Source organism: Benincasa hispida, chromosome 9 (assembly GCF_027475165.1).
Source record: "Benincasa hispida cultivar pf3 chromosome 9, pf3_genome.v1.1, whole genome shotgun sequence".
Classification (NCBI taxonomy): Eukaryota; Viridiplantae; Streptophyta; class Magnoliopsida; order Cucurbitales; family Cucurbitaceae; genus Benincasa; species Benincasa hispida.
The window spans coordinates 78070646-78142734 of record NC_143486.1 but is presented as its reverse complement, the minus strand read 5'-3'; the positions used below and the strand labels follow the sequence as shown (position 1 = coordinate 78142734).

At 33.8% G+C, this 72089-nt stretch overlaps 3 protein-coding genes and 1 long non-coding RNA gene across 8 annotated transcripts; 1 reads left to right on the top strand and 3 right to left on the bottom strand.

The window, feature by feature from the left end:
* Positions 1–16835: 16835 nt before the first annotated feature.
* LOC120084875 (glucan endo-1,3-beta-glucosidase-like) lies at positions 16836–19018 on the bottom strand. The gene is made up of 3 exons (XM_090318164.1): positions 18880–19018; positions 18404–18798; positions 16836–17478 (listed from the first exon to the last, which is right to left on the bottom strand). The coding sequence occupies exons 1-3, from the start codon at positions 18947–18949 to the stop codon at positions 16909–16911; spliced, it is 1035 nt and encodes a 344-aa protein (XP_090174290.1). The 5' UTR covers positions 18950–19018; the 3' UTR covers positions 16836–16908.
* Positions 19019–34781: 15763 nt separating this feature from the next.
* LOC120084873 (Lung seven transmembrane receptor family protein) lies at positions 34782–39107 on the bottom strand. Of its 2 annotated transcripts, none has more exons than XM_039040685.2 (5): positions 38578–39107; positions 36427–37363; positions 36186–36281; positions 35388–35524; positions 34782–35297 (listed from the first exon to the last, which is right to left on the bottom strand). In XM_039040685.2, exons 1-5 carry the CDS (start codon positions 38820–38822, stop codon positions 35120–35122), a joined length of 1593 nt encoding a protein of 530 aa, XP_038896613.2. In that variant the 5' UTR covers positions 38823–39107; the 3' UTR covers positions 34782–35119. The 2 variants fall into 2 exon arrangements, with proteins under 2 accessions (XP_038896613.2, XP_090174456.1); XM_090318330.1 differs by having other exon boundaries at positions 36427–37400; positions 38578–38866.
* Positions 39108–41140: 2033 nt separating this feature from the next.
* LOC120086535 (beta-1,3-galactosyltransferase 7-like) lies at positions 41141–45776 on the bottom strand. Of its 4 annotated transcripts, none has more exons than XM_039043233.2 (11): positions 45265–45776; positions 45052–45151; positions 44903–44958; positions 44597–44811; positions 44453–44516; positions 43226–43298; positions 43020–43140; positions 42829–42916; positions 42533–42658; positions 41889–41998; positions 41141–41728 (listed from the first exon to the last, which is right to left on the bottom strand). In XM_039043233.2, the coding sequence occupies exons 1-11, from the start codon at positions 45354–45356 to the stop codon at positions 41580–41582; spliced, it is 1194 nt and encodes a 397-aa protein (XP_038899161.1). In that variant the 5' UTR covers positions 45357–45776; the 3' UTR covers positions 41141–41579. The 4 variants fall into 4 exon arrangements, with proteins under 4 accessions (XP_038899161.1, XP_038899162.1, XP_090174010.1 ...); XM_039043234.2 differs by having other exon boundaries at positions 45052–45148; positions 45265–45763; XM_090317884.1 differs by having other exon boundaries at positions 44903–44954; positions 45052–45148; positions 45265–45709.
* A 3181-nt stretch (positions 45777–48957) lies between these two features.
* On the top strand, positions 48958–61795 carry LOC120085512 (uncharacterized). Its single transcript, XR_005483977.2, has 5 exons — positions 48958–49150; positions 49244–49410; positions 55328–55467; positions 61021–61121; positions 61471–61795. It is a non-coding gene; the product is annotated as an uncharacterized LOC120085512 (long non-coding RNA).
* Positions 61796–72089: the final 10294 nt, after the last annotated feature.

Below are 72089 nucleotides of genomic sequence, written 5' to 3'. Positions count from 1 at the left end.
TTTGTTATTATATATTCATTTTAGTGTATATTCAATTTTTTAATTATAATTTATTGTATATTCAATTTTTTTATTATAATTTATTGTATATTCAATTTTTTTTATTATAATTTATTGTATATTCAATTTTTTTATTATAATTTATTGTATATTCAATTTTTTTTTATAATAATCTATTGTATATTCAATTTTTTTTATTGTAATCAATAAAGTTTTACATTATTTCGTGAGCTCACAAATGATGCAGACGAGGAAACCGTCATAAGATATGCGCGAGCATATATACTACAAATGATGGGTGGAAGTCTATTTTCAGATAAATCAAGTCATATACTACAAAATTATTGTGCATACTTTGCCTAATTTTTGTACGAATGGTCAAAACATATGGCGGACGATGAGTCCTCTCATATGTTTTCACATTGGTGAGTGGAATCTTCCTGATGAGACAATTCGGTTTTCAGTAGGGTATCCCATCGCTTTGTAATACTGAACCCGTACTGCATGATATTGACCTCAGGACTGGAGATTGGTCCGAAAAAGTTGCACATTTGGTAGTGCGATGACACTATCGTGCAAGGTTTGTTGCAGTGGGGGTTTCTCTTGAACAGTTTGACACAGATGTCACTCCAGAATATATTCATTGGTATAATAATATCACAAGGCTCTACGTCACTCGTCCGGGAGCAGCTGTGGTTCATCTGGTAAATGAATGAATATTATCTAATTTTTTTTTAATTTAAATTTATTTAAAATATTGTCTAATTGTTTTATAATTCACAGAGATCGAACAACAGTAGACTCCGTGAGGTTGCGAATGATCCGAACCAGGTTCTTGCTATATGTAGTGACAACCAAAGCTATATGGAGGAAATTCATTATAGGTACGATATACCTATTGTTCCTCCACCAGCTCCTAGACATAGAGGACCTGTTCGGGAAGAGGATGAGTTTGATGAGGTTGCACATAATGTGGAAGAGTTGCCCCTTGTGACGCAGACGCCGAGTCAAACTGATTATGTTAGTCCGATGATGATGATGCCAGCATTTGGTTCAGGACATTATGACTCAGAGGCTGGTCCTTCATCTTTATACGTGCATGGACATGGTCAGCGTCGTGGAGAGCATGATGAATATTTATGTTATGAAGCGCCTGCAGAGGTACCAGAGCAACATCAAGAAGAACTCGAGCAACCTCAAGTTCGAAGTCGACGACCAGCACGAAATCGACGACGTCCGCCTTGTGGGACACATTGATTTTTGTAATTATTTTTATATAAATGAGATATTTAATTTACATTTTTTATTTTTATGAGTTATTATTATTTTTAATTTATTCTTTTTAGAGTTTAAATAAAATAATAAATACTTTTAGATTTTTTTTTATAAAATGAAAAATTAAAAAAAAAAGAAGAAGGTGGAATGTGTAATAATTAAAAAGGAAAAAAAGGAGAAATTTGTTCGGTATTCTCGCTCTCTATCAAAATCTCGCTCTCGCTCTCGATCTCGCTCATGCTCACACTCTCGCTCTCTCAAACTCTCGTTGTCTCTCATAATCTCGCTCTCGAATTTGATTAGCTCGTTAGCTCATTAACAGTAAAAAGAAGGAGATTCATTAGCTCGTTATTTAGTCAGACTTGTTGAGATGACAGAATCCATTTGAAAACGACAATATTTTCTTTAAAAAAAAAAAAGGAAGGTCGAGGGTTCAAAATTCGACCTATCTAGGTCGAATTTTCAACCCTCGACTTATTTAAAACAATATTTTTACAAATAGTTTGAAAACAACAATATTTTCCTAAATAGTTTCTAAAAGTACAATATCCTTTTAATTTTTCCATTTCAAGATATATATGAAAATAAAATAAATTTGTAAAATTATTGATTGCACTTCAAATGTTTCGATAAACAAGTTTGTAAACATCATAATATTTAGAGAGATGACAAACAATACTTAAAAAGAGAAAAATAGATGAAATACCTTATTTGAAAATATTGTTGTTGCCGTCAAATCTCTTGAAAAAAAACCCTAGTGATTAAAGGGAGATACATCAAATAATACACATAAAAAAATAAATTTATTGAGTGTTCCAAAATGTATATGAAAATAAAAAAAATTATAAAATTGTTGAATTTATTCGTAATATCCCAAGAAATAAATTTAGACACATCATACTTAAGAAAGGAGAAAAAAATAGATGAAATATTTATTTAGTAATAAGTTTTTCACTGTAAAAAAATCTCTTAAAAACCTAGTGATCAAAGAGAGACACATATAAGATATATAGAAACTACCATCATTATATGCTTTACTAAAAAATATATATATATAGTTAGCACCTTCTTCCTTTTTTTATGATACATTTTTCATAGTCAAATATGTAGATCTTGACAAAAATATGTTTGTTGGAGAAAAAGATACCATGCATTGTCCTTAAATAAGGACAATCATCAAATGATAGTTACTTTCTACCTTTTGAGGTACTTTGAAAAGATGGGTGGAGGATAAAATGAGGGGCAAAATGGTAAAAAAGATTCTCTTTCATTACCCTTTTTAAACCTAACTAGTTTAAGAAATTGTGCAATGTAAGTGAAATCTCATAGTTTTTATTCAAAATTTAAAAATCTATGAAACTTTTAACAAGTAATAAGAATTATATAGTTTTTTCTTCATGTTTTTATATTATCGTCTTTTCATTATACTAATTTTTATTAGGATAATTGCAATTGGTAACATTTTTAAGAATAATAACTAAGTGTATAACATCATTAAAAAAAATTACAAATATAGATAAGTCTATCAGCGATAGATTTCTATTGTTGATAGACTCCTACTAGTGATATGGTCTATAAACTCCTACTAATAATATAGTCTATCATTGATAGACTATTTAATTTGGTCATATTTGCAATTCTTTTTACATTATGTTTCAAGAAATTGAAAATATAATTTATTCGTAAAAGTTGATTTACAATTTTATTATGAATGATTGTATAAGTACTGCACAATCATATATCAGGAAAATGTTAAATATTTTTTTTAATTAATTATTTTCCATGTATTTCTATACTTTTTTTAAAAAAATATATTTTCTTTATTAAATTGTGAGAGTTTTTAACTTCCACAATTAATTGTATTTTAAAGTAGAGTAACCTAGAATTCAATTTTTAGATTAAATTGAAATGATTTCTTAGTATCCAAGTGTTTTTTAGACTTCTGACATTCTTTTAATTTGTAATTTTATAAATGTATCTAACCTTTTGGTTTAAACAGAGAAGGGAAGAAGTATTTGGATTAGTCACACTTACCTAATCTTCACGATCTCCTCTTTTCAAATGATCACGAACGAAAAACTAAAATGACCACCACCACAAGAAAGATTTCTGTATTCTCCTTAAGGATTGAGAATTACAGGAGGTGTGGGTTATGTTGGTTTTGTGAGAGGGAGAGAAGAATTTTAGAAGAGAGGAATTTTTCTTTCTGGAAGAAAATCGTTGGGAAAATTCTCTCAAACCTTCTGTGAAAAAGATTCTATGAAGTAGACCAAAGAGTAATCGTAAAAACTTCCCATTCTACATGATTGATCATGAGAAAAAATAGGGGGAAGGAGTTATAACTCTCTCCCAAATTAATTTAATAATAAAAAGTATATATATATTATATATTAAACTATATGTTATATTGAATATAATACATAACCTATAGTTTTTATATTGTATCAAATACAATATAATCTATAGTTACTAAATTATATGAATCTAATTCATACAATTAATATTTGAATCATATCCAAATATTTAATTCCTTTCAAAATAAACTTTATACTATAATACATCAAATACATTATATTACTTATATCACATAAAATTAATTCAAATTAATCCAAAATTAATTCTCAATAATCCTTGTTGAGCTACAGAGGGGACCCTGTGGACCTGTAGATTGAAGCTCCAATTGTACTTAGATAATTAATTAAACTCCTTTAATTAAATTATCCAACATTCATTAACTGTCGGTCACTAAAGGCCGATGTTGCACTTTTCACACTACAAATATATTTTTATGTCCATTGGATATAACCAGTCAACAGTATAATGATCCTTCACAAATTGCTCGTAAGTACAGTTGGTCCAAAATTATCGTTTTGCCCCTGTAGTTACATCTAACTTCTTAAATACTACCGATCCTTCTAATGAACAATAAGTCATAGTCCAACTATGACCAAACCTCTCTCATGCCAAGAGAGGGTGTGGTACCACATTGTACAAGCTTCGGAATTAGCCCTTAAGGGAGCAATTTATTTACTTACCCCAACATTAAGGAAATAGTGAATTTCGTCTTGTGTAATTGTGTTGCCAACTCCCTGGTCAGACGAATCCCCAAAATGGTAGGTTTATTGAGTCGAAGATCTGGTCACTCTCACCCATACAAATCAAAGAAGCGCTTTCATAGGCAAGAGTTCACAACTCATTCAGGATTCAGGTCATGTCACCTATGGTCATCCTGATGAAATGTAAGTCTCTATTATTAACGATGTTATATAATGAGACTATTCATTTCGTGGTCTGATCTTATACAAACCCCTTTATATAGAACACTCATGCTCACATCTCTTTATATGAATGATCAAGATCAGATCATTTGTAACAACTTACCATAACTATAACATCTACAAAGCGGGTCGTATTCGTAGTGTCAATAGGGTAAGGTATCCAACCTTATCCATCTACTACAGACCATTTAGGTTATCACTTAAACATGATCCACTTGTATGTCTCTATATACATATTTAAGCTACAAAAGATAACCTCAGATGTTAGTTTATTTGTTTTGTAGGTTAATGCTACTAAATGTTGAATAAAATTCCTCATATTTTATTAAATAAATAAATATTTTGTACATTACAATTACAAACTACAAAACCCATGAGATTTAAGGCATCAACTCCAACAATGGCAGCCTTGGAGAGGTTAAGATAAGGATAAGTGTGCCAAGTGGCAATTAATTAGGCAAACCCTTCATGAAAACCCAAGTATAAATAGGCTTTATGAAAAAAAAGAAGGTTTTGCCAAATTTTAGCTGACGCTTAAGGAAGGGAGATAGTGCTTGGGAGTGCTTGAAGTTCTGTGAAATTTCTAAGCAAGATTAAGGAGATTTATGCAGTTTCCAGCTGAGGCAAAAGGAATTCGATGTGCAAATCCTAAGGTAAGCATGCTAAAAAGCTTTTGAACTATTTATGGAAAGAACATTAATTAAATGATGGTTGGAATAAGTTATGATGTTCAAAAGAATTCAAGTCTGAATTGACGCTATGGATGAACAAGCAGGCAACTAACTAGCCAAGGTATGCAATAGAGCACATAGGCACAAAGTGAGGCGTGTGAAACGGTTGATGCATAGGCACAAGGGTATGCAACGAACGCATAGTCGTGAAGTTCGCGTGCAAGGCTAATTTTCGCATAGGCATTAAAGTGTGACCTCGCGACCATTGTATACCCGAGTGAAAGGGGAGCTAATCACAAGCCAAAGGAAAGGTAAATTGACTAAGTAAAAGTGATGCGTTAGTTCAACTAAGAGGCATTAGAGTCATGTATGCAACAATGATGAATTAAGTATTATGTAAAGCTCAAAAGGGAGCAAATGATTTTAACCAAGGGACCTCTTCTTGTCACGAACACAAGTAGGAGAGGCTTATAGACCTCTTGGATAAGTGGCTTATAATAATGAGTAACAAGTTTTAATAAAAGTTTTCAAAGACAAGTTTTCATGAATGATTTAACGCATAGGCAGTTTATCTAAAGTTTCATGATATGATATTGTTATCGCATGCTTTTAAAGAAAAGCTGATCGTATGATCCATGTTTTAAATGATAATGTTACTTATGAATTTAGCATGCGTTTTCCAATGAGCCTATGCCATGTTTTACAGAATAGTGATGTTTTAACAAGAGATTTTATAAACATGCTCTATGTTTTACAAGGCACCACGGTATGTTATGAACTATGATTTATGATGTTTTAAATGAGAATCATGTTTATATGCTTTAAATTATTTGTGCCTTGTATGCGTTCTCCTCCTATGTTGGTACTGAAGGTATGATAAAGTACCCAGATTTCAGTTATACTATGTTGGTGCCAAAGGTATGGTAAGGCACCCAAATGGCAGTTATGTTATGATCCTTGACACCAAAGGTATGATAAGGTGGGCAGGATCCAATTTAACTATGCGTGCACGTACAACCATGTTTTTAATGTTGGTTAGATCGAGTAAAAGGGCCTTCTCTCAATATTGGTTATAAGATGATTGAGCAAAAGGGCTCTCACCCCAACCTAGACTTATGTTTCAGGGTTGAGCAAAAGGGCTCTCCCCATGTCCAGGTAGAAGAGTAGTGGTATTTTTACAATATGATTATGATGAATTTTCAGTTAATACGATTCATGTTTTTAGTTTATTTTGAAAACCCTGATTATGAGCATGCGATGTTTATAATGAAAGTTTGTTTATATTATTTATGAATGAAAGCATGTATTTCTTGTTATTGGGATATAGTGTATGCTCTAGTTTATTGTGATTTTGTATTTTTTTTATATGTTGTAAATTATTCTCCTTAAGCTTTAGGACAAGTGGGAGATTGTTGAGATTGGTGTCGTAAATCTCTTTGTAATCTCGTAGTTTGTAAACTTTGTATAAACATATTGTTGTTAATAAAATAAGTGTTATTTTACAAGCATATACTCAATCCAATAAACTAAAATCTGAGGTTATTTCATGTAATTTAAACAAGCATGTAGAGACATACAAGTGGATCTTGTTTAAATAATAACCTAAACGGTCTGTAGTAGATGGATAAGGCTGGGTACCTTATCCTTGTGACACTACGGATACAGCCCGCTTTGTAGGTGTTATAAGTGTTGTAAAGTGTTACAAATGATATGATCTTGATCATTTATGTGGAGACATGTGAGCGGGGTATCCTATACAAAGAGTTTGTATAAGACCGGACCATGAAATAATTAGTCTCTTTATATAACGCCGTTAATAATAAAGACTTACATTTCACTAGGATGACCATAGGTGATATGACCTGAATCCTGAGTGAGTTGTGAACTCCTACTCTTGAAGGCAGACATTTGATTTGTATGGGTGAGAGTGGTCAGATTGCTAACTCAACAAGCCTACCATTTTGGGGATTCGTCTAACTGGGAGCTGGGAACACAGGTACACAAGACGGAATTCACTCATTCCCTAATGCAGGGGCAAGTAGATAAATTGCTCCTTTAAGAATTGATTCCGAGTCTTGAACATAGTGGTCACACCCTCTCCTAGCCCGAGAGGGACTTGGTCATAGTGGGACTATGACTTACTGTTCATTAGAGGAATCGGTGATACTTAAAGAGTTAAATCTAACTACAGGGGAAAAACAGTAATTTTGGCCTAACTGTACTTACGAGAAATTTGTGAAGGATCATTGCACTGTTGATTGGTTATATCCAATGGACATAGAAATTTATCTGTAGTGCGAAGAATGCAGTTTTCGGTCTTTAGTGGAGTGATCGGTAGTTAAAAGATGTAGGGTAATTTAATTAAAGAGTTTAATTAATTATTTGAGTACCGTTAGAGCTTTAATCTACAAGTACATAAGGTCCCCTCTGTAGCTCAACAAGGATTTAATTGTGAATTAATTTTGGATTAACTTAAAGTGTTCAAGTTAATTGAGGGAATTAATTATATATGATATAATTAAATAAAATAATTATATATGTGATATAATGTATTTGATACATTATGTGAGAGGAATTTGAATATGATTCAAATACTAATTATATGAATGAAATTCATATAATTAATATAAATATAATTTATATTGAGAGAAATTAAATATTTGGATATGATCCAAACATCAGTTATATGAATGAGATTCATATAAGTGAATTTAATGTAAATGTGATTTATATTAAATGTCATATATTGTTGAGATAAAATAAAATCTATAGGTTATGTTGTATTTGATGTAATATAATTGTAGGCTATATGTTATATTATATATAACATATAGTATATATATATATATATATATATATTATTAATTTAATTGAAACTAATAAAAGGGAAGGAGTTACAACTCTCTCTCCCCATTCTCTCAATTAATATACAAGTGGTTGGTGTTGGTTCTTCCTCCCCAATTCTCTGATAGAAAGTTCTCTCTGAAAGAATCACACAAAAAAGAAAAGTTCTCTGTAGAAAAATTCTTTCTCCTTCTCTCCATCTTCTTCCCTCTTCCAAGGATTCAAGCAAAACCCACAACTCTTGCTTGAATCCTTTGTCCCAAGAGAATACAGAGGGTTCTCAATGAAGGAACTCTTTTGACAGAGAACCTATGAATAGAAGCGGATCACCCAAATCTCATTTTGATTGAATACATACATTTACAGTAAAACAGGCAGATTACGCATAAAACACAACATGCTTTTTTAATAATAAACAAAAGTTTGGAGATTATATCTTTGAAGAACTATTCTTCAAGCAAATTCCTCGAACTAAATCGTTCACAAATGTGTCGAACAAGTCATGAACACTCCAAACGAATAAGCAACAACCAAACTCGAACCAAATGAAGACACTACCACTTAGTGACCTTGGTATTCTCGGTGTGAGAACCCAGAAGTGGTGGACTCTGGCTATTTTGGTTAGAAGGAGTTTGTAGGATGGAGGAGGAAGATGATCAAGGAAGAATTAACACTATCGCATAGAGTTTTGTTCTATTGTGTAGGCGATCAAGTCTATCGCATAGACTTTCTTACTCGATCATATAGTTTTTCAATGAAATCGTGTAGAAGACTTTCAATCGTGAATGCTTATCTCTCAGAATAATAAAAATCATATTTTTATTTATCCCATTTTTGCCATAAAACCAATTAACTTCCCACTAAAGGTGGTTAGAGAGAAAAAAGGGAATTAATTATCAAATAATTAATAATATAAATAAATATGATAACCAACTTATCATATTATATTTATAACCTATAGTTTTAATATTGCATCATATACAATATATAAACCATAGTTCTTTTTCTCTATTTTATGGCATTTAATATAAATCATATTTATATTAAATTTAACAACTATGAATTTTATTAATAGAAATTATATTTGAATCATATTCAAATATTTGTTCCTCCAATTAAACTATAATGTATCAAATACATTATGCCAATTATATCATATATAATTTAATTAATTTAATTATATCATATATAATTAAATTCCCTCCTATTACTTTAAATATTTCAAATTATCCCAAAAATTGATTATCAACTTAAATTCTTTGAGCTACCAAGGGGACCTTATGGACTTATAGCTTGAAGCTCCAACCGTACGTGAATAAATAGTTAAACTCTTTAATTACTTTATCCACCATCCGTTAACTGTCGGGCACTTCACTAAAGATCGACAACTGCACTATTCGCACTACAGATATATTTCTGTGTCCATTGGATATAACCAATCAACAGTTGGATGACTCTTCACAAATTGCTTGTAAGTTTAGTTGTGCTAAATTACCGTTTTGCCCTATGGTTACATCTAACTCCTAAGTACCACTGATCTCTCTAATGAACAATAGATCATAGTCCCACTATGACTAAACTCTCTCAAGTCAAGAGAGTGTGTGGCGCCACATTGTTCAAGACCCAGAATCAACCCTCAAGGGAGCAATTTATCTACTTACCCTTACTTCGGGGAAGGAGTGAATTCCATCTTGTGTAGTTGAGTTCCCAACTCCCCAATCAGACGAATCTCCAAAATGGTAGGCTTGTTGAGTTGGCGATCTGGCCACTCTCATCCATGCAAATTAAAGGATCATCCTTAAAGACAGGAATACACAACTCACTAAAGATTAATGTCATGTTACCTATGGTCATTCCAGTGAAATGAAAGTCTCTATTATGAACAACTTTATATAATGAGACTAAAAATTTCGTGGTTCGGTCTTATACAAACTCCTTTGTATAGAATATCCCTGCTCACATGTCTAATACACGAATGATTAGGATCAGATCATTTGTAGCACTTTATAACATTTATAACACCTATAAAGCGGGTCATACTCGTAGTGTCACCAGGATAAGGTACCCAGCCTTATCCATATACTATAAACCATTTAGGTTATCACTTAAACACAATCCACCTGTATGTCTCCACATACATGTTTGAGTTACAACGAGAACCATGGATGTTAGTTTATTGGTTTGTGGTTAATGCAATTAAAATATCACATATTTCATAAAAAGAAGTGAATAAAATATCATATATTATTAATCACATAAATGTTTGTTCATACAAGGTTTACAAACTATAGGATCCTACGAGATTTAGGATATCAACCCAACCACTCAAGTGGTGGTGTCCTTTTGAAGAAGGAGTTACGCATGGAGAAGGTGACCCGTTCATGGCTTGTACGAGGGAGTTCTTGAAGAAAGGGTTCTTCAAAGGTAAGGGTTTCTCAAACCCTAAGTATTTTATTTAAAGCATGCTATAATTTAAGAAAATGCTTATCTTGTTCTTATTTAGTGTAAAACTCAATGAAAAAAAAAATGGAATTTTGGTTGATCTTTGCTTCCGCTCAAAGGATTTTTTTTTTTTTTTTTTAAAAAAAAATTTCCTTCATTTCTAAATAGTCACTCAGTGAGCATTTTTAAGCTCATGTTTCAAATTCTTTCCTCTCTAGATAGCGGTCGACATCCCAAAGCCGAGTGGATCTATCAGTCAGTCACTGAACAGGACTTTTCCAATAAAAATAAATAAAAATCCATTTATTGTTGTATTTAAAGAAAATAAATATAAACAATTTGATGTCCGTAAGACAAACGATAGAATGATTAAGAAAATAAGCGATGTACATGAAATTGAAAGACAAATTTGAGAATTGTTAACTACATTTGGGTTTGAAAGACATTGTGGGTTGGGCACATATCTTTCTTGTAGGTTTTTTTTTTTCTCTTCATTATTTTCCTCTAAACGATTTTAAAACACAGAGAGAATCATGAATCATGATACAACTCAAAATCCTTTTTCAAACTCAAGCCTAAACAAAACACCTCAATTAAAAAGGCATAAAGCTAAAGCGACATCAATTATAAAGGTGGATAGTGTAAGAGCAATAGTGCAAAAAAAAAAAAGACGGGAATTTCAAAGGACTTGACGTGAATAGCTAGAGACCCAGGCGGTAGTATTTATTTAATCATAGGGTGCCACTTGTCATACAATGATAGGAAAAGAAAATAACAGAATAGAGAGAAGAAAAGGCAAAACGAATTAGCAAAAAAAGGGGGAAAAAAAGTAATGAAAAATGAAGCAGAAAAATGAAAACAATAATCATCAATAATCAACTTATCATCCACCCGCAAGTGAATGAGAAGCTACTGCGACTATGAGCTTGGTTTTGAGGCTGAGAAATCGAGGACTAGACAATGCTTTGGTCAGGATACCAGTAAGTTGATCCTCGGACGAGACGAATTTCATAGAGATCTGCTTACAAGCCACCTTTTCTCTAATAAAGTATAAATCAATTTCAAGATGCTTAGTGCGATTGTGAAGAACAGGATTTGCAACCATGTAAGTAGCACTTAAGTTATCACATAGCAGCAAGGGAGTTGACAGAATATCGACACCAATTTTAAAAAGTACAGATTGGATCCATAATAGTTCTGCAGTAGCATTCGATAGGCCTTGATACTCAGATTCAACACTTAATCTGGAGAGAACCTTTTGCTTAAAAGAGCACCACGAAATCAAGCTTGAGCCTAGAAACACACAGAACCCACTTGTACTCCATCGATCATCAGGAAAACTGGCCTAATCAGCATGGTATAGCAGGTTAAAGCCAAAATAGGGGATTTATACAGCATAAGACCATGTTGAGCAATGCCCTTAAGATAGCGTAGGAGCCATTTTGCTGCTTGAAGATGGGAAAACGTGGGAGCATGCATAAACTGACAAAGCTTTTTAACACATAAGCTGATATCTGGGCGAGTAAGAGTGCAATATTGAAGAGTACCCACTAAGCTTCTATATATAGATGCATTTTCCAAGAGGACACCATCAGTGAGAGATAAGTGACTACCAAATGCCACAGAAGAATGAATAGGCTTACAGTCGGATGTATCGGCACGATCTAAGAGGTCACGAATGTATTTAGTCTGAGACAAATGCATCATAGTAGAAGAGCGAACAACTTGAATACCAAGGAAAAAGGACAAATCACCAAGGTCTTTAAGAGCAAATTGATTGTGTAGACATGTAATGAAGTGTTGTATAAGAGTAGAGTTATTTACTGTGACAACAATATCATCAATGTAAATAAGGAAAATGATAAAAAAGCTACCATTCCGAAACAAAAACATAGAAGTATCAGATTTGGCACTGTAGAAACCCCATAGATTTGGCACTGTAGAAACCCCATTGCATAATACAGGAGCTGAGCTTGGAGAACCATGCACGAGGACTCTGTGTAAGGCCATAGAGTGCCTTATGAAGGAGAAGCACATGGTTGGGGTATTGTTGGTGTATGAAACCAAGTGGTTGTTTGATGTATACTTCTTCAGAGAGTTCTCCATTGAGGAATGCTAAGCATCAAGTTGTTGAATAACCCAATTGTTAGACAAAGCAATAGTCAGCACAATGCGAATTGTAGTAGGTTTGACAACTAAACTGAAGGTTTCAAAATAATCAATACCATAATCTTGGCTGAATCCTTGGGAAACTAGTCGGGCCTTAAACCGATCAACTTCACTTGATTGTTTGTGTTTAAGCCGAAGGACCCATTTTCTTCCAATGATTTTCCGATCAGAGGGTAAGGGCACTAAAGACTATGTTTGATTTCGAATAAGAGCCTCATACTCATCAAGCATTGCACGATGTCATTTAGGATGTAATAGAGCTTTCTTATAGGAACGAGGTTCAGCCATGTCCAAATTAGTGGCAACAGATAACCAAGCCTTTGGTTTGAAGATACCCATCTTGGAACGTGTAATCATTAGGTGAGCATTGGATGTGGGGGGAGGAAGGAAGGGTTGTTTAGGTGAGTGAGGAGAGCTAGAGGAAGTGGAAGATAAGGAAGAAGAGATAGAGGATGGTGAAGAAGGTTGATGTTGAGGAGAGATGGGAGAACTTGAAGATTGAGTGGTGAAAGCAGAATTTTCAGTTTCAAGGACAAGAGGTGGTTGTGGACTGATGGGAGAATGGTGAGGAGAGGCTAGATTAAGAGTTGCTGGAGTAATGAGGATAAGGGATGTTGTGGATGGAGGATGGTGGTGAACGTTGTTGTGATAAGTAATGATACGACATGGGCCTAGGAAGGAACTAGAGGAAGGAGAGGTGATAGTGATTAGGAAAGAAACAATAGAAGGATGGGGTGGATATGGAGGTTAAAGTGAAGGAACAAAAGTGGCAAAGGGAAAGGAAATTTCATTGAATATGACATGCCTAGATATATGAATGCGGTCGGATGAGACGTGAAGGCAAAGATATCCTTTGTAAACTGAAGTATAGCCCAAGAAAACAAATTCATGAGATTTAAATTGAAGCTTATTGTCATTGAAGAGACGAAGGAAGGGAAAGCTAGCATAGCCAAACACTTTGAGAAGGTTATAATCAGGAAGTTTACCATGAAGAACTTCATAAGAGGACTTGTTTTCAATAGTAGGTGTAGGTGTGCGATTGATGAGATAAACAACAGTGTGGAATGCAAAAAACCAAAATTTATGAGAGACGGAGGAGTGAGCAAGAAGTGAGAGACCAACCTCGACAACATGTCTATTTTTTCTTTTGACAGTGCCATTTTTTTGTGGAGTGTAGGGACAGGACATTCGATGAAGAATACCATACTTGATTAGTAAAGGTGAAAGAGCCCGAAACTCTCCTCTTCCATCAGTTTGAATGGACTTGATAGTGGTAGAAAATTGGTTTAAGATCATGGCATGAAATTGAGTAAAGTAAGTTACAACCTTAGATTTAGTTTTTAGTGCGTAGATCCATGTGAAACGAGAGAATGCATCAATGAATAGAAGGAAATATTTATCTCCATTCACTGAACTCACAGGGGAAGGACCTCAGACATCAGGATAAACAAGTTCAAAGGGGGAGGTTGCATGAGAGACAGAAGTACAAAAAGGTAAACGATGGCTTTTGGACATTTGACAAGACTTGAAAAACTGTGGAACATCATTATTTTTAAACTTCAATTTGCATTTAGATAAGACAGACTTAACGATGTGAATTGATGGATGTCCCAAATGACGATGCCATTGAGAGATGTCTGTGAAGGTTGAAACAAAAGCAGTATGACAGATGAGAGAGTTTGATGGAGTAGTGACAACGAAAGGAAGAGACAATTTGTAGAGACCACGATCAAGTTTGCCCTGAAGAAGAGGATTCTAAGTTCGAAGGTCCTTCACAACAAAGGAATCATGAAAAAATTCAACATAAGCATGATTTTTATAACATAATCGACCAATGCTAATTAGGTTATGAGAGATGGAGGGAATGTAAAGAACAGAGTGAAGGTGGACAGAGGTATTGGAAAGGGGAGACAAGAATTCATAAGAACCAATATGAGATATAAGTAGAGACTTACTATTGCCAATCACAACTTGTTTACCACTATAATATGGGGAGGGCTGCTGAATATTGGATAGGCCAGGGGTCATATGATATGTAGCTTTGGAATCCATGTACCAACCTTCTTCTGGATGATTAGTTTTTGGAATAGGAGAGAGGGTAACATAGGACAGAAGCTGATTAGGAACAAGGTAGGTTTGAGCAAAATGGGCCTGAGGAGAATTTAAGGTTCGGTATTTTGGATTATCAATATTATAGCAGGACAGGGAAGTGTGGCCAAGTTTGTTGCAAATCTGACATTGAGGATGATTTGAAGGTATGTAGGATTAGTTTGGAGGCCATTTTTGGTTCCGAGCAGGCGGGCGAGTGGAACTATGACCCATAGGACTAGATGAAAATAAAAGGGGGTTGGGAAGAATACCTAGGGAAAAGCCTATTGAAGGTGTAGGAGATCGAATAGAAGGCCTATTATGTTGTTGCCATTGTGGATACCGATTATGAGAATTGATGGAGAGATGGGCAACATTGGCTTGAATAAGTTGGAGGTGATCTGTTGCTGTTTGTTTTTCCAATCGGGAGTCATAAGCAATGAGTAGGCTGCGAACATCAGCAATGGATCGACGATCAGTTCTATTCTGAATAGAAGTTACAAACGGATTGTATTCATTTCTAATCCCTTCAATAATGTAGCCAAGATGATCACGGTATGACAAGGGTTTACCAATAGTAGCAAATTTATCAGCAACATCTTTGATTTGGGCCAAGTATTGTGATACTGTCAGTCCATCCTTCTTGATTTTTTGAAGTTGAGAACGAAGACCCATAATACGTGCAGTAGAAGAGGATTCATAAACAGTGCGGAGAGCCTCCCAAATGCCAAAAGCAGATTCATAGCCGACTATCTCACCCATTTTGTCTTCATTGAAAGAGGAGTAGAACCAGCTCATTATAGTCCAATTGCACTTTTGCCAGAAAGAAAAATATGGATTCAAGTGCGTTCTTTGAGGGTCTAAGTACTTAAAAGGCTAGGGAAAAGTACCATCAATAAAGCTCTTTAGACCATAGCCCATGATCAAATTAAGGAGTTAGTTTTTCCATAGTAAATAGTTTGAATCTATAAGCTTAACAGTGAGAAACTGAGACATATGAGGAAAGTTGGCAACCGATGATTGAGGAGAAGATATGGCAGAGAGAGGATTTGGTGGTTGACCATGGGGAAGATTGGGGGGAAACTGTGGTACTTTGGGTGGATAGGGAAAATTTGTGGGAGAATCGACATACATCGGAGGATAAGAATGTGGTGATGGACCATAGTTGAAGGGAAAAGAGGAAGGTATTTGTTTAGGAAAAATTGGATTTTGAATAGATGAAGAGGAATCTGTTGGGTTATGGGTAGGGTAAAAGATGGTGATGGCATAGAGAGAGTGACTAGAGATAGAGTAGAAGATGTAGTCCCTGGGAGGGACGTCACCGGCTGGACGGATTCTTCCTCTGATGTTCTTGAACTTGACGCCATAAAGAAAAAAATAGGACCTAAAGCTCTGATACCATGTAAGAGCAATAGTGTAGAAAAACAAAGAGACAGGAATTTCAAAGGACAATAGTTAGAGACCCAAGCTGTAGTATTTATTTAATCATAGGGTGCCACTTGTCATACAATGATAGGAAAAGAAAATAACAGAATAGAAAGAGGAAAAGCCAAAAGGAATCAGCGAAAAAGGGAAAAAAGTAATGGAAAATGAAGCAGAAAAACGAAAACAATAATCATCAATAATCAACTTATCAATAGAAAACAAATAAACAAAAGAAAAAGAAACTACCACTAAAATGATTAATTAATTCAAGAGAATGTTGTCCGAACCACAACTACCACCTCGACTACACTAACGAAGATAAATAAATTGCAGTTTTCTCCAATTAGAAAGAGTGGAAAATGTGATAAAAGAAAAAAGGTGATCAATCAATCATGAATCTTTGAATATAATAATAATAGGAGAGTTAGAAAAGCTAACTATTTATTGGAAATTTGAGTAGAGGTAATGGAGGTGGATGATGAAGTGTAACTACGCCAAGAAAATAAAGCACCATATGAGAGAGAGAATATTCAAAGTAAAACGTATTATGAAATTTTAACCAATAAAAGAGAAGGTGAAAAATTAAAGGAGCTTGGGAGTGGGAGAGAAGATTAAAGAGAGTAGTCATGGCAAAAAATAGAGGTTATGTTGTGATAGACCAAAATCATTATTTTCTTAACAAAAGAAAAGACAAACTGAAGATTTTGGTATGGAGTTCAACAATTCCAAAAAGGATAAACTGGGTTCATATTGGGATAAAAAAAGCCAAAATTCTGCTCAACTCCAGGCGCCTTAAGATCCTCATTGAACATTTCGAACAAAATGGCATCATAAAAGACATTGGGTCTTTTGGGGGTTCCAACTCCACTGGTCACATGTTTCACAAAGTTTTTGTTATAAGTCAATGCATTGTCAACGCTCGTGAACGGCTCATTTCCATCGGTGGGCCACCCAGTCTCCGAGATCGCGATTCCCACGCCCCCGGCATCAATCTTCTCCAACGCCGCATAGAATGAATCCACCATGGCGTCGAATAGATTGAAGTAATGTAAATCTCCGTCCACCACGACGGGGGTGCTGGATGTGAAGAGTGCATAATTGAGAGAGATTTGCTCAGGATTTGATGCGTATGCGAAATATGGGTACACATTCACCAATATCGGTGCACCCGAAGATCCCAACACGTTTGCGATGTCTTTCATTACTCCAGCAGCGGTGGCTGTGAAGGCTCCGGCTGAAGGTGGGTACGACACTTCCAACGCTGTCATGGCTACTACTGTCGTCACCTGTTTGTGTTTCGTTTATTCATAATCAACTATTGATGACTTTATTTTTGTAGGGTCCCATTTAATCTACGCTTCAAATTGATTTTGAAATCACTCAAATTAGCTTTGTCATCTAAATTTATTGATTTTGAATGATGAAAAACATGTTACGAAGTGATTTTAAAAACGTCAAAAATGATTTTAACATTTTCAACATACTCCAAAATATGTCTTAATAAAGATTTGAACTTCAAAACTAAGCATATAAACACACAGGTATTGACAATAAATCCAAATATAGAAAACCAATTGAAAATTTTAAAGTCGTAAAGATTAAAGACTATGAATTTGTTTTGTTTAATTTTTCAAATATTTAATTTTAAAAATAAGCCATTTTGGAAAATTTTGAAACATTTGGCAAACATTGAAAAGAGCTTTTGAAACAATTTTAAATATGTTTTATAAAAATAATTTAAATAAAAATGACTTCCTTAAAAAAAAACATTTCTTTAACTAGTCAATCCAAAAAGTCTCTCTAGATATATAAGACTCATATATATTTAATAAAAATGATTGTTTTCAAATAAAGGAAAATAAATCAATTTATTTACGAATATAGCAAAATGTCACATCAGTGATAGACTATGATAGAAATCTATCAGTGTCTGATAGATATCTATTGCAGTCTATCGTTCATTGAAAGATATCTATCATAATTTATCACTGAAAGACTATGACATTCTAATATACTTGAAAATATTTTCAGATATTTTGCCATTTAAAACAATTTTCTACGTAAAAAAAAAACTCATAAATCAAATTAAATTTGTCTACCACTAAAAACTAAAAGTTTTTATGAAAACATTAAATTCAAACAATATACCAACCAAATCAAAAGACTAATGGAAACCAAATTTACTGATTTAACCCAATAAGTTGTCATCACCTTAATGTCACTTTGGATGCCGGCATTGACAAGCGCTTGCATTATATTTGTAATGGCATTAGCAACAAATGGTGCAGCTGCATCGGCAGGGACAACCTCATTGCCAACGGTGATATAAGCAATGTTGACATCCTTATAATAAGGAACCACATTAGCATTAACCCAAGCATTAGCCGCTACTTGGTCCGTAGCAAACCCCTCTATGTCTTCATTTCTCGTCCCTAGCCACAACACTAAATTTGCCTGACCTTTCAAAGCATCAAGAACCCCATGGTTCGGCTCAAATATCCGTATGATATTTATCCCACATCGTCCGTATAAGTTTATCACATCACTTGGTATCGGAAGATTGTCGCCGTTTAACCCGTAGTTCACTCCCACCGTGCCGGAGCCACCTACAATACAAACTCAACACATCAAAATAAAGAAGGAAGAAAAGAAAAACAAATAAACAAAGTTTCAACATGTAAAAGTACTTATATGAAGGATTTGATGGGAAAAAAGGTAGAGAAACAAAAGAAAGGATGTTGGGAAGAAGAAGTTCATGGTGTGTTTTTTTTGTTGTGATTAATAATGGGAGAATTAAGGAAATTTATAGGGAGAAAGTAATATGAGAATTTGGGGAATTCAAATTTAAGGTAATAAAAAGGAGAGATACGAGGTGTACATTCTATATAATTTTAATTAGTGGGTCTTAGTTTGGAATTACGGTTAAAGTGTAATTAATAAGCATGCACGCATGTCGGCATGTGTTGACTAATGACTCTGGACTATGCTAATGTATTATATATGGAAATTAATTTGTCATTTTTTTGGATAAGTTAAAGTAGGCAGGCCTCTAATTAGATTCCTTTTATTTTTTTAATATTTTAATTGGGTATTCTTCTTCGTTATCAACGAATATTAGATGAGTTTTATGGGATGGGTTTGTCTTTTTTATTTTCTGTTTTATACGGAAAACAATTATGAAATGTTGTAAATGTAATGCCCATATCTATAATATATGTTGCAAAATGGAGATGGTGAGGAAAAAAACAATTCATCATGCCAAGGTAGACAATCTAACTATCAACATTTGATATGCTAATTAATTGGTGTTTTAATTCACTTAGCTATATTCAAATGAGAAATACTTGGTATCCTATCTTTGTCATCCTGCTTAATTGTCTCGTCATAATTTATCACGTGATAAAATCTTCTTGTTTCATTTTTGAAATTTTATTATTATAATTTGTGTGATGAGAGTGGGATATATAAAGATGAGTGTATCTTAGGATACACCCAAATATTATCTTTCTGAATTAGCTGAATTATTTAAGTTTTAAAATGAAATTTCTCTAAGCAAATAAGTTAAGTGTTAAAATAAGTCCTTCCATTTTAGAGTTTATTCGATTTTAGTTCTTCTATTTTTAAATGTCCAATTTTTGTTCTTCTACTTTTAATATATCTTAAGTTTGGTTCTTCAAAGTCTTTTCTTATGGTTTTTTTTTTAATCCAACATATAATATATGATGTCTATATATATATTGATCTGTTATTGAAAATTTAATTTTGAAAAATAAAACCTTTTAAGAATCACACGTTGCTAAGTTTAACAAGTGGAACCTCCTTTATAAACTTCCATTTCGAGTTATGAGTTTGGGCCCTAAGGGGTATCCATGTTTTAGAGAGGGTGAGGAGACAGGCAAATGTGGGTATGGTGGACATCCCATGCGCGTCGTCTGTCCAGTCGGGCGAGGCGTGCATGTGTGGAAAAAAATTCTTCAGTATTAACTAGGTTGTTTTATCTTGGGGATGGCGAAGGAGATTCGATTGAACAACAGATCAAAGATGCAGATGATTGGGAAGAAAAAGATCTTTTATGCAAAATATATATATATATATATATATTAAAATTATTTGACTAATACGATATCGAGGAGGTTGGTTCAAAAAAGTATGTCGTTGCCATTACTTGAAGTTTCGAATGAAGAATGACAAGTCTGTGGAGGCCCAATCCCATGAATTTCAAAAGATAGACTATGAAATTATAAACAAAGGTATACCCCTAAATGAGCAATTTCAAGTTGTCATTATTGAGAAGCTACCTCCATTATGGAGGACTTTAAGAATACCTTAAGACATAAGACCAAAGATTTCTCCTTGGAGAGTTTGATCTCCTGCCTAAGGATTGAGGAGGAACCTCAGAAGTAAGACTAGAGGGAGAAGGTAAACATTGTATTGAGAAAGCCTGCCTCAACTGCCGTGAAACCTAACCAAAAACAAAAGAAAACCAAGAGGAAAGGTCAGAACCGTGGATCCAGCAACCAAAACAATCAGAAGAAGCAAAAACTACCCTCAGGAGAAACGATACAATTTCTTTGCTATAACTACAACAAACCTGAACATATGGCCAGGAACTATAGGAACAAGCATTGTCCTATTGAGCAGGCGAACTTGACAGAAGAGTTGTTAGTATCCATGATCACATAAGTAAATGTGGTCGGTGGCTCTGAATGGTAGTGGATAGACACTAGAACTATGCGCCATGTCTGTCATGACCTTAGTTTCTTTAAATCTTATAGTGGAACTAAGGATAAAAACATATTGTTAGGGGATCAATACTCAACAAAAGTTGCTGGAATCGACGAGGTGGAGCTGATGTTTACCTCTAGGAAGACTCTCACTTTGAAGGAAGTCCTACACACTTCGGAGATAAGAAAGCATCTGGTCTCGGGCTATCTCCTCAGCAAGGCTGACTTCACTCAAACAATTGAGGCAGATTTATATATCCTCACTAAGAATAATGTATTCGTAGGGAAAAGTTATACAACTGATAACATGTTCAAATTAAATCTAGACTTAAATAAAACGAAATCTTCTATTTATATGTTGTGTTCATTTAATGTCTGGAATGCTAGACTTTGTCATGTTAATAAAAGATTAATTAGTAATATGATTAGGTTGGAAGTGATTCCCAAAGTTATCTATGAATGAATTTGATAAATGTGAATATTGTAGTCAAGTTAAAACAACTAAGACTTTGCATAAATCTATAATTAAGGAATATGAACTTCTAGATTTAATTCATTATGACTTATGTGAATTCGATGGTGTCTTGACTAGGAATAGTAAAAGATACGTTATCACGTTTATAGATAACTGTTCTGCTTTCACGTTCATATATTTGCTGAAAAACAAAAGTGATGTTTTTTATGCCTTTAAACATTTTATGATCGAAGTAGAAAGCCAATTTAACCAAAAGGTTAAGAGACTTCGTAGTGATATGGGAACTGAGTATAACTCAGACAGTTTTAATGAATTCTATAACTCACATGGAATAATACATGAAAAGGGTGCACCCTATTCTCCTGAAATGAACGGAAAAGCCGAAAGGAAAAATAGAACTCTATCTGAACTAGTAATTGTTATTTTGCTTAATTCAGGAGTCGCGTCTTATTGGTGAGGTGAAATTATCCTTACCATGTGTTATGTCCTAAATAGAATTACAAAATCTAAAAACACAACTTCATCTTATGAAGTCCTTAAGAATAAGAAACCTAACTTAGTCATACTTTAGAATTTGGGGGTGTCTAGCCTTTGTAAGAATACCAGACCCTAAAAGAAGAAAGCTTGCTAGTAGAGCCTATGAGTATGTCTTTATAGATTATGCTCAAATAGATCTATAGATTCTATGACCTAATAAACCAAGTGATCATTGAGTTAAATGATGTTGTCTTCTTTGAGGGTAGATTTCCTTAATCAAGGAATAGTAGAGGCTCGAGTTCTAGTAGTCTACCACCTATTAGAAGCCTAACTCCTAAGGAAGAAGTTGACCCAGAGCCTAGGAAAAGCAAAAGAACTAGAGCTGTTAGGGACTTTGGGAATGACTTCCAGACCTATAACGTAGAAGAAGATCCTAAAGACCTAGAAGAAGCCATGTCCTCTGTAGATGTCAACTTATGGCAAGATGCTATAAATGATGAAATGGACCCTCTTGAGTCAAATAGGACTTAGCATTTGGTAGACCTACCCCTTGGTTGCAAAGCAATAGGTTGTAAATGAATCCTGAGGAAAAAACTCAAACCTGATAGAACAATTGATAAGTTCAAAGCCATACTTGTAGCTAAGGGATTTAGACAAAGAAAAAATATAGATTTATTTGACACCTTCTCCCCTATGACTAGGATCACCTCAATTCTGTGTCGTTTTCTTTAGCTGCCCTAAACAAACTTGTTGTTCATCAGATGGATGTAAATATTGCATTCCTGAACTGTGAACTTGAAGAAGAGATCTACATAGAATATCCTAAAGGCTTCGTAGTCCATGGGCAAGAGAACAAGGTTTATAAGTTAGATAAATCTATTTATAGCCTGAAACAAGCTCTTAAGCAATGACATGAGAAATTCAATAATCTCATCACATTTAAAGGATTCATAGTTAATGAGAGTCACAAATACATCTATTATAAGTTCAAAAACAATCTATGCCCTATCATATGTTTGTATGTAGATGATTTGTTAATTTTTAGATCAAACTTGCACATTATAAATGATGTGAAATCCTTGTTGAGTGAAAACTTTGATATGAGAGGCATAGGAGAAGTAGATGAAATCTTAGGTATAAAAGTAACTAGGTCTGAAAAGGGAATTTCTTGAGATCAATCTCATTATATAGAAAATATTATGAAAAAATATAATTACTTTGAATGTAAACCAACATGTACTCCTTATGATCCTAGTGTCAAGTTATTCAAGAACACTAGTGACGGTGTTAATCAATCTAAGTATGCGAGCATCACAAGCAGTCTCAGATACGCTGCAGACTGCACTAGGCTTAATATAGCTTATGTTGTAGGATTACTATATAGGTTTACAAACAGACCTAGTATAGAGCATTAGAATGTTGTAGAAAGAGTTATGAGGTACTTGAAGAAATCCCAAAAACTAGGATTACATTATCAGAAGTTTCTCGCTATCTTAGAAGGGTTCAATGATGCTTATTGGAACTCCTTTTCAGATGATTCAGAGACTATTTGTAGCTATATTTTTAATATAGTAGATGGAGCTATTTCTTGGAAGTCCAAGAAACAAACTATTTTAGCCCAATTTATGATGAAGTCAGAAATGACAGCACTTGCAACAGTTAGTGAAGAAGCAGGTTGGCTTAGAAGTTTGCTATCAGAGATTCCCCTATGGAAAAAATCGGTACCAGTGATAATGATCCACTGCGATGGTATTGCAACCATCGCAAAAATTCAGAATTGTTATTACAATGGAAAGAGACGAAAAATACGTCCTAAACAGAGTACCATTAGAGAGTTCTTCACTACTGATGCAGTTAGAACATACAAACTGATGAAAATTTGGTAGATCCTTTGACGAAAGGACTAACCAGAGAGAGGGAACTTAGTTTTGATGATATTATGAAGCATAAAAAAATGTTGAACTTAGTTCTTAAATAAGATCTATACTTGATGTCAAGTGGAGTACCTAGCTACAGAAGTACTCTTGATAGACTCACCCAAGGGGTACCTATGTTTTAGAGAGGGTCGGGAGATAGGCAAATGTGGGTATGGTGGACATCCCATACACGTGTCGCCGCCATCGTCCTGTCGGTCAACGTGACGAACCGTGCGTGTGTGGAATTGTTTTTTATCTTAAAAAATAATATATTTATTTATTTATTTATCTATTTATTATTATTTCTTTTTTTTTATTATTATCATTTAAAAATAAAGAAGGACAAAAACTTCTTTAGTCTTCTCGAGTTCACTTTTTACGCATGGCCCTTGCGCACATTCCACGGTTCTGCACGTTCTCCTTTTCATTTTTTGTCATCGTTGGCCTTCAAGGCCTATAAATTGCGCTGAGTTTCATCAATTTTAACATAACATCACAGTGTGTTCCCTCTCTTCTCTTCTCTATTCACAAGAAAAAGAAAAAAAAAAAAAAAAAAGTTCCCCCCTTTCTTTTACATTTTCAAGCTTTATCATTTTAGAAGGATGTCAGAATTCCGATCAGTTTCGATGCAGTTCCATTCAAGACAGTATTATCTGGGCTATTCTATCCTAAAGACGGCATGACCATTGTTGAACTGCTTACACAAGGTACAGAACCGCGAAAGGTCTTAAAGAGAACGAGTTCCGCGACTTAACCTGTAACAGTTTTCTATTTTGCAAGTTAAATTCCAACGTCTAACGTCGTTCCATCGCAATATATACCTCATATTAATATATATACCATGCATTTATGAAATATTAATATACAATAAAACAACAATATGTACCTCATGTTATTAAATATCCTCCACATTTATAAAATATTAGTTTAATACTATGCGAGTTGCATATGTTTCATAATGTCAAAAATAGAACGTAAATATAAAAGTTTGATGCAGGGTTGTACACATACGAAAAATAAAGATTTTGGTATGGAAGAGTTTAGCAATTCCAAAAGGGATAAACCAGGTTCATATTGGGACGAAAGAAGCCAAAATTTTGCTCAACTTCAAGCGCCTTAAGATCCTCATGAAACATTTCAAACAAAACGGCATTGTATGCGAGATTGGGCCTTTTGGGGGTTCCGACTCCGATGGTCACATGTTTCACAAAGTTTTTGTTGTAAGTCAATGCATTGTCAACGCTTGTGAATGGCTCGTTTCCTTTGGTGGACCACCCAGTCTCCGAGATCTCAATTCTCAGTCCCCTGGCGTCAATCTTCTCCGGCATAGAATGAATCCACCATGGCGTCGAACAGATTGAAGTACTGTAATTCTCTGTCCATGGTGACTGGGGTGGTGGATGTGAATAGCGCATAATTGAGAGATTTGTTGTGGGTTTGATGCGTATGCGAAATATAGGTACACGTTCACTAACATTGGTGCACCCGAAGATCCCAACACATTTGCAGTGTCTTTCGTTACTCCAGCGGCAGTGGCTGTGAATGCTCTGGCTGAAAGTGGGGACGAGACTTCCAATGTTGTCATACCTACCACCGTCGTTACCTATATGTGTCTAATTTACTCAAAACCATCAAATTTTTAAAAATCAAATCATTGTCTAAAATGGATTAGCATATTGGGAAATCATTTAATTTTTTAAAATTAAGTCTATTTACTCTTAATTTTTTACCATTATTTTTAATCTTTCTTAAATAAAAGAAATTAAATTCTTACTAAATTTCAAAAACAAAAACAATTTTTTTTTTTTTTTTTAAATTGGTTCCATTTAGGAAAACATTTGGAAAAAGTAAATAATAAAGTAAAAAAATTAAGTATTTGTAAGTTTAATTTTCAAAAGTTAAAAAAAAAATAAAATGATTGTCAAACAGGACATGAGCTCTCAATTTTGTATATGGTAGGTATTAAATGCAAAATTAAAAATTAATAGGCCTATTAGACACAAAATTAAACTTTAAGATCTATAACATAGGTCTTAAAGTTTAGAATCTTATTAAACACAAAAATAAAAATTGACTTATCATTTAATTTAAAAGATCATATAAAATGTTGACGTAATCAACCACATATTTATATAATGCATGTGGATGAGCAAGGAAATTTCTAGTACTATAGTAATATGAAAATACATTCATTGCTTGTCACAATAGTAACGACGTGAGATCCACGGAATAAATTAATAAATGAAATATTTTTTTTTCCGTTGATGTAGCAGGGCTTATATTGGTAGGGAATTATTAAAGTTTAACATTATTCCTTTTTTTAAACCCTACACCCTGAAATATGCTTATCACTTAAAATTATTATTATTATTCTTATTATGAAAACTATCAACTTCCATCCAACACATTATCAGGAAAAAAAATATATATGAAAACATTAAGAATGGTAAACATCAAATCCAAACAATAGGCAATCAAATGAAAAGATTATAAAACCAAATTCATAATTTAAATTAATTAATCATCATCACCTTAATGTCGTCATATTTGATGGTAGAATTGACCAGCGCTTGCATTATATTTTTAATGGCGCATTGGCGACAAATGGTGAAGCTGTAGTTTATAATATTTTAATCGGGTTAATTTGAAAATTAATTGTAATTTCAAGCACCTTGTTTTTCCTATTTTTTCAAAACACAATAATCTTCCAATTAACCCCTCTAATTAAGTTCTTTAATTTTTGCCTATTTTATTTCATGTTTTAGATGGAACAACATTATGAAATGCCATTTTGTAAATGCATTTCACCTTACCATATATGTATGATATGTTACAGAAATAAAGAAGGTGAAACGGAAAGAAGAAAGAAGGGAAAAAAAAGAATCATCCAAGTAGGTTAACAAACTATAAATTACATTTGATATGGTAATTTGTGTTTTTATTTATTAAGCAATATTGAAATGAAAATTACTTGGTGCATCTCACACTTATCTATGTGAATTTCATTAAATTGTGTGGTCAGTCATAATTTACTAAGTAAGAAATTTTTTTGGTTTCTTTTTTTAAATATTTTAATTTTTGTTTTTATGTATATAATGATAACGAGATATATAGAATATGGATGGATCTCGAATATGGATGCATCTTGGGATACAACCAAGTATTGCTCCATTCCAATTGGTTGAATTATTTAGGGGTATTTGGAGTAAAGAGTTGGTTATTTAATCATAGATTTTTATAGTTTGTGTATGGAATGTAAATTATTAAGTATGTATTTGAGGTGTAAACTATTTTAGTTTGATAAGAAAATAGTAAACATTGTAGTAAAGAATAAAAAAAAATGATGAATATAAAATAGTAAAACTATAGCAAATAGTAAATACAATAAAAAATTAAAGTTTTGAAATAGTGTTTAATGTAACTAATTGAAAAATACAAAATAGCATTAAGAGGTGATTATTATAGTCTTAGTATAGTATTTGCCCCAAAAACACCATTAAGTTTTAAAATGAAATTTCTTGCAGTAAATAAGTTAGTATTAAAATAATTAGGGTAAACTATCATTTTGATTTCTATATACTTTAAAGTTTGCTCAATTTTAGTTCATATACTTTTAAATGTCTAATTTTAGTCTCTATAATACTTTTAATAAATATTAAATTTATTCTCTCAATTTTTTTTTTTTTGACAAAATCCTTCATTGGTAAAATAATAATAATAGTTTTTATGTAAGAAAGTAAAACATGTTTCCAAATTTTATAGTGAAAAAGGCCAATATATTATATATAAAAAAAAAACCGACAAATCAACCATAAACTAATAGTATGGAACAAATATTAAGATTTATTGAAAGTACGTGACCAAATGGTTCATTTCAACCGTGATCTATATATATATATATATATATATATATATATATGAAAAAAAATATAATATATTAGAAAGAGAGATGTTTAAAGCGAAACCAAACTACTGTGATTTGTGTCCTTGCTCTAGTTTCTACCATTACAAGCATGAAATTACACTAATTATAAATCATAAATTATATATTTATTGTCAAAATGAGCTTAGTTCTATGGTATTGATATGTATTTCGTTCCTAAAGATTGAAAATTCAATTCCTTATCCTTGTAATTGTTGTACTTATTAAAAAAATGATTTTCAATTTTTGAAATAAATATTTTTAGTCCCAAAGTTTTGAAAATATGTTCAAACAGTCAATGAGGTTAGTTTTGTCATTTGTTACGGTAACACCCAAACTTTTTCTTTTAATTAATTTTTAATGCTGACATGAAAAGTTTAGGTATTAAATAATAAAATTAATCCAAGATGGCGTTATTGAATTGGCCAATTTCGAGCATTTATCGAGCATGCAAAATGCAACTTACCCATAAAAGTTAATAAATAAATAATGTGTAAAAAGTAAAAAGGTCGAAAGCTTTTTTTTTTTTTTTTTTTTTAATAGAGGGCATGTTTAGAATGACCAAAGAAAAATATATATAAATATATACAATATTGAGTTACACTAAGAGAACAAAAGGTACAAATACAATAAATTAGGACATTAGATACCCATAAATTCTCCCACTTGTCTTGGTGACAAATATCTCGTAAACCTAGTCCTACTAAGTGACCCTCGAACACTTTAACCGAGAGGACCTCCGTAAATGGATCAACTAGATTGTCTTGTGAGGCTATATGCGTGACGATCACGTCTCCTCTATGTACAATCTTCCTGATGAGATGGTACTTTCGCTCGATGTGCTTTCTTCGTTTATGGCTTCGAGGTTCCTTTGAATTTGCAACTGCTCCACTGTTGTCATAATAGAGGATGATAGGCATGTGCATATTAGGAATTACTTCCAGGTCATCCAGGAACTTTCTGAGCCATACTGCTTCTTTTGCTGCTTCACCTGCAACTACATACTCAACTTCCATTGTGGAGTCAGCAATACAATTTTGCTTGATGCTTCTCCACACAACTGCTCCTCCATTCAGAGGGAATACTGACCCTGAAGTTGATTTCCTTGAATCAATATCGGTTTGGAAGTCATAATCAGTATATTCAGTAAGAATCAGATCCTCAACTCCATACACGAGCATATAATTTCTCGTTCTCCGAAAATACTTGAGAATGTTCTTAAAGGCAGTCCAGTGATCATATCGAGGATTAGATTGAAACCTGTTGACTATTCCAACTGCATAGCATATGTCGGGACGTGTACACAACATAACATATATAAGACTCCCTACAATATGGCATACATAAGACTCCCTACAATATGACATACATAAGACTCCCTACTGCTGATGCATATGGAATTCGTTTCATATCTTCAACCTCTTGAGATGTCTTAGATTTTTGTTTTTTTGACAGATGAATTCCATGTCTGAAAGGCAACATTCATTTTTTGAAATTTTGCATTTATTTTTCAAAATCAAATATTTAAAAAGTTAAATCAGACATCGTAAATGACTCAATACTTGATTTAATACTAGAATTGAATTTTGTGCCTTAAATCCAACACAATTGTTGGTTGATTTCCTTTAACAAGACCGACAAAAAAGTTGCCCATTTAGAGCCTATATTTTTAAAAATGACTTAGAATTTGATGAAGCTGATTTTTTTAATATCCATGACATTTTAAAAAATATAGGCTCCAAATGGACATGTAGTCAAGGATATTAAATAACCAGCTTCATCAAATTCTTCTAACAAGAACGACAAAAAAAAACAAAACAAACCAATATATATATATATATATATATATTATCACATGTTTATTCATGGAGAAACTATTTTTAATCAAATGTAAATTTTTTTAAAAAAATTTGAATACAATGCACATAATCATATAGTATGTACTAAATGAACATAATTTAACTAAAAATGAAATATCAAACCTTTTTAAAAACATTAAATCATACTAATTTCAATAAACTTTATCTTTTGTATAGGTATGAAATCATATAGGATCTTTTTAAATATTTAAAAATATTTATACTTATAGTAAAAAGTTCCATTTTGAACTTTTTGCGATCAAATATAAATATTTTTAGATTTTTTTTATTTATATAAATTTCCTGTATATATACTAATTATAAATACCAAAATAAATCTATTGTTTTAGTTTTTCTTAACCAAAAAAAGACGTAGTATAAATTCAAAGAACATATTAATTTTATCAAATAACTTCAACTGAGTTTCAACTCAAAAAAAAAATAAAATAAAAACCTCAACTGAGTTTATTTAGGGTTATTTTCAAATATATAAAAAAAAATCAAAATATTAATAGATATCAAAATTTCATTGTTTATCTACAATAGACCGTGATAGACTACATGTTTATTTGTGTCATGATAGATAAAGATAGTAGTCTATCATGGCCTATCACAGATAAATGATGATATTTTACTATTACTTATAAATATTTTCAGCAATTTATTACTTAAAATAATTTTTTTTTATTTCTTTATAAAATTAAATAAATTATAAAAATACTAATAAAACGTGTGTTACACATGGTAAATACATATTATTTTTTTTCTTCTATATTCTTACCAAACTTATGAATTGTTAAATAATAATTTAGTTAAAAATCTGAAGTTATTTTCTTTTATTTTGAATATATTTGAAAACATTATTGGCTCATTTGGTAATCATTTTATTTTTTATTTTTTATTTTTTATTTTTAAAAATTAAGTATATTTATTACCTATTTTACCCATTTCTTTCAATGTTTGCATATTTCATGAGTATAAATTGTTGAATTCTTAGTCAAATTCAAAAAACAAAAACTACTTTTTTTAGTTTTTAAAATTTGACTTGATTTTTTAAATCATTGATAAAAAGTAGATAATAAAGGAAGAAAGTTAAATGTAAAAATAATGTCTATAAACTTAATTTAAAAAAATCAAAAACAAAAAAGCCTAAATCTATGTTTTAATTTTTATTTATGTATAGTAATAGGTTACACCCGCATACTTTTAAAAAATATAATAATAATAAAATAAAATAAAAGGTTGCCCATTTAGAGCCTATATTTTTAAAAGGTCATGGATATTAAAAAACCAGCTTCGTCAAATTCTAAGTCATTCGAACTCTAAGCCATATTTTAAATTACTATTCTAGTTGTGTTTTTGTACTAAACTTCTAAAATTAGAAAATGAAAAAAAAATGGTTATATTTTCGATAACCGTTGACTTTTACCCCTAACGCTCTACAACTTTCAATATATCTATTAATAAAAAGGATTTACTAATGTCTATTTTAATAACAAAGAAAAAAGGAAATATAAATATATATATTTTTTAATTTTACTAAATTAAATTTAGAATTCCTAAACCCTTGCCGTTTTCGTTGATTGATTATTATTATTATTATTTAAAAAACAAACCATAGTATTTTTTTATATTAGTAGATATGTGAGAAAATGAAGAATGCTAAAGTAGAAAGTCAACCGTCATGGAAAATATAACCATGTTTCCAATTTTAGAATTTTAATTACAAGGATGTCTTATTTCTAAATAGGATTGTTTTCAAAGTATTTAGAGATTTGTGGTTTTTTTTTAAGATTTCGAGGTGAGAAAAAATTTAAAATATTATATCGAGGGTCCTAAAAATAATTAAAGCACGTGTCGAGGGTTCAATCCTCAACAATCCTAAGTTTTCTACATGTCGAGTTTTTAATACTCGACAAAGAGGTCAGACGCTCATATTAATCTATGGGTTGAGTTTTCAAAACTCAACCTACAACCTTTTAAACCCCCCTTCAGCTTTTCAAATCACAATTTCTCTCTGCTTTTTACCTTCTTCATTGCTTTCTGTCGGTTGCTCTTTGCCTTTTTCGAACTGCCCATCTTCTTCTCCTTTGAAAACTTCTAAAAAAAATTGCTCTCTACCGATTTCTTTTCTCTTTTGAAAACTTATAAAAAAATTACTCCCTTTCTGCTTTTAAAACTTCTTCTTCCCCACATTTGTCCATCAAATTGTGAGGTTACATTTACTATACAAAATTTCATTTTTTTTAATAATTGTAAATTTTGTTCCTATTCTCATACTATTTTATTCTTTTTACAGTTTTTTGTTGTTGTTTGAGAAACAACGAATAGAAAAGAGGTAACGTTCACTCAACAAAATTCCTAGCATTTCTTAAAAAAAAAATAAAAATAAGTTATAGATGCATATTCTCATAATATTTTATTTTTTGTAGTTTTTGTTGCCAGATAATAAATAGTAAAGAAAAGAGGGATCATTGTCACTTTGAGGGAAAAAAGTAAAACTGTCGTTGAATTTGTGAGTTTACTTTTTATTTATTACTATTTTTTTATTATTATTATTTTTTTTTTTTACAAATATCTAGTAAATCTATCATGTTAATTTTTTAGTTGTTGTTGAATTCAATAATATTTACATATTGATGTTAGTAGTTTTTTCTCTATATATTTTACTAATCTTATTTATATTATGTTAGACCTACCATATTAATGTTTTTTTTTTTTTTGTTAGTATTAGCATTATTCTTTTAGTATAAGTGCACCTTAAAAAGTTTAGTAGTTGTTATTGTTATTTAATATAAAATATTTTTTTTGTTATTTAATATATATTTTTATAATATTCGATTGTTTTAGTGTTTAAGTTTGTTGTTTAAAGTTTTGTTTATATTTTTGTTTTTTTTTGTGTTTAAGTATAGTTTATTGTTTTGTTTAAAATGTTGACGTTTATCCTAATTTTACCTAATGACAAAACTTTCACAATGTGCATAAAGTAATTTACTTTTTCCTTCATTTTACAAGAGTAGGCTTATATTTATACGTTTTTATATGTTGGTTACATTATACATTTATATATTCCACAAATTTATGGTATATTTATTAAATATGAGTAGTTATTATTGTTTCATTCCATGTTTATGTTTGATAAATGTGAGATATTTAATAATATGAAGTATATATTTTTGTTTCATTCCATGTTTATATGTCATAAATGCAGCATAAACTTAATTATATGAGATATATAATTTATATGAAAAAAAAACTTGGTATATATAGAAAAGGCTGTGAGAAAAAACTGTTCAAAATTAAAATTTCGAAACATATAATACAATCATACACGATTGAATATTCAATATTTTACTCTTAGTTAATCAATAATGCAGACAATATAACAAAAGGTTAAATTATAAAATAAAAAAAAAATGCCACTAAACTTTACATTTTGTCAAAAATTTTAAAAATATCCTTAAACTTTTTTTTAAAAAAAAAAAGTTCAAAAAAATACTCTTATGTTAGTTTTGGATGAAAACCGTTAAAGTTTTGTTTCAAAAATACTCCTGAACTTTCAAAACGTTTCAAAAATATCATTAACTTAATAAAAGTTCAAAAATACATCAACCGTTAGTATTTGAACAAAAATCGTTAATTCTTCGTGACAAAAGTGACTTTAAAAATTAAAAAAATATATTAAAAAATGCTCCTACCGATCAATTTGTTTGAAATTTTTTTAAATTCGAAAAGAACCATTTTAAAATAAATTACATAGATATCCTAACTTTTTTCATATAGCTACTTCCGTATTTCTCTTAATTTTTCAATTCTTAACTTATACCAATTTTCTCAACAACAAAAATTTTAAGTTAAAACATAAAATACCACAAAATTTCACAAAGTTCCAAAATCAAAATCTACTTTTGAAACATACCAAAACGATAAATAGTCAAATAAAAAAAAGTATTAACCTAAATCATGTTGGCTCTTAGGAATTTAGTATTTATTTTAGTTCTTAGATAGATTATCGAGCAAAAGAAGCCGTCGAGACGTTTCAGATGCAATTCGGGCTTAAATGGAGCAATTAGCAAGCAATAGGAAACAAAATGGTGAAATCGAGCAAGGAGAGGCACGACGTTGTGCAAGTGCTACGACACTTATGCCCTACGCCATTAATAGAGATAGTATGCTAGGCAAGTATTGCATTCATGCCTTGTAGCGCTATATCACTCTCCATTTGACACACGTGCATGAAGAGACAATCCTTCCAATTTGCTCTCCAAGGCACTTCGTGACAGGACCTTCAGTATTGCAGCGTTTTGGTATGTTTTGGTTGTTGAAAAGATTGTATAAGCTAAGGATTGGAAAATTAAGAGAAATATGAGAATACCTATATGAAAAAAGTGAAGATATCTATATAATTTATTTTAAAATTGATTTTTTCGAACTTTAAGAAAACTTCAAACAAATCGATCAATAGTAATTTTTTTTTTTTTGAAATTTTATTTCTTTAATTCTAAAATCATTTTTGTCATGAAGAATTAACGATTTTTATTCAATACTAACGATAAAAATATTTTTGAACTTTTATTAAGTTAAAGATATTTTTAAAACATTTTAAAAGTTTAGGAGTATTTTTCAAACAAAACTTTAACAGTTTTCATCCAAAACTGACAACAAAGGTACTGTTTGAACTTTTTTTTAAAAGTTTAAAAGTATTTTTGAAACATTTGAAACTTCAGAGATATTTTTGACAGAAAGTGAAAAGTTCAAAGGCATTTTTTATAATTTAACCTATACAAAATCATATGTACAAAAATCAACAACTTGGAGGAATAATATACGTAAATGACACAAGATTAAAAAAAGCATATATATATAGAAATTACACAACAAATAGATGATTAAAATAATATACATTTAATGAATATCTAAACATGAAAAAATCAAATTCAAGTATATCATTAAAATATAAAAAAACTATTCAAGTATAAATTTGAAATTTAAAGGAAAAAAGGCTGGATTTTGAGTCGCTAAAGTTGAAAATTTCTTCAATTTTGATATTTGTGAACCATATAGTTAAAATGTTGCTATTTCTTATAATTTTTGGGAGAAAATTTCTTTTTTTAATTAAATCGAGACTTCATGGCATGAGTTATAATGATGGTTATATATATATATATTTAGAAAGAAACTTGGTAAAAAATGGTACATAAACAAGCTTACCAAAATTGAGGAGTAGCAAACATCCTAGATTTCTTTTTAGTGAGGGCAAAAAAAAAAAAAACCAGTTCAATATTCTCAAGATTTCAAAGAACATATATGCAGACATAACTTTACAAAATAAATGAGGGTAATGGGCGTAAAAAAGAATACAGAAAAATCTTGTGATTTTGCCTTCCATTACATTTCATTAGAATATACAAACCTCCATTGTGATGCCATGTTGCAGGGCCCTCACTTTCAAGATGACACTTTGATTTAGTATTTGGGTGATCTCGTAGAGGGCTCCCAATGAACTGGACTTTCTGCAGATTGAAAACAAAAAGGCTGAGTGAAAGCTGATTGATCATTCTCTTTTATCCTCTTCCCTGTCATCGTCTTCATCGAACTCCATAGTGTTTCCGCTATCCTTCTCGTTCCGCTCTTGCTTCACAAAACTAAGTTCACTCTCCGGCTTTGCTCGGTTTAGGGATTGAGCCTCTTCGTCGTCAGATTGAGCTCCAATTTCATCGGAGTAAGCATACCTTGGTTCATGATTGTTAAGTTAGGATAAATCTGATTGTAAAGCGGGGTAAAAAAAGAAAAAGGCAAGATATTGGGAAATATAGAAATACCGTTGAGAACTCTGTGATGGTGCCCAGAGATAGCAGATAACGCACAGTAAAGCAAATGCAAGAATGTTCCAAAAAGCAGTTATGATCCAAGCACTCTGCCACCTTTCATTGAAAGGATCTGTCGCCTTGAAGTAGACCTATAATATACAAAAGCTTATCATGAAAACCCGCTTCACAAGACAGCACTGGGAAACTGAAAGAACATCTATAGATAAAATAATAACAGCAATAATCTGAAAAAGAAGATTGGAGATATAAAACAACTGAAGGAATTGAAAGTAAAGCATATGAAGCAGAGTAAGTCCATTGCCTAGTTAAATTTAGATGCCATCTTTAGTGTTTAGAGATACACACAGACAGAAAGATAAAAATATGAAGAGAAACGCTTCCAATCTACTTCAGAATGAAGAGTCAGATGACAATAATTCTCAGCTTCGTATAAATGTTCAATTCCCACATAAAGAACTACAACGCGTGCTAGACCTTGCACACCCACAATAACAAGGAGATACGGCTGGCAAGTCCCTAATGGCTAAAGGCTAAAGCAATCAATACAGTTAGAGCAGATTTCACAACTAATTTGAACTCTACCAGTGCCCCTGGAGAAAACTTTCCATAATTTTACACTAATTACGGCACACAGCATGTACCAGTGAGAAGATGCGTGCACCAACTTCGATATCCTGTTTTTTATATTTTAGTTTCCATATGGTAAAGCATTAAGTTGCACTAGGAGTGCTGACTGCTGAGCTCTATAGGCCTACATGGATAGAGGAATGTATAGAGATTGAAAAATACCTCATACACAATCCAAGCAACAGAAGCAATAACGGTGGCTACCAATGCATTTGAGAACTTCCTATATATTTCCAACTTAACAGAGCTCCTTTTCATCTGGAGGAAAACAAGTTTATCGTACAAAATGAGTATCAGATATAGAGGCAAAGGCAAACAGGAAAAAAAACGAAGAAGATGAAGAAGAAGAAGAAGAAAGGGCATGCTGTTAAACTTGCAGATTTCGAGAGCAGGAAGGCAATACCTGTAACTGCTCTAGCGTCCTTGAAAGGGAAGTAAAAATCCATAATATTAAAAAGGCATCTAGGAATGCATCAGGGAGGACTAGGAACAGTCTTGCTCTTCCAGAAACATCATTTATAGTCCCAACATACTCCGTAATATCCAATAACTCAGATGCCAAAAAGTAAGTTACCCCTAGAAGAAGAACCTTTGAGGTAAGACCACCAAGAGTAGGCCGCACAACACCATAACCCATGGAAATGGACAGTATAAGAAGCCGCGTAACTGTTTTCCTTACAGCACCAACAGTCACCACCCATGTTGTGATTACAACTGGCCTAATTCCTGTATCATTAAAGTTGACATATTCAAAGTACCAAAGGACCATCTCAAATAATCCAAGAGCAATGACGACTGTGATGCAATGCTGAAGTTGTAGAATATCTCTCCAGAACCTCACATACTGAGATAACCATATGACCGTAAGCAATAAATATGCAGCAGACATGAATACATAAAATCTCATTAAAGAGAACATCCGTCCGGGTAAATAACCATAAGGATTTTTCCACTTTGTCCTCCCACTCATCACTAATCCTTTGAGGTTTGGATCGCATGTTACAAAGAACAAGTTATACATTCCAGTTTTTGTTATGGGAACTTCCATATCTTCCATTCGAGTGTGAAGATAGTTTCCACTGAATTGCACATTTAAAACAAATGGCCAGTTAATATCCAATGCAGAAGGTCTTCTAATGACTTCCCCTTGCTTACATCCTTCAAGCTTAGCTAAATCTGGAGTACAACATATAGCTCTCTGTCCACCATATGCAGAACCACCAATGTTATCACGATCGGCAGCCTCAAAGATAATTACTTGAATCAACCCAGTGCTATGCTCCTTGTCTGTATGTTGGTCAGCAGCAGCCTTGCTCCTCCAAAAGGTGATATTATAAAATCTGTCCCATTTGTAAAAGTCACGAATACGCAGACTTACTGAGGGAAAAATACAAAGGCAGGAAAGAATATAAACTTTTTTTTTAATAAAAAAACACATGCAGAGTATAAACATTCAGTGAGCTTCATCACAGCAGGGCATAAATATTTGGAAAATCAGTTTTCGAGACTAGTTATATCCATTAAAGCATTATCAAGGATGCAATAGATAGGTCAATATCTTTAGAAACAAAGGAATTGAATTACTGGCCAAGTTGTTCGAAACAAATTTGCCTAATCAACTGGTAGAGTATTCCTAAATATGATCTTCAAGCAAACTGAAATTCTTCAGAGGAAGGATATTGTTCAAATCTAAGCTCATCTACATCTTATTGACCCATAATCGAGCCTCCACTTATAGGAAGTACTAGAGCACCATGGTGGCAAGATACTTCCAATACAAAACTTAAAGCCATAAATAAATCGAGGCAGCACTAAAGTGCCACATCACTGGAACTGCAGTGCTAATCTAATCACTTTTTAAGCAATAAAGAAAATGCAGTATTTGCATATACCAATCCCAAAATGATAAGAAACCAACCTGTAAAAATGGAAGAAAACCTGAGGTTGGGATTTATATGATACATCACTTCAATTCATTTAAAATTCACATAGAACCCTTGGTTTGGTTATTGATAAAAATCTTCTCTTCAAATTACATAGTTCTTGAGACGTTCATTGAATTTAATTAAATGCATAACGGGTCAATTTACCAAACTAAAATCCGTACTTTAATCGGTAAGTAGAAATCTTGCTCATTAGTCATTGAAAACAAACATTAAGTGATCGAAGAGTTCCAAGGGTCATAGAAAGACGTTGAACTCCTTTGAAGACAGGAGAATCTTTCTCCAGCCTAAAACACAAAACACAAAAATATATGTGCATATATGTGTGAACGCCAGATCTGTTGAAATACAGAGTCCTTCCATAGTCCCACTTAAAATATTATTAGAGAGTTAACAAACAAAAGAAAAAAAGAGGCCAAATGTGCAACTTCATTTTCCGATTCCCCAATGAATCAGGTTTTAAATCAAATGTTAACCCCATTATAACAAAATGAACACAGATCTAGCTCAAGAACAACGAAATTAACATCCAATTAAATTTCAACTACAAAACCTATCCACACTGACTCGCAAGGAAACACATAAGACATCCAAAGAGTTAGAAAGAGTACTGGATGGAGGATTGGCCATTGCGGACAGAAGACGTGTCGGAATCGGCCGAGAGAGAAGCCGCAAGACCTTCACTGCCACCGGAAAGAAGGAAAGCATTGCCGACATCAATGAAAACTTCTTTGTCGTAGAAATGGATGGAGGCATTGCTCATATTCACTGTGAGTGACAGTAAGAGTACGAAGCAAGCATACAAAATGAATAAAGGATTTGAAACAACAACAGATCTTTGTTTTGCGATATTCATGACTAGGGATCGAACGGCAAAACGAGAACCAGAGAGAGAGAAACGAGGGATCGGCGTTAGGGTGGAAATCGGCAGATGAGATCGGAGTCCGATTGTAAGAGAAGCATTTGTTTCGGTCGGTACGAAAAGGAATTCTACCACACGCGCGGGACGCGCTCACCTTAAAAGCGATTGAGACAACTCATGTATATTCTATCAATTCTCAATTTTTTTTTCTTCTGAAAGATATTAATACTCAAATTTTAAAGAAACATAACTTATACGATATTTCTATTTTCTCAGTTCAATTCCAACTGATAAAATGTCATTGTTTTATAACTTATTTTTATTTTTATTTTATTCTTTTTTAAAATTTGGCTGAATTTTGAACCTCGTATTTAAAAAGTAAAAAAAAACAAAATAAATAAGTTATTACTAAAAGAGCTAACGTGAGCAAAAAAAAAAAATCAAAATGTTACTTAAAACATATAGGTCAACCCAAGCACAATTAAAATTAGATTATATAATTTTAACTAAAAGGTGAGGTTTTAATCTTCTCACTCATTAAAAAATAAAAATAAAATAAAATAAAATAAAAAAACCCTTAAAACACCTATTTAATCAACTTATCACATTCGATAAAAATCCATTTGAATATACTGATATCAACTATAACTACAAGGTACTTTCAAATTAAAAGGGCATGCAATATGTGTATTTCTTTTAGATGAGATTATAAACGTCAAAACCATATGTAGCAAATATAATATTTGCATTTTGATGGCATATGCTAAGTCACAATGCTTCTATGGTTTTGATCAGAAATGTGCAACTGTATTCTAATGAAAGACAAGAAAGTGAAGTAGATTGGTAATATTAGAATGTTTTTAAGCCCTTGAATTTCCATCTCTGTATCCCACAAAATTAGCAAGAATATCAGGTTTGGCTGTTGGACTGAGAAACTACTCTCTTTTTCTCTCTGAAATATAGGATCCCTTTCAACAAATCACCATCTGCCAGATCCTTTTTCATATCGGATTTATGGGTTCTCCTCAAAACTTTCACCAAACTTGGCTTGTTTCCCCTTCCCTCATCATTTGTCTCAGTGTGCAGATTTTGAAGTAGCAGAGAGGAACAGAAAACAAGTGGTGCAGGGCAAGAAGCCATTAGAATAGGAAATGAATTTAGATGAATTAGTTTTGAGGAATGTGATGTCTGTTGAAGAAGCAGAGCTGGTACATAACCCTTCCTCTTCATCTCCTGCAGCGTCCACGGCTTCATTGTTTCTTGGGAAAAGGAATGAAGATGTCGAGCCACGGCCTGATCCAATGGCCGAGGTTTCAGCCTCAGCAGAAGGGATGGATTGGATGCATTACCAACGAGCATTGCTGATTGATTCCAAGTTGCCAGTTTCTCAAGCTGTTTACAATCATGCAAGTGTACCAGATTTTGGTGTTTACAATATGCAGGCCATGTCGATTACAACGTCGGCCTCGTTGAACTCTGATTTCCAGGAAGGTAATTGTGGACGGAAACGAAGACAGTTGGATGATATAAAGGAGAAGACTATTGAAAGAAGGCAGAGGAGGATGATCAAGAACCGGGAGTCTGCTGCAAGGTCCAGAGCCAGGAAGCAGGTAAATTTATGAAATTTGTTCTTTCAATCATGCATCTATTTTTGAAGTGTTCATCAAACACAATAAACTTTAGGACAAATGACCATTTTTCGTGTACATCATCATATGTTTGTTTGTTTTAATACTCTAGGCTTATACAAATCAGTTGGAGCATGAAGTGTTATGCTTGAGGAAAACAAATAGTTGGCTGAGAAAGCAAGAGGCAAGTACATCATCCATTACAACTACTACTTCTACCAGACAGTTATATTTTGTTCATATACTAAGAAACTGTAGTTTTCTTTTCTTTTTCAGGAAGCAGAAAGACTATTTTCTTCAAATCCAATTCCAATGCCGAGATACCAGCTGCGGCGCACGAGCTCGGCCTTCTTCTAGCTTCTGATCTTTACAAGCAGACCTGTCTCTGTTCTCTCTCTCAAGTTTTTCCTAGCTAGATTGTTAATTTTGAAAACATAGGAGCTTTAATTTCTGTGTTTCATGTAGAGGAAATACTCAAATAACAAAACTTCTTTGGTTATGATAACAATGCAGTTGCTATTCTACCTCTTTTGCCTTCTACGCTGTAAAATTCCGGGCACCTCTCTTTTCCATCAAGAAATTTATCACCGGTGATATCAGATCCAGATTATTGAGGATATAACTACTTCCGATATGAAGTTGAGGTTTATGGAGGAAGAAGGTGGAGTCCTTTAACACAAATCATGAAACAAACAAGTTCATTCTATTTATTTTCACTATACAAAGAAATGTTACATAAACATAATCTGACACATTGAATGGGAACTCGGCCTTGTAAGGGGAATACAAATGAAGCCTAAAATACATAATACACTGGCTATAATACATAAATTCTATAATCAAAAGGAAAGACTGAGAAAGGAACAGAGGTATCAATGAATTTAACAAACACGAACAAAATTGGAAGCTTTGTGGAAGAAACTTTTTTTTTTCTTTTTTCTTTCTTCTGAATATGTGAATATTTTCCTCGCAATCTTACAAATCCATTCATCGTTGCTTCTTTCAGGGTTCTACTTGCAGTGTTTTGATAATGTTTTATCTCCAGTTCAACTCCCAACCTCCAGCTTTGTCTGATCACAGGTGAATAATGTCAAAAACCCAAGTAGACTAAGAGAAGCTTTAACTAGATTAAGGCACTCCAGACAGCTCCATTCCCTTCACCACACTTTTCATGGACATTCTTGATCCTCTCCACAGATTTGCATATTCCACTGCAACTCCAGTCAAATGATGCAACACAGACATTTCCTGCTTGTGCCTTCCACTCACAATCTGAAAATTTTTGTTGTTTTAAGATAATACTATGTAACAGAATAAAAAAGATGCTTTGCAATAAGGGATAAAGAATTTGGAGAAATAAGGTAAACGTTTGTTCTTTACCTTACCGTTTGTATCTAAATACAAGATCATCCATATCTAATGAAACTATTACCTGGTGGCGTCCCACAGCACATATTGCGATCATCAATATGCTCGACTTCAAGGCCTATTAACCAAGCACCAAGGGACACGTCTTCATTGGCATATTTGTGCAAAATTGGCCTGCATCACAAGTTTCAACTCTCTGAATTTAAAATGACATGAACAAGAGGCGGGTACAAGTGCCCAATCTATAGATAAAATAACGACTGGTCCACATACAGATTTCTTCCTAACAGAGAGATAGAGGATATATATATAACTTGCCCAAATTCATAAAAGTTTTATTTTAACACAAGGCTAGTGCTCATTTACCGTTCCATTAGTTAGTTAACAACTAAAAATCTACCATCCATAATCTGTAAATTTTTTCGATAAGGTAATCCATAACTGTAAAAGATAACATAAAATGTCAAAAACCTTAAGAAAGAGCTGCAAGCTCAAGTGAGAAGCTTCTGATATCCATTGAAATTGATCGCATATTCTTTTAGTTCATTAAACATTACACACTTAAAAAACTTACTGTGAAAACAGTTGAATGTATTAAGAAACTTCACATCTCATGTTGATGCCTGAATGATTTTAATTAAAGACGTGATTAAGATTATGTATTCACTTTATGAACTCTAGATGCACATGGAAAAGTTATATCCTTACTGATTGACCGCAATGTAGGTGGCTAGTTCCTTTGAGATTGCGTAAATCTGCCCAGTTGCATGTCTGAAATACTTATTTCCCTCCTCTCCAAATTTCCAGTATTCAGGCTCATGGTATTTGACACTCCTGTGATATAAAAGAAAATGCAAAAAATATTATTGTCAAATCCTTTTTAAGAATACACAAATGAAAACAAACAAAAGAATGGTATCATTGTGCCATGAAGGGAAGAAATAGCAGAGATAATCAATCTCGCCCTCTCTCAATGAACATGATAGATAGTCCATGATAATTACTTAGAAGAAAGAACAGGTCCAGATTTCATGCACCCAATATAGACTCTGGGCTTCGAACGGTGATGAGCAAGAGTAGTAGCTAGCATCCCTACATGAGAAAGAATTAAGAAACTCAATCTTGATAAATGTATATTTAGTTTTCAAATAAATAGAAAGAATAACAACCTAACAACGGTCAATGTGAAACATACCTAAATTTACATGGACATCATCATCTATCTTGACATAGAAGTCAGCATCCCATTTAGCAACGGCAGTGGAAAAGAAGGATTTTGTTTTTGCAGACAATTCATGATACCCTTCAATATGCTCCTGCACATAATGATCCAATTTACAAGCTGAATGTCTAATCATTCTTTTATATGCTAATATAATTACTCCATATAAACTCTTTTACCAGCCTAAGGAAATCTTTATGTAGGGCATCTTCTGAATCAATTGCACGATCTAAGATGCTGTTGGAAGTTGCACTAATCAAGCAAAAATCAATGAGCTTAGTTCAAATGAAATCAAGGAAGCAATACCAAACCAGTTAAATAATGCATCGAGATTAAACTGCACAAATATAAAAGGATGATGGGAGAATAAGGTGCGATTGCATGATTCATGGGGGAAAATGTTATAACGATGACATGACAAGACTATTTTCCATGTGATACAAATACAAACAGTTTGTTAATCACAGTCAGAAATTCCAGTCTAAATTTACTTCTTATTTACACAAGATTGATTTCACACATAAACAGCAATATCATAAATTAATTACTGAAGTAATCAGAAAAATAAGGTGAAAAGAGAAAGCTGGTAGATTGACAGTTCTTGCTGCTTTTGTAAAAGGAAACCACCAACAAAGAACTTGTTTGGCCCATCTATTGACACACTCCAGTTTCAGCAATAGAAAGCAATCCAGAAAATCTCCGTGTCATAATTATGATTGTAAAACAGAGGACCTTAAAATCTTATAACTTATTTTCAAGAATTAAAACAGCATGGTATAACTTGCAGCTTCAGTCCTATGTTAGACCATCTTATAATGTGAACAGACCAAACATCACTTTTTAGTTTCCACAACTTTCCTTTGCGTGGAGAAGAAAAGTTTCTGTTGTTGTATAAGCTAACACCTCCCATCTCATATACCATGAAAATGACCCTGCTACACAATTTAGTTTCTACACCTTCCTCTGTACCCTTTTCTGAAAGAAGAAAAATTTTAAAGCATTCTTCAATATTTTCCTATGTTTGGTTAAATAGTCAAAGAGCAAGTTTGAAAACACTCAACATATTAAGATGGCTTTTAAAAACACTTAATTTGTGCTTCTCTCACAAGTATTTATAGAGAAAAAGCTTCAACCGGAAAAGTCATCACAAACCCACGTCTGTTATTGTCATGCCTTGAGACAATCCAGCGCATGATTATAAGAGGAACTCAAAAAGAAAAATTTTGGCCAACGAAAACCCCCTAATACTCTATCCTTTAAATGGCCTATTACATTTGTTAATACCGTTTGGTTGGAAAAAGAAGAATAAACCATATAGGAAAATAAGTGAGTTTGCCTATTTTCGCCAGCATCTAATTTCAAACAAGTAGCAAGAGCCAAATACCCCACAAGAAACGCAATTCTACCTATGGCCAATCATAAACCGGACAACAATCCCCTTCTCTCGCTCCAACTGGAACAGCTTTTCCCCTGACCAAAACATTAAACCATGTTTTAGCAGTCAAGTGATAAAAAATGAGACATAAGAACAATGAGTGGGACTTAAATACCTCGAGGCATCCATGTCTCTCGGACCGAATCTCGACGTCTTCTGCTACTAAAAGCTGTATTTATCCCAATCACCATTAACATTTTCTTCTTCGGAAGGTTGCCGTTACCAGAGGATTCAATAGAGGGGGTGTGGCTATCAGAGGATTGCATCTCCCGAGAATTTCTAGCCTCCACTAAATCCATGTTAAGCATTGTAATTTTCTTGTCTAAAGATCTGTATCCCAAAGGAGAAAAACAGTGTGTTGAGCCAAAACTGGAAGAATGAAGAAGCGAAAAATTGGAAATAAAGACAAGTTGCACTAAACTGGATTGCCTCGTGAGTTCTATAGACTTCTGTCATCACATCCTTTTTTTCCGCTGGCTTAAAATTTTCCAAGAAAAAAAGAAAAATCAGACTAAACAAGCAACAGAGTCAGTCGTGAAATGTTGGGAAATCAGATGCAAACACACTCACGATCTTAATTGAGTTATCTTCAGAGACAATTTGAAGTTCCTGTTCGTGTCGACGACGGGAAATGATCTGGCCATTGGATTCAGACACCGACCATATCCTGCTACATAAACCAAAAATCCAAAACTCCCACAAATCAACAATCAAAACCCATTAAAAAAAATAGAGAATCACATGAAATCGAAAAGAGAAAAGGGTGTGGAAGAAAATAGAAACCTGTTTGTGATGAGCATACCGAAAAAGAAGAAGGAGAGACAAAAGAAAGGAACCCATATAACAGAAATCTTTCTAGTGCCACGGCTCTTCATTTTCTGGTTTGCTGTGAAACGAGAGAAAGGGAGACGACCGACCGATGGAAAACTAGAGGAATGATGAAAGACTTTTATGGGGTTAATAGAAGGAAGAAAGTGGAATCGAATTGGGGTTTGTGTGTCATAAATCAAAACGTCATCGAAGAAGAATTAGGCGCGTTTTTGGAAGTCAGAGTGTCAAAGGTTAGGCTGCGAAAGGAAGAAATAAGAATTGTCGTTGCCTTCTCCACGCTAATCACGCCATAACTCAGTTCCGCTTTCAGTATTATAAATTAATATGAAGCCACCTTCTTCATTGCTTTCTAATTGGATTAATTAACTCTGTGTTTATGACTTCACTAATTCTGATTAAATAAATTAATCAGATCGTTACCCACTTTTGTTTCCGTTTTCCGAAAAGTTTAGTTGCGATAGCATGGATCTGAGATTTTTAAACCTCATATTTCTTTATTCGCAATCCGATTCTCTTTATGTTTTTAAATTTATTGTATTCAACCCGACAACTCCAATTTTGTTTCTAAAAATTATTTTTTAATTATTAGATCCAAATCGTGCGAAATCGAAAAACAACATTTTTATGTTTTTTTTTAAAATTTTAAAATTTAAAATATAAAATTATATTAAATAAAGATAAAAACATTTAGAATGATAGATGTAATAAATCTAATTTAATTTTTTAAAACTAAAATATGTATTATGTAATTTATTATAAATTAAATTAGGTTAAATTCTAAGTCTAGATAAAGTTATTCATTTTAAATTTTAGAATTTAATTCCTATTGTTTAATATAGTTTCATATATAGTCCCTACCATGGAGACTATTTATTAGGTAGCTTTTATCAAATTATGGGATAAATTCTAATTATAAACCATAAGACCTAAATGTTCATATCACAAAGACTAAAATTTCAATTTTTTCTATAAATTATATAATATTACAAAACAATAATTATACATGTACCTAAATAAATTAATAATAATTTATTTCAACTAATATTTAGTGGGTAACTACAACTAGTTTATAAATTGTTTAAATTATAATACAATTTCTGAATTTTTTTGCCAAACATATATATGAAAACATGAAATACAACTTTGTTTTCATTTAATTCATTGTTTTCAATTTTATGTTTTCAGGTTCTCTACCAAACAGACGTTTGTTTTACTAGTACTATAAAAATAGTCAATCTACACGATCTTTGGGCAAACTACCTTTTTAGTTTCCAAGTTTTGAATAATAGGTGCATTTAGATATGAGTTTTTAAAATATACCCTTTTAGTCTATGACTTTTAAGAATTTGTGCATTTTGTTCCTAAGTTTTTAAAGTATATCTTTTTAGTTCTTGGGTTTTTAAGAATATGTTAACTTTATAGTTATATTAAATTTTGAATTACAAAAATACGTTCAAAAGATGGTTTTAGAGAGAAGGTGTAATCTTTAATAAATAATTTTTAATTTAAAATAATAATAATAATAAATAGTGTTGAGACCTTTTAAATCTATATTTAAAAATTCAAAAACTAGAAAGATATATTTTGAAAACTTATGGACCAAATGAACCTATTCTAAAAAATTCGGAGACTGTGAATGTATGTTTTAAAAACTAAAGGACCAAATGCACTTAGTTTTCAAAACTCGAAGACTAAATACGTCATTTTCCCTTGATCTTTCCTCCATTTTTGTATTAAAATTTTGCCCGTATATTCAAATATCTTTGTTGACATTTCTACATTTTCACTTATTTAACATCGATATGATGGTTGAATTAATATTAACATTATATACAAAGTACATTTCTGATCTATGAATTTTCTACGAATTAACAATTTGATCCCTAAATTTCAATTTGTAATAATTCAGCACATGTTCCTCTAAATTTGTTACAATTCAACTAGTCCCTCTCATGAAAACTAGATTCAAAATTAAGGGTCTGATTTTATTACGTAACTTATTTATAGTTTGTAAAAAAAAAATGATCTCTAATCATTTTGTGATTCGTTTGTATAAAAAATTATTAAATATTATAAAAAAAGTACCATTATTAAATTATTATTTATTAAAATTTATCAACTAAATTATTATAAATTTTAAAAAACAGAATCTTACGATGATTTAGGACTGAAAGTGTTTTTAAGAAATAAAATGTTACAATGTAGGTATAATATAAAAAATAAGTATGTCAAGTTTGTTTAAAAAACAATTCATTAATTTACATATTTTTAATACTTTTTTTTTATAATTTTTCCATAAACATCTATCAATTAGCTTAGTAGATTCTTGTTGAATCTTTTAATTTGGTCGTTTTGATAAAATTTAAAACCAACCTACAAAGTTTTATATTTGATGCCTTTTTAATTATATATTTTCCTAATAAATTTTATAATTGGATCTCAATTTTAAAAGTAGCCCAAAAATACGCTAATATGCTGAATATAAACTATTATAAATTAACTTTTTATTATATTTTGTGTAATAAAAATTGTATAATATGTATATATGTAATTTAACAAAACCAAATAAAGTTTGTAACATATAATACTATATTTATTATTGAGTTGTTTAAATATTGAAAAATGAATCGAACTATTTATAAAATATAGTAAAATTTTAGAACCATCAATGATAGATACTGATAGACACTGATAATGTCTATCAACGTCTATTATTGATAGTTCTAAAATTTTTCTATATCTTGTAAATATTTTCAACAGTTTTACCATTTGAAGTAATTTTCCTTTATTTTATTATTGTTTATTTTTTAAAATATAGTTGTATCATTTAAATTTTCAAATCTAAATTTCGAACGCATTGAAAATATAAAATAGAAATTAGATTATCTAAAAAAAACAGGTGTGTTCTTAAATTATCAAGTAAACATTCTAAATAAAATTTTCCAAAAATTATTCAAAATAAACTATTATGATTTGGACTAAGAGTCATTTTCTAATTACTGTTAAATTAGTTGGAAGATTTAAATTTTTACAGGAAGGCTGCTTAAAGGCTGTTTATAATTTATATTTTTAAGTACGAAAATATGCAGGTGTTAAAAACGTTGTCTTTTTTTTTCTTTCGTTTTATACATGTTTAACCAAACAAATTATATTTTGAATTTTCATCCAATCTTTTCCGTCAAACTTAGTAAGCGAAAATGAATCAATTTTCTTTGACCCAAGAAAAAAGGAATTACCTTGTAAATATATATATTTTTTCTCTTAAATCAACGCTGACATCAATTCGCAAGGAAACTTACTTCTCTTGAAATGAGTAAACAAACTCTTGTTTAATTAAAACGTAAAATATAACCTCCCGAATTTCCAGGTAAATTTTGTTTAGTTAATTGGGTTATTTTGGATCTTGAGGATAATTGAATTGTCTGGTTAAGACAACATAATACGTGTTTTAAAAAATATTTATTATAGAATAATTCATTTTGAAATTTAGTGGATAAAAGATTTAGAAATTTGGAGTTAATTTCGAAAAGGTTGGTTAGGATATTTTGGAAATTTATTGGAGATTTGGAATTTTGGAAGGAATTAAAATTTGCTTTTGGGGGTTAAGAAGGATGTATATATATATATATCATGTGTGAAGTAAAAGAAAAAAAAAAATCCTTATCCTTTTTCGTGAATCAACCTGCACAACCCTGTTCCCGCTGCTATTCACGCATGTGCTCACTATTTTGATCTGTCACGCCGTCCAGTGGGTGTCGTGTGCCACCGCCTTGAGCCGTCGTCGTCAACTTCTTTCCGCCGTCACTCTGTCTTGGTCTCGTCGGAATCTTGGACTTGGGTAAGGTTATTGAGTTCTTGAGATTTCTTGGTTATCCATTGGTGTTTGAGCTTTGTTTATTGATACCCACCATAATTGGGTTTGAGATTCAAGTTTAGGAGGAGATTTGAAACCAAAAGCGGCCTGTCCAGCGGCTTCGAGGTTGTTTCCAGCAAGGATTTTGGTTTAGAGCCAATATCTGTGGGAGTAAGGATTGTTTTTGGGCGAATTAGCTTTTGGGTCACATTGGTGTTGAAGCTTTGAATCTAGCCACACTTTGGGTAAGAATATTTGGAATTGCCTGAAATTAATTTAGTGACACTTAGATAAAATGTGTTTGGAATTAAGCCTAATGATTGAATTTTGAATTAGACTTATGTTCTAGGTTTTAGTTCAAGTAAATTGTTGGAGTGTTGTTGTTGTGTTAACTTTTTCTGAACTTAATTTGAGGTAAATGATACTATTACCAATGCCGTGTCAAGCGCCCTAGTTTAGAATTATCAAGTTATTTAATGGATTTTAGAAGCATGATTTTGAATATATGTTACTTTTTTTTTTATGCATGAAAGTTATGAGGACTATGAGTATGTTGAAATAATATGTTATGTTATGATTTAGGCTGTGGGACCACTTATGAGATTTATGTATGTGATGCATGTTAGATCGGTAGGGGTGATTTATTGTATCGCCTTGACGTATGATACAGTAGTCAAACAGATCTAGTTCCATGTTTTGACGGTGCGCCATCAGGCCAATAGACATGCGTGAACCGATGGGTTCGTTTGCATGTTACGATTTTTGAATTAACAAATTTAATTTTATGTTTTTTTATGGTGTGCCATCAGGCCACTAGACATGCGAGTTAGGGCGAGGCAAGATTATTCTTTTAAATAGTCATCCAGGAACAGTTACATTGTGCATGTCCCACTAGCCCCAAGCATTCACTGAATGTGATTGCTTAGCTCGATCCCGATAATGGGCTCACTTACTGAGTATTTTAGACTCATCCTTTATGTTTACATGTTTTTTAGTTAAAGGGTAAGGATACACATGGCAATTGATAAGATGAATCTATGATAGTGCCAAAGGGATTAAATAAACGCTTTCGCATATGAGTTCTTGTGTCGTTTTCATGTTTTCCTACTTTTCATGATTTAGATTTTGATAGAACTTAAGTGTTTGAGATTTCTTTTTAGTTATATTCCCTTGTTTTAAATTTCTATTTTTAGGGGTACCCTTAATCAAAACATTATGAATCTTTGAGCTAAAAATTTGTTTTGAATTCTTTATTAATTTAAGCAGTCCAACTTTCTTATTTTAAATGTAAATGTTTAAGTACAAGTTTATATATGCATGAAGTAACGACTTTATTAGATGTCTTAGAAAGTCGGGTCATTACACTTGGTATTAGAGCCCATGTTTTGGACTGTGTAGATTGACTTACTATGTAAGTCTAGATTGTCCATTTTGGCCATTAACAGATTCTTCATCATTGCCAGGTATGCCCCTTAAGAAAAAGTCTCTAGAATAACATGCACAAGATTATGTTGGATTTATGATCATAATTGACATTTTTTTTTTTTTTTTGAAGAATTTGTTAAAGTTGGTTACATTTGATTGTTAGGAAATGGTATGTGTTAGAGGAAAAGGCAGGGGGGGTCAGGATAGCAGAGGACTCAGACACGAAGTCGAGCCCAAAACATGATTGTGCCTTTGCAGACACCGATTCCCCCAACCATCCTGACTGAGTTTACTACATTTGGCAACAGCTATAGGGGAAGCAGTCACGAAAACGGTGCTGAATAAGGTGAAGTACATGATGGACGGGCGAATGACCCAATTTGCCCAGTTCCAACAAATACCACCTTCATAAGTTCAAACGAAGTACAACCCCCGTACCTTTAATGGGTCACTAAAGGACCCTACTAATGCAGAGTTATGACTGTCAACAATCAAGACAATATTCCGTTACATGAAATGCCTAGAGGACTAGAAGGTGTATGGTATAGTCTTCATGTGCACCGATAAAGCACAGATCTGGTGGTAGTCGGCAGAGAGGATGCTAGGTACATGTGATGAACCAGTGACGTAGGAGCAATTGAAGGAGCGCATCTACTCAAAGTACTTCTCTATTAACTTGAGGTATAATAAGTAGAAGGAGTTCTCAGACCTAAAACAGGGGCACATGTCCATTGAGGAGTATGACCAGAAGTTTCACATTGTCTCGTTTTGCTCTTGAATTGGTCGCTACAGAGGTTATGAGAGCAAAAATATTGTCCAAGGTTTGAAGGACGGAATACGAGGTTTTATGCAAGCTTTTAAATCGACCACCCACGTAAAAGCACTTTGTTTGGTAGCCGATATAGACTTCCAGTCAGAGAGTGAGTGCTTGAAGTCATTTGGGTGGGATCCACCTCGAGTCAGAAAATGAAGGCAAATCAGAAGGCTTTTGAGCTTCAGTTCCAACAGAAGAGCAGAACTCAGATAAGCCATTTTGACACTTCAAGCAGTAGGCCCTCGAGTCGAGAATGGTAGAGAGAAGCCAACCAATGTGTAACTCTTGTGGAAGACATCATTGGAGACGATGTTTGGTTGGCTTTGGGATCTGTTTTAATTGTAAGAAGGAGGAGCACACGATTGATAAATGTCCAAATAAAAAACACCAGGTTACGGGAGCCCATTTGCGGATTTTGAACAAAGCGATTTGAGCAGTGATAACTGGTAGAAATACAAGTTATTAAAGCTCAAATTATTAAAACAATGGGAGGAAGCAATGTTGAAATAGGCAATATTATGATTGAATGCGCCAAACTAAAAATAAATTGCGATCGCTAATGCTCATCGCATAAAAGCAGTTAAATTGCATTATTTTGTACAAGCACAATGCGATGGTGCGTCTGAAATTGCGATCCAAGGGAACAATGCGATGGTGCATTTGAGTTTGCGATCTAAGAGTACCTAAAAAATGACCGCGTAAAGACCTTACATAAAGGCGACATCATAATAAAACATGATGGGACGTAAAGCTGATAACGATCAATTCTGGAATACAAATTGACGACCGTTGAAGACCATACCGTTGCAAATACATTGAACTTCTAGTGACTTTCAGATGGTGCAATAGGGTATGGAAATTAATGCCGCCCATCCATGCAATCATTAGTGAGAAGAACTGCTTTGCCTAGAAGTCTATAAATACCCAATGTTACCAAACCAAATAGGGCGTGAGAGAAAGGAGGCGAAGCCGAGGGAAGGGAATTACTTTTGGAGAGGTCGAGAGACTACCGGAAACAACATAGAGGAGAGACACCCAACCCTTACGAGAGCAAGATTTTACAATTCAGGAAAGAGTTAAAGTGATAAGAGCAGTGTACAAAGCCAGAGGAAGCAAGACATTGTTTACTTGGCTTAATACGTCTTACTCCATTTATTGTTTTGTACTCAACACTTTATTTGCAACAATGGAAACTTTATTTCAATTTATGATCAGTCTCTTGGTGACAAAAATTAGGGTGAACGCAATATTCGATGCATGTCTTAAGTTATGCGTTTATTATCATGCGTCGGTGGTCATGTGTTGGAATGAAAATATGCGTTACTCTTATATGCGATGACCATGCGTTCCTGTCATAATTTTTCTTGCGCTCGCGCCAAGTATAACGTGAACGCAAGTTTCTCGAGTGATCCGAGGTCGAACTCAGGTACTTGTAGCTAAATGTATGCGGTGATGTGTTTGCGGCGGATAAATAAAAGAATGATGGGGGGAGGGGGTTATAAGCTAAGAACTACTCCTACTCCTAACTAACAAACAAAGCAGTGGGAATATGAATGAGAGGTAGAGACACGACAACTGTTGAAGCGTAGTAAAATACATGGACAAATAGATAAAATGTGAGGATGAATTCACTGCAACACTGAGCTTAACCACAAGGGCAACCTCAGCCAGCACAAAGCTATGCGATCATGCTACATACACTTGTGCCTATTTCTAGGACGCATGCGATGTATATGCAACAGTTTCGAGAGGCCTTATTTCTAAGTCTCTATTTCTGCTCATGTGCTCCCACACATAAACAAGATGACTACATACCACCGTATCCTACTTCTGGACACATGCAATATCCTATCCGTAGGGTGCATACACCGTGTAATAGCAAACTGGGCTTATCTCTAAGTTCCCCATTCTTGCTTATATGTTCCAATCCGCTCTCTCGAGTCTTAGATTTGGTTTTTAGACTACTCTCCCAAGTATGCCTAAATGATGAATGATGTGCCCATAAGACAAGGTAATCGAATAAACCTGGCTGACGTAAGATTATTCCTATCTCTAGTGAATACTTGCTTACATTGCTTAATGCGACCAACCACTTACACTTCCAGGTAGTTAGTTGTTGCTGATTTTACTCATAGACAAGTATTGCGTCGCTTATAGACAAGTGTTGCTATAGCTACACACTAAGCAAATAAGGTTTTCTCACAACACTCGCGCAACGCACACCTCCCGATGGTTTGCTACATGCTTCATATTCCTATGCCGCATGATTAAGTATGCGATACTCTAACAGTCTCACTAAGTGATGCAATGAAAGTTAGGAATGCTAAGTAAATGAAGATGGAGATGGAGTCGAAGGAAAATATAGAAAATGTATTGATCACAAAATGTATTAATTCCTTAAGCAAAAATGTAATACAATACAATATAAGGAAAGAAGAGAAAATGGAAAGGCTAGTTGGAAGCAATGTCTTGCTTCCAGCAGATGTGTGTCAAGGCTGCCGGTAGTGCCATGGATGGGTGGTGGAGAAAACTCTCTCGAGCTCTACCTCCAGTGAAGGCTCCGGTCGTCACTCTGAATGGATGAAGGAGGTGAAGAACTCTCAAGCTTTCTTCTCACGCTTTTGTCTGGATCACAAGGATCCACCTGAAGGTAGAAACTTGGATATCTGAAATTTTGCTCAGCAGCTTCAATTTAGCTTCAATTTATAGAGCTTGATCACTGACGGCATTAATGGACCTGCTCTGAATCTGACACTCGCGGCGCGATGGTCCTTTTCTGAATCTCCGCTGCTAACGGCGTGGTAGGTGAAATGTCAACATCATCTTTTGATACTCCTGAGATATGCGTTCATGTTGCATTTCACCAACCTTGTGATCATCCCTATATTATGGTTATTATTATGTAGCCGCAATCTCTCTACGATGACCACATTCGCTTGATGGCCGCAACTTCCATGTGATGGACGCATGCGGTTGATGGCCGCAACATCTATGCGATGACCACATTCGCTTGACAGCCGCAACTTCAATGCGATGGACGCATGCGTTAATGCAACATCCATGCGTTGAACGTATGCGTTCGCCTCTACAATGGAGAGATCCCCGCATGCGGTCGTCTTTGCGATAGCCTCTCTTCCGCGCATGCGATCGCTTTTTGCGGTTGCTATAAAAATAATCAATTAAACCCATAATAACGTATAATAGTGGGTTAGCCGAGATTATTAATGCCAATGGATGCAAACTCATTTTCTCATGAATTCCAAACATAATCGCTGCATATTCTGCTTAACAACCCTCATAATTCTAAATAAAAGGCCTAAGATGACGTGCATTTCTGCATGTCATCATCTCTCTACACCATGCATGAGTAACTAAATTTGTGAATGTGTTGAGAAGTATTTAGCTGGCATGACTTAAGCTATGCACTCTATGCGATCATCTTGTCTTATGTATGCTTCATTCATCATTTGAAGTACTTGAGAGAATATTCTAAAGACAGAATCTAGGCTTGAGAGAGTCGGATTAGATTGCATAAGCAAGAGTAGAAACTTAGAAATAAGTTATATCTGCAACATTCCATACACATTGCATGCATCCTAGAAATAGGAAATATGACATTATGCATTGAGAAATGTAGTGCTTAATATTTGTGTATAGCATGATCGCATGACTTGTACAAAATCTTAAGAAATGCTAGTTAAATCTCTTCTTAACCCTTTCATTGCATACTAATCACAACACCACCCTTTCATCGCTCCACATTTAATTCCATCGCATTAGAAAATCTAAATTAAATCACCATTTACTTCTTTATCACCATCGTAATAGAATCAGAGAATCCGTCGCATATCTATTTAGTAATCCCTACGTTTGACCCTGGACTTACCAGGACCCTAAGAAGGCTTATACTTGGGCTTTATTAGGAAAACTTGTATGATCATCACATCCACACATCCCTACATCGAATGATAAATCAACGCATCAAGCAGACACCAGCAATAGCAAGGTCGTGTTTATTCAACCACTCGATAGAAGGCCGAGAAGTCAGGCACTATGGTGATAGGTACGCTCCTAATCTTGGGACATTTTACGTTGGTATTGTTTGATTCTAGATTATCTCATTCATTTATATCCTCCGTATTTATGAAGCATGCTATGTTACAATTGGAAGCTTTGTATTATGTTTATCAGCTTCTACTTCGTCTGGAGAAATTATGTTGGCAAAAGAAAAAATAAAAGTATAGTGAATTGTACGCTAGATGTGATCTTAATAGTCTTAGACATGCGTGATTTTGACGTAATATTGGGCATAGATTGGTTGGCTGTTAACTATGCCAATATAGACTGCTCCTGCAAGAAGGTGATTTTCAATCCTCCTAAAGAAACTAGCTTTAAATTAAAAGGGGCTGAGACCTTGGTCTTCCCAAAGTGATTTCAGCTATGAAAGCCAGTAAGTTGCTTAATCAAGGAACTTAGAGTATTTTGGCTAGTGTGGTCGACACTAGAGAAGCTGAGGTCGCCTTGACTTCAGAGCCAGTAGTAAGAGATTAGTCAAATGTCTTTCTAGAGGACCTCCCGTGTTAACTGCCATATCGAAAGATATACTTCGTTATCGAACTATAGCCATGTACAACTCCAATTTTAAAGGCTCCGTATAGAATGGCCTCAACAGAGTTGAAGGAGCTCAAGATTTAGTTGCATGAATTGCTCGATAAGGGTTTTATACGACGAAGTGTGTCACCATTGAGGTGCACCAGTGTTGTTTGTGATGAAAAAGGATGGATCATTATGCTTATGCATTGATTATAGATAGTCGGACAAGGTGACCATCAAGAACAAGTACTCTCTCCCCATGATTGATGACTTGTTAGAAAAGTTATAGGGGGTTAGAGTTTTCTTCAAGATCGATCTACGTTCAGGATACCATCAATTGAGGATTAAGGACGGTGACATTCCTAAGACTACTTTCCAATCAAGATATGAACTTTATGAGTTCATCGTAATGTCGTTTAGCTTAACTAATGCTCTTATAATATTTATGGACCTGATGAACATGGTGTTTAAAGAATTCTTGGAAACTTTTGTGATAGTTTTTATGGATGACATCTTGGTTTACTCCAAGACAGAGACAGAGCATGAAGAACATTTACGGAAGGTCTTGGACACTCTGAGGTCGAATAAGTTATATGCTAAATTCGCCAAGTGTGAATTTTGGCTATGTCAGGTGTCCTTTATAGGGCACGTGGTATCAAAGGATGGGATATTTGTAGTCCAGCAAAGATTGAGACAGTTACAAGTTGGCCTCATCCTACAATAGTCAGTGAAGTGCGCAGTTTTCTGGAGTTAGCAGGTATTACCGTTGGTTTGTTAAAGACTTTTCTCGCATAGCCACTCCCTTTACTCAATTGACCAGGAAATGAGCCTCCTTTGTTTGGAGTAAGCCTTATGAGGATAGTTTTCAGGATCTTAAACAAATGTTGGTTTCTGCACTAGTTCTTATACTAACAGATAGATCAGGGAGTTTCCTTATTTACAGTGATGCCTCTAAGAGATTATTGGAGTGTGTGTTGATGCAGCAGGGTAAAGTGGTTGCTTATGCCTCTTAACAGTTAAAGAATTATGAACGAAACTATCCTACACACGATTTAGAGTTGGCAATAGTAGTTTTCACTTTAAAGACCTGGGGACATTACTTATATGGAGAGGAGATACAGATTTTCTCAGATCACAAGAGCTTAAAATACTTCTTCACTCAGAAGAAGTTAAATATGAGACAGTACATGTGGCTAGAGTTAGTGAAAGATTATGATTGTGAGATTTTGTACCATCCTGGTAAAGCAAACATAGAGGCAGATGCTTTTAGTAGAAAGACAACTCATCCAGCAGCTTTAATTACCAAACAGACTCATCTATGTAATAGTTTTTTATGAGCTAAAATTGCAATAGTAGTGGGGGAAGTCATTACATAGTTGGCATAATTAATAGTACAACTGACCTTGAGACATAAGATTATTGATGCATAACAGAGTGATTCTTATCTTGTTGAGAAATTTCGTCAAGTGAGGTCAGGACGGGATGATGAGTTTTCAGTGTCCTTAGATCATGGCCTCCTTTATCAGGGTCGTTTATGTGTACCTGTAGACAGTGACCTTAAGAATGAATTATTGATAGAAGCTTACATTCCCCATTCTTGATACATCCTGACACCATCAAGATGTACCAGGACTTGAAACAGTTTCATTGGTGGATTGATATGAAAAGAGAGATAGTTGAGTTTGTTAGTAAGTGTTTGGTGTGTCAGCAGGTGAAGGCCTCGAGACATAAGCCAGCAGGCTTATTGCAGCCCTTGAACGTATCGGAAAGGAAGTGGAAGAATGTGTTTATGGATTTCATTGTGGGTTTTCCAAGAATAGCAAAAATATTTATAGTGATATGGGTTATAGTGGACAGACTCACAAAGTTGGCGCATTTCATTCTAGGAAGTTCACATATTCAGTGAACAAGTGGGCTCAGATATACATGAAAGTGGTGGTGAGATTACATTGAGTGTTGGTATCTATTGTGTCTGACAGACACCTTTATTTCACATCTAGCTTTTGGAAGAGTCTTCAGACAATGTTGGGTACTTGGTTAGATTTTAGCACAGCTTTTCACCTACAGACAGATGGGCAAATAAAGCATTTAAATCAAACATTGGAGAATATGTTACGCGCTTGTGCATGAGAGTTTTCAGGGATTTGGGACTCTCACTTGCATCTGATAGAGTTTGCTTATGATTATTGGATTTGGTGTCCTAAATCTCATGTATCTTGTAGTTTATAAATATAAACCATATATTTAATAAAATAAAAAAAAGAGGTATTTTATTAACATTTAGACTACATTAATTTAATCTAATAAACTAAAACCCAAGATTATTTTATGTAACTTAAAACATGTATGTGGTTGACATACAAGTGGATCATATTTAAGTAATAACCTAAATGGTCTATAGTAGATAGACAAGGTTTGGTACCTTATCCCGGTGGCACTACGAATACGACCCGCTTTATAGTTGTTACAATTGTTGTAAAGTGCTACAAATGATCTGATCTTGATTGTTCATGTGGAGACATGTGAGCGGGGGTATCCTATACAAATAGTTTGTATAAGACTGGACCACAAAATGAGTAGTCTCTCTATATAACACCGTTACTAAAAGAGACTTACATTTCACTAGGATGACCATAGGTGACTTGACCTTAATCCTAAGTGAGTTGTGAACTCCTGTTTATGAGGGCAATCCTTTGATATGTATTGGTGAGAGTGGCTATGATAGCCGACTCAACAAGCTTACCATTTTGGGGATTTTTTTTTAGTAAGGAGCCGGGAACACAACTACACAAGATGGAATTAACTTCTTCCCAATCTTAGGGAAAGTAGATAAATTGCTTCCTTTATAGTTGATTATGGGTCTTGAACAAAGAGGCCTCAAGCTCTCATTGGTCCGAGAGGTGTTAGTTTATTGTTGGACTATAAACTATTTATTCATTAGAGGAATCAATGGTACTTAAGGAGTTGGATGTAACTATAGGGGTAAAACGATAATTTGACCCAACTGTAGTTATGAACAATTTGTAAAGAGTCGACTCACTGTTGATTGGTTATATCCATGGACATAGAAATATATCTATAGTGCAAATAGTGAAGCTATCGGTTTTTAGTGAGTGACCGTCAGTTAATTTGTTGGGTTTTATGTCCTAAAACTCGTAGATAGTAAATATAATTAATTGACAATCATCAATATAGAGTTTTTTATGTCATTTTAATAAATGTTATTGATTGTGCTGTATTCTATTTTGTCTTAATAGCCATAAATCCAATAAACTAACATCCAAGACCATATTATGAGTCTTGAACAGTATGTGGAGACATACAGGGATCAATATTCGAGATACAACCTAAAAGGTCTATAGTATAGGGATAAGATTGGGTACCTCATCTTGGTGACACTATGATATAACTCACTTTGTACTTGATACAAGCACAATGATCCAACACGCTCATGTAGGTGACATGTGAGTGAAGGTATCCTGTGCAATGAGTTTGCATAAGATTGGACCGCAAAATGAAAATTTTCGAATCAAAACGTTACTTTACTTTCCTTCGGTCTCTTTACTTAGACTTTGGCGAAGGGGAGGACGAAATTGTCCGAAACAGAGGGGAAAAAGCACTACACCTAGGAATCAACAACACGAAAACTTTGTTATAAATTATCCCTTTTCCTTATCGGGATCGGAACTTAGAAAAATGTTTGGGACAACAAACATCCTTCCATTTTTAAAAATGGATGAGTTTTATCCTTTGGCCTGACTAGTCAGGTTTCTATTTAAATAGGATAACCTAGGAAACTTACTCTTAATCCTAAGTGTATTATGAACTCCTGTTCACAAGGGATTGTTCTTTGATTTGTATGGGTGAGAGTGGCTAGTTCGCTGACTCAATGGGCCTACCATTTTGGGAACTAGACCGAATGGGGAATTGGGAACATAATATTACAAGATGGAATACTCATTCTTGACTTTAGGATAAGTAAATGAGTGTTCCCTTAAGTAGTGTCTGCGGGACTTGAACAAAGGGCCCTACCCTCTCACTAGTCCGAGAGGGATTTTTATTTAACAGTTGAACCATAAACAAATTGTTCATTATAGAAGTGCCGGTATTTAAAGATACAGAGGTAACCCAATGGTAAAATGGTAATTTGGCCTAATTGGTGTTACAAATACTCGTGAAGAACTAACTTACTATTATTGGTCTCTATCCGCGGACACAAAAATATATTTGTAGTGAGAAGAGTGAATACTCGTGAAGGACTAACTTACTATTATTGGTCATATCAGTGGACACAAAAATATATTTGTAGTGAGAAGAGGGAAACTGTAGGTCTTTAGTGGAGTGTACCCACAGTTAACGAAAATTGATTAATTTGGTTAATGAGTTTAGTCAATTAATCTCATATTGGTGAAACTTCTGATTTACAAGTCCACTAGGTCCTCTTGTTAGCTCACTAAAGAATATTAATGAGGAATGATTTGAATTTTTCAAATTAATTAAGGAAATTTTGTATTGATGGGATTAATATATAATTAATTATAGATGTGATCTATAATTTAAATTATGTAAGAAAGATATATTTGAATGGGATTCAAATATTAGATTAATATGAATGAGATTCCTAAAGAGATGTATACATATAAATATGTGATATTTATATGTTAATTAACTTTATATTAAATATGATTAAATATAGTTACTTAATTGATTAATTAATGGTTAATTAATTGATTAAGAAATGATAGAAAGGTGAAAGAATATAAACATGTGATGTTTATATATATTAATCAATTGACTATATTATATTAGATTCAATATATGGTTATTTAATTAATATACCAATTAATTAAATAAGGAGTTATTTAATTAATTGACATCAAGAGTAAAAAGGAAAATACTTGGAGAATGGGTAAAACTCTTCTCTATATAAATTCATCTTATTAGCCCATTTAGGGCAAACTTTCTTTTGGGAAAAAACATACTCTAGCCACCAAATTAATTCCTCTGTATACTCTCTTTACAGTTTCTTTACCTCTTCCTCTTCCAAGGGTTGAAGAACACTCATCCAACTCTTGGAATCCTAGAGAATAAGAGGAATTTTGAAAAGCTTGGGAGTCTACGAAGGTAAGAATCATTCTTCCCTTTTACTTTTCCTTTATAATGCATGCTAATTATGTTGCTTATCCTATTCTACTCTGTTTTAGCTTGCTGTTTTTGTTTCTCGAATGCATAACATCCTCACACTTGCGCTCGGGATTCGATTCCCTATAATTGGTATCAAAGCCAATTTCTTGAATTTTATTTTTCACATTTTGGAAACAAAAATCAGTGTAGAAATGTCGGTTTTAATCTACATTTTGAATTTGAGGTTTGTAATATTGGATGTTTACATTGTTGGCACTTAGCTTTACGTTTTAATCCGATTAAAATATAAGGGCTCATTGTTTTTTGGCATTTATGTTTTGCTATCAAGCCTGTAAGTCCGTGTCGATCAAGGAGTAAGAGTTATTGAAGAGATCAGTGGAAAAATGGAAGTTTTCGATCTAAGTTCAAAGCAAAATGAAGCAAAATGGAACATCCATAGCGTTGCAACGTTCCGAACTTCACAGGCGCACGCCGAGGAGTTCGACGATTGTCGGTTCGAACCTCCCCTCCAGTGTTTGCAATAGTTTTTCTTGATTTTATTAATTTTATTTCTTTATATTAATTAAATTAATGTAAATTAGTTATATTAACTTCATTAAATATTTACGGTGCCAAAATTTGGCCCAATATTTACTGTTTATTTTAATTTTTTATGCATTGGATGTATATTTAAATTAATGTTTGAATTTATATTACATAATGCACGTCATATAGATTCAAAATGCCACCTTATGATAAATATATTCATGCATCATGATTAAATATAATTTTTTTTTTATATATATTTTATGGATGCATGAGTTTATTAGCATGTCCATGTATCATAATATAAATGTTAGTTTTGATGTATAATTAATTAAGCATGTTCATGCATCATACAATGTTATAAGTTATAATGTATAGTAGAATGATGAATATGTATGTTTAATTTTCATGGATGACAAATATAAATGTTATATTTTTCCAATGAAAATGAACCTTGCATTGAGCATGACACTACTTAGATAAATATGATTGTTATATTTGATCAACGTCATTATATGCAAATTATAAAGTTTAATATGGCATTAAAATATAAGTATTATATGTTTAATGGGATACATTAAAATCTATAATCAAGAGTTGAATGTAAACATATGTCCAAATTATTTTTAAATGGTTTAAAATCAAGTCACCTAGACTAATATTGGAAGTATTTCTAATGATATTAGAAATAGGTTAATCTTTTAATTTGTTTTAATAGGATTAAAATGAATTCCATTAAAAGATTAAATTGATAAAATAATTACCCATAAGGGACCTTTGTTTGAGGAACGTTCTATCTAGGCAGGGGTATTTAAGCTGACGAAAACGGAACACCTCCATCTAGGAACCGACCTGGAAGGTGAATTGGAAAAATATTTTATAAGCATGCAATAGGTGATTGATTTTATTAAAGAGTTTAGTAAATGAAATCAAGTATTGTTAAAACATTCAATATAAATGTTACATTGAGAAAATTAAGATGGACTTAGATAGTTCATTAGCTGGAGTTTAACTAAGTAAAATAAAACCCTAAAATAATGGAATACTTTAGTAAGAGAAAAATGGTATATAGGATATATCAATTTTTAGCTCTCACATCTCTAAGAGTTCACACCATGAGATCCATGCTCAGCTTCATGTCGCCTTGGGCGCGACCTCCATTGTAAAAATATTTGTATGAGTCAATACCAAGGTGAATAAGGAAAGTACGTAGCCTACGGTCTCTTCCATTATGAGGCACCATGAAAGTCCTATGCTCCACTTGCATGTCGTCCTAGAGCGACCATCCTTTTAGAGGGCCTAATCATAGGATTTAGAACAATGCAAAACTCTAGCAATGGATAGGGTTTCTTAGATTAATCTTCAATAGTTGTCTTTCCTTTCAACAGTCTATTAAGCATACCTCTGGGATCCGAAAATAGTAGGGTCACACCTACAGGATAAATTAAGCTAGTTAATGAATCATTTCAGATCTAGCACGAGGCCCTCAAGTACGTTTATAACACGTATGAAGTAAGGTCAATTAGTTAGAGAACATGTTCTCGATTTGATGGTCCACTTCAATGTGGTTGAGATAAACGATGTAGATCGACGAGCAAAGTCAGGTGTCCTTTATTTTGGAATCTCTTCCAAAGAGTTTCCTTCGTGGTTATGAATAAAATAGAGTACATTATAACTACCCTCCTAAATGAGTTACAAACTTATCAATCTCTTATGAAAAGTAGGGGACCAATATAAGAAGAGACAAATGTTGCCCATTCCAAGAAGTTCCACAAGGGTTCATCCTTTGAAACTTTGTTTGTTCCCTTATCTTCTGTTTCTAAGAAGATCCAGAAAAAGAAAGAAGGGAAGGGCAAGGCTCCTATTGCTGGGAAAGGCAAGACCAAGGCCAAGGTGGCCAACAAGGGCAAGTGCGTCCATTACAATATGGATGGTCACTGAAAATGCAATTGCCCAAAGTACCTCGTCTAGACGAAGAAAGAGAAGGAACGTAAATATGATTTACTGGTCCTATAAACTTGTTTAGTGGAAAATGACCATAATGCCTAGATACTTGATTTAGGAGCCACTAATCATGTTTGTTCTTCTTTACAGCGAATTAGTTCCTTCCAATAACTCGAGGAGGGTGAAATGATGTTCAAGCTTGGAATAGGAGATGCCATTTCAACTCTTGCAGTGGGAGCTGCTAAGTTGTTTTTTTAGAAATAGATACTTAATTTTGAAAAATTTGTATATAGTTCCCAAAATTAAGAGGAGCTTTGTATCTATTTCTTGTTTAATTGAACAATCATATCCTGTTTCTTTTTCATTCAATGAAGCATTCATTATGAAAAATGGTATCACGATTTGTTCAACTAAACTAGAAGACAACTTATATGTGTTAAGACCAACTGAATCAAAAGCACTTTTAAATCATGAGATATTTAAAACTGCAAATACTCAAACTAAAAGGCAAAGAATTTATCCAAGTAATAATAATACCTATCTTTGGCATTTGAGATTAGGTCACAGAAATCTCGATAGAATTAGGAGACTGGTAAATAATGGACTTATAAGAGAGTTAAAAGATGATTGATTACCTCCATGTGAATCCTATCTTGAAAGAAAAATGACTAAAAGACCTTTTAGTGGAAAAGGTTATAGAGCCAAAGAGACCTTAGAGCTCATATATTCAGATTTTTATGGCCCAATGAATATAAAAGCTCGAGGAGGGCACGAATATTTCATCTATTTCATAGATGATTATTCAAGATATAGTTACTTATACCTAATGGGACATAAGTCTGAAGCCTTTGAAAAGTTCAAGGAGTACAAGTCTGAAGTTGAAAACTTGTTAGGTAAAATGCTTAAAATACTTTGATCTGATCGGGGTGGAGAGTACATGGATTTAGAATTGCAGGGCTATATGATAGAACATGGAATTCAATCCCAACTTCCAAGACCTGGTACACCTCAACAGAATGGTGTATTAGAAAGGAGAAATAGAGAACCTTGTTAGACATGGTTCGTTCTATGATGAGCTATGCTCAATTGCCTAGCTCGTTTTTGGGGTATACAGTAGAGATTGCAATTTATATCTTGAATAATGTTCTCTCGAAAAGTGTTTCTAAAACGCCTTTCGAGTATGACACCACCAAAAAGGCTACCTTGGTATCCTCGATGGGAGAATCCAGAGGGTGGGTTTTGTGTGAACTTGGTTTGTGGCGGAAAAATGGAGGAAACCACAATCGTGTAAATGATTAAGCAAGCGGGAGATGGAAGAGCCTATTGTATAGGTCAATGCCCAATTGTTTAGGAAAAGCTAAGTGATCGTCTAGCAAAAGCTATGCGATCGTTTAGCTCATCGCTTAGTTGAGTGTCTATCGCCTACAAACACTCCACGATCGTTTAGCTAACTCTAAGTTGTCGCTTAGTAAATCTTATTTACTTGACAACTTCCGTGAGAATTTTTTCGAGATTGGAAATCTCAAAACAACAATTTTGCTAAACTTTACTAAAATTAGGAAAACATTTTTCCTTTTATCTCACGGTTACCATGAAACCACCAATAACCTCCCACTCAATTGGTTATTAGAGAAAAAGAGTTAATTATCCAATAATTAATATTATTATAAATATAAATGATAACTAACTTATCATATTATATTTATAACCTATAGTTTTAATATCTCATCTCATGAAACATATAAACCATAGCTATTTTTCTATTCCATGGTACTTAATGTAAATCTCATTTAGATTAATCCTCCACTAGAAGTATCTCATACATCATACCGATCATATCATATATAATCAAATTACCTCTTGTCAATTTGAACATTTCAAATCAACATCAAGAACTGATCCTCAACTGAATCCATTGAGCTACCAAGGGGACCTTATGAACCTGTAGCTTGAAGCTCCAATGATACGTGAATAACTGACTAAACTCTTTAATCACAGGATCCACCATCCGTTAACTGTCAGGCACTCCACTAAAGACCAACATTTGAACTCTTCTTACCGCAGATATATTATATGTCCATCTTTCCAATCAACAGTGCGACAATCCTTCACAGATCGCTCGTAAGTACAGCTCGGCCAATAACTGTTATGCCCCTATAGTTACATCTAACTCCTTAAGTACCACCGAATCCTCTAATGAACATAAGTCATAATCCTACTATGACTAAGTCCTCTTTTCCAAAGAGAAGCTATGACCACTATGTTCAAGCCCCGGAATCAGCCCTTAAGAGAGCAATCTCTCTACTTACCCCTGCTTCAGGGAAGAAGTGAATTCCATCTTATGTATTGAATTCCCGGTTCCCAAATCAGACAAGTCCCCAAAAAGGTAGGCATGTTGAGTTGGCAATCTAGCCACTCTCACCCATACTAATCAAAAGACCGCCCTCAAAGGCAGGAGTTTCCAAAACACTCAAGATTGAGGTCGTGTCACCTATGGTCGTTTAGGTGAGATGTAAGTCTCTAGTATCAATTGTGTTATATACAAAGTCTAGTCATCTCATGGTCCGGTTTTATACAAACTCTTTGTATAGGACACCCCCGCTCGCATGTCTCAACATGAATGGTCAGGATCTATCATTTGTAGTTGTTTACAACACTTGCAAACCTCTACAAAGCGGGTCGTATCCGTAGTGTCACCAGGATCAAGTATCCCACCTTAATCCTTATACTACAGACCTATTTAGGTTATCACTTAAGGCATGTCCATTTGTATATCACATATACATGCTTAAGTTTACATAAGATAACCACGGAGCTTTGTTTATTAGATATGAGTAAATGCTAGAATGAAATAACAGTTATTTTATTCCTAAAACAATGTCTATCATTACAAATAACAAGACTCTGGGAGAATTAGGACACCAATCCCAACAATCTCCCACTTGTCTTAATGCGTCAGGAGACTAATGTACAAAACAATATAAAATATGTACAATATACAATAAACTAGGTCATACCCCAATATCATCTCCCACTTGCCCTAGACAAGATGCCGCATGTCCCACAGACCTAGACTCTCTAGGTGACCCTCGAACACTTTAGTCGTGAGAGCCTTTGTAAAGGGATCAGCAACGTTGTGCTCTGATGTGATATTCGTGACTATCACATCATCCCGATGCACAATGTCCCTGATCAAGTGGTATTTTCACTCCATAGGATCGATGACTCTAAGGCTCCTTTGAATTTGCCATAGCCCCGCTGTTATCCCAATACAGAGTGATAGACAAATCCATATTTGGAACAACTTCCAAAACTGAAAGGAATTTTCTCAGCCAAACAGCCTTCTCAGTTGCTTCACAAATGGCTACGTATTCAGCTTCCATAGTGGAGTCCGTGATGCATCATTGCTTGATGCTTTGCCATACTACAACCCCTCTATTAAGAGTGAACACTGACCTCGATGTCGATTTGCGAGAATCTCTATCGGTCTGAAATTCAGAGTCCGTGTATCATGTAAGGATCATATCCTTATCTCCATACACGAGCATGTAGTCCCTCGTTCTCTGAAGATACTTGAGGATCGTCTTGACCACCGTTCAGTGATTAAATCCTGATTGGACTGATACTAACTGATAATCCCTGCTGCATAGAAAATGTCGGGTCTGGTACACAACATTGCATACATTAATCTTCCTACAGCTGAACATTAGGAAACTGTCTCATGTCCTTAACCTCTTGAGGTGTCTTAGGACATTAATATTTAGACAAAATGATTCCATGCCTGAAGGGTAACAGACCCCTCTTGGAATCCTACATCCTGTACCTGATCAACATTTGATCGATGTACGATGTCTAAGACAGGGCTAATCGTTTGTTCTTACGATCTGGAATGATCTGGATCCCTAGAACATACTGTGCCTCACCCAAATCTTTCTTTTGGAACTGGGCAGCTAGCCATTTCTTAATGTCAGTCAGATACCCTACATCATTCCCAATGAGTAGGATATCATCTACATACAGTACTAGGAAATCTACTGAATTATTGATGATGTTCTTGTAGACACAAGGCTCATCAACGTTTTGATCAAAGCCAAATGACTTGACCACAGTGTCAAATCTAATGTTCCATGATCTAGATGCTTGTTTCAGCCCATAAATGGACCTATTCAGCTTGCAAACTTTTTACTCTTGATCTGGAACTATGAACCCCTGTGGTCTAGTCATATAGATGATCTTCTCAAGATTACCATTAAGAAAGGAAGTCTTGACGTCCATTTGTCATATTTCATAATCATTAAATATGGCTATGGACAGAAGAATCCTGATAGACTTGAGCATGACAACAGGTGAGAAAGTTTCCTCATAGTTAACTCCTTCAACCTAGGTATAACCCTTTGCCACGAGTCTAGCCTTAAAGGTTTGCACCTTTCCATCTATACCTCTCTTTCGCTTATAGATCCACTTACACTCAATAGGTTTTACCCTATCAGGTGGAACAACAAGCTCCCAGATGTTATTGAAGTACATAGACTCCATTTCCTAATTCATGGCTTTAACCCATTCATCCTTGTCAACATCCTTCATTGCTTTCTTGAAAGATAACGAATCCTCGATCCCATTATTCGAAACGACGTTTTGGGCTTCAGTCAAACCCATGTAGCGATCTGATGGGTTCGTAACCCTCCCACTACGTCGAGGAAGTCTCAACTCTTGAGCTGGTTGACTAGAAGTTCCGACCTCAACAACTCTTGTTGATCTATCGGCCTGTTCAACAACTCTTGTTAAACCCTCAGCAGTCTCAGTCTCACTAGAAATCTCTTGCAAAACGAGCTTACTCCGTGACTTATGATCCCAGATGTGGTCTTCTTCCAAGAAGATAGCATTTGTAGAAACAAACACTTTGTTCTCACTCGGTTCATAGAAGTATCCACCTCTCGTTTCCTTGGGGTATCCTACAAAAAGGAAAACCTTCGAACGCGGTTCCAACTTATTTGGGTTAATCACTAGAACATGTACCAGACAACCTCAAATTCTGAAGTGGCGTAAACTACCTTTACGACCTCTCCACAACTCAAAAGGTGTTTCAGAAATACTTTTCGAGGAAACGTTGTTCAGGATATAGCATGTAGTATGCACTGCAAAACCCCAAAACGAGTCTGGAAGATGAACATAACTCATCATAGACCGAACCATGTCCAACAAGGTTTTGTTTCTCCTTTCTGACACACCATTCTGCTAAGGTGTACCAGGGGCCGAGAGTTGGGACGTAATTCCATGTTCTATCATATAGTTCTAGAATTGGAGGTTCATATACTTTCCACCACGATCAGATCGTAGTGTTTTCATTTTTTTACCTAACAAGTTTTCAACTTCAGCCTTATATTCTTTAAACTTGTCAAGGGCTTCATACTTACGTTGCATTAGGTAGAGATACCCGAATCTTGAATAATCATCTATGAAATAGATTAAATATTCATACCCACCCCAAGCTCTAACATTCATCGGACCACAGAGGTCTGAATGTACAAGCTCTAAGGCTTCCTTGGCTTTGTAACCTTTTCCAGTAAAAGGTCATTTGGTCATCTTGCCTTCAAGGCATGATTCACATACTGACAAGGAGTTTTCTTCTAAACTCCTTAGAAGTCCACTTTTCACCAACTTCTCAATCCTATTGAGGTTGATGTGACATAACCTTAGATTCCAAAGATGGGCGTTTTCTTTAGGAGAAACCTTTGGTCTTTTAGTTGTTGTTGCCGTACTGAACATTTTAGTATTAAACAAGGCTTTTATGACTAACAACCTTAGTACATATAAGTTATATTCCATTGAACCATAACCAATCTCCATTCCATTCTTGAAAATAAATACTTTATTTTCAGAAAAGGAGACGGTATACCCTTGTTTAATGAGACAAAAAACTAAGATTAAGTTCCTTTTAATATGAGGAACTACAAAAATATTATCCAGTAATAGATAAAGTTTTTTGTCAACAAATAACTTCAACCTGCCTACAGCACCAGCTGAAACAACCTCACCAGTACCGACTCGAAGAGTCATCTCTCCTTGTGGCAACGTTTGCCAGGAACTGAATCCTTGATAAGAGGAATAGACATGCTTGGTAGCACCAGAATCTAGGATCCAGGCAGAATCATCATTTTCTATCAAACACTTCTCTAAGACCGATAAATTAGATTTACTGTCTTTCCTCCTCTTTTGGAGAGTAGTGGGATCAGTGTCAGAACAATTGACACTACTAGTTTCGTGATCTATCCCTTTATGCTCGAAAAGTAAGAACTGACGTTCAAACAAATCTTGCAATGAGTACATGATCTCGAGTGCAATGACCATGTTCTCAACCCTTTTGGCCAAAACATCAGGAATGTTAGCCAAAATATGAAGTCGTGCCAATAAATTAGCCTTCATCCACATATCATATGTATTACGAACACTTCACAGTGCATCAAGGGTCAGGACTTGAGGTGTTGGAGTTGATGCCCTCAAGTCTCGTGTTCTGTAGTTTGTAAACTGTTTGTATGAACGCTTGTGTTGTATAATATATGATATTTACTTCACATCTTGCTTTTTCTAGGTTGTATGTTTTATTTGCTTTACCACAAACCAATAAACATAAAATCCCTGGTTATCTATATGTAACTCAAGCATGTATGTGGTGACATACAAGTGGATCATGTCTTGAGTGATAACCAAAATGGTTTGTAGTATATGGTTTAAGGAGGGAAACCCTTTCACACCCCCTCCCAAATTACCCTTTTATTTTAGAAGAGGATATGACCGTGGTAGCTACTAGCCCTACTGCCAGCACTCACCACCCAAGCCTTCTAATCTAAATACCAACCTATTCATTTTATTAGTAATATACGCAAACAACTAACCTCCCCCTTAAGTTCTTATGAAGATTACATAATTACAAGCATATAGCCAAGACATCACTTTTATAGAAAAATATTCACAGGTGGCCCAAACATTTCTACAGAAACCCTAGTCCCTCACAAAACATGTGTACATAAATGGATTATCAACCTAAGTCTTTTAATAAGCCGAGTCTTTCGGTGGCAAGCAGCAGCAGGATCAAACTTGAGGAAATTGACCGCTACCTGAAAAGAGAAAACACAGAAATTCTGTGAGCTAAAAGCTCAGTGAGTGACTATAGAATCGTAAAGCAACAAGCGTAGCATCACTATAAACACGAAAATATACCAATGTGTAAACTCAAACATTTGTCTCTTTATGTAGTTGTAAACCATTCTCAGACATCATTAAACATTAGTATTCCCTAGTTGAGAACGAGCCTACACGCTCTAGCTCCCAAACATTTATTACCGACTAAGAAACCCATACTTCGGTTTCTCATTCTTAACTGTCTACGTGCACGTGGCCACACTAAGTACCATCATATTTTAGGTACTACCGCTCAGATACCTTCTCAAATTTGTTCTTCAGTATCGAGCTACTATGATACCTTCTCATATGTCCTTCGGTATCAAATTGGCCAGATACCTTTTCAAATGTCCTTCGGTATCAAATTGGCCAGGTACCTTCTCAAATGTCCTTTGGTACCTAATTGGTTAGATACCTTCTCAACGTCCTTTGATATCAAATGTGTATTTTGTAACACCAAATTAAGTTCCATTGCCTAGTATTTACACAAGAGTTGTTCCATTGCCACTCATTTACACAAAAACTCATTCTCTCATTGCCTTCCTCTAGGAACCATATATCGAAATCAGAAACACAACTTTTGTAATGGTTACACAACATACCTTGGCCTGTGTTACACACATACAAGCCGGGAAACATGCATTAAGTTATTCTCCAACCATTTGTTGCTTGAGGAAATTTAAATACATCATTAATGTCACTGTGCTTTACTTGATCATATATGCATAAGTATTGGAAACCTTAAGTTTACTGAGTCACTCACTGTTCGTCAGACTCTTATTGGTTTATACGCTTCCCCTAGCTCTTCTTGGCCTGAAAAGATATAATTCCCGATTAAACTACTTAGAATTCCTAGTAAAATATCTCAAATAATTCATTTATTAAAGGAACTTTCATCAATACAGACAGCTTTACTGGCAAGATCCCCATGAGCGAGGTCAGCGAGATCCCCCTGAGCGATGCTAGTGAGATCCCCCTGACTGATGCTAGCGAGATCCTCTAGAGCGATGCTAGCAAGATCCTCTAAAGCTATACCAGCGAGATCCTCTAGAGCGAGATCAAGCTTTTCCTGTGAAATTCCTAGCGATATTCACCTCAATTCCTAGCAAGATTTCCCCCTAGAGCAAGATCTTCCTTACAAAATCAGTGAGATTTCCTTTATAAACGAGATCCTCATGCCCAAATCTTGCTATAATTCTCCCTGATTAACTGCTTGCTTGTTCCTCACAAGCAGCTGTCTACTTATGCACCAATTCCCTATTATAACTTCAAAAATTCATAACTTAAAATCCAGAGCTC

What these genes read in the sequence shown, in the direction of transcription:
- LOC120086535 (XM_039043233.2), bottom strand. Translation starts at nt 45,356, where the DNA reads ATGAAGAGCCGTGGCACTAGAAAGATTTCTGTTATATGGGTTCCTTTC. An exon ending in AAGATAACTCAATTAAGATC is followed by an intron (nt 44,959 to 45,051) that starts GTGAGTGTGTTT and finishes GAAAATTTTAAG; the next exon opens with CCAGCGGAAAAAAAGGATGT. An exon ending in GGACCTGTTCTTTCTTCTAA is followed by an intron (nt 42,659 to 42,828) that starts GTAATTATCATG and finishes TTTATATCACAG; the next exon opens with GAGTGTCAAATACCATGAGC.
- LOC120084873 (XM_039040685.2), bottom strand. Translation starts at nt 38,822, where the DNA reads ATGAATATCGCAAAACAAAGATCTGTTGTTGTTTCAAATCCTTTATTC. An exon ending in GGACGCTAGAGCAGTTACAG is followed by an intron (nt 36,282 to 36,426) that starts GTATTGCCTTCC and finishes GTTTTCCTCCAG; the next exon opens with ATGAAAAGGAGCTCTGTTAA. An exon ending in TTGCTTGGATTGTGTATGAG is followed by an intron (nt 35,525 to 36,185) that starts GTATTTTTCAAT and finishes TGTATATTATAG; the next exon opens with GTCTACTTCAAGGCGACAGA.
- LOC120084875 (XM_090318164.1), bottom strand. Translation starts at nt 18,949, where the DNA reads ATGAACTTCTTCTTCCCAACATCCTTTCTTTTGTTTCTCTACCTTTTT. An exon ending in CCATCAAATCCTTCATATAA is followed by an intron (nt 18,799 to 18,879) that starts GTACTTTTACAT and finishes TTTGTATTGTAG; the next exon opens with GTGGCTCCGGCACGGTGGGA. An exon ending in GCATCCAAAGTGACATTAAG is followed by an intron (nt 17,479 to 18,403) that starts GTGATGACAACT and finishes AAACACAAACAG; the next exon opens with GTGACGACAGTAGTAGCCAT.